This window comes from Oryctolagus cuniculus, chromosome 14, assembly GCF_051225735.1.
Source record: "Oryctolagus cuniculus isolate XC-2025 breed Fujian yellow rabbit chromosome 14, ASM5122573v1, whole genome shotgun sequence".
Classification (NCBI taxonomy): Eukaryota; Metazoa; Chordata; class Mammalia; order Lagomorpha; family Leporidae; genus Oryctolagus; species Oryctolagus cuniculus.
The window spans coordinates 1,286,265-1,356,851 of record NC_142880.1 but is presented as its reverse complement, the minus strand read 5'-3'; the positions used below and the strand labels follow the sequence as shown (position 1 = coordinate 1,356,851).

Sequence of the window (70,587 nt, the reverse complement as noted above, 5' to 3'; positions counted from 1 at the left end):
ACAGTGTGTCCAGCACAATGACCTCACTCCCACCCTGGCCACAGTGTGTCCAGCACAGCCGACCTCACTCCCACCCTGGCCACAGTGCGTCCAGCACCACTGACCTCACTCCCACCCTGGCCACAGTGCGTCCAGCACAGCTGACCTCACTCCCACCCTGGACACAGTGCGTCCAGCACAGCTGACCTCGCTCCCACCCTGCTCACAGTGCGTCCAGCACAGCTGACCTCGCTCCCACCCTGGCCACAGTGTGTCCCGCACAGCTGACCTCGCTCCCATCCTGGCCACAGTGTGTCCAGCACAGCTGACCTCACTCCCACCCTGGCCACAGTGTGTCCCACACAGCTGACCTCACTCCCACACTGGACACAGTGTGTCCCATACAGCTGACCTCGCTCCCATCCTGACCACAGAGCGTCCAGCACAGCTGACCTCACTCCCACCCTGGCCACAGTGCGTCCAGCACAGCTGACCTCACTCCCACACTGGCCACAGTGTGTCCCACACAGCCGACCTAACTCCCACCCTGCTCACAGTGCGTCCAGCACCACTGACCTCGCTCCCATCCTGGCCACAGTGTGTCCAGCACAGCTGACCTCACTCCCACCCTGGCCACAGTGTGTCCAGCACAGCCGACCTCGCTCCCACCCTGGCCACAGTGCGTCCTGCACAGCCGACCTCACTCCCACACTGGCCACAGTGTGTCCAGCACAGCCGAACTCACTCCCACCCTGGCCACAGTGTGTCCAGCACAGCCGACCTCGCTCCCACCCTGGCCACAGTGCGTCCTGCACAGCCGACCTCACTCCCACCCTGGACACAGTGCGTCCAGCACCACTGACCTCACTCACACCCTGGCCACAGTGTGTCCAGCACAGCCGACCTCGCTCCCACCCTGGCCACAGTGCGTCCAGCACAGCTGACCTCACTCCCACCCTGGACACAGTGTGTCCAGCACAGCTGACCTCACTCCCACCCTGGCCACAGTGTGTCCAGCACAGCTGACCTCACTCCCACCCCGGCCACAGTGCGTCCAGCACAGCTGACCTCACTCCCACCCTGGCCACAGTGCGTCCAGCACAGCTGACCTCACTCCCACCCTGGACACAGTGCGTCCAGCACAGCTGACCTCGCTCCCACCCTGGCCACAGTGTGTCCAGCACAGCCGACCTCACTCCCACCCTGCTCACCGTGCGTCCAGCACAGCTGACCTCACTCCCACCCTGGCCACAGTGTGTCCAGCACAGCTGACCTCGCTCCCACCCTGGCCACAGTGTGTCCAGCACAGCTGACCTCACTCCCACCCTGGCCACAGTGTGTCCCACACAGCTGACCTCACTCCCACCCTGGACACAGTGTGTCCCACACAGCTGACCTCGCTCCCATCCTGGCCACAGTGTATCCAGCACAATGACCTCACTCCCACCCTGGCCACAGTGCGTCCAGCACAGCTGACCTCACTCCCACCCTGGCCACAGTGCGTCTAGCACAGCTGACCTCACTCCCACCCTGGCCACAGTGTGTCCCACACAGCCGACCTAACTCCCACCCTACTCACAGTGCGTCCAGCACAGCCGACCTCACTCCCACCCTGGCCACAGTGTGTCCAGCACAGCTGACCTCCCATACAGCTGACCTCACTCCCACCCTGGCCACAGTGTGTCCCACACAACCGACCTCACTCCCATCATGCTCACAGTGCGTCCAGCACCGCTGACCTCGCTCCCACCCTGGCCACAAAGCGTCCAGCACAGCCGACCTCGCTCCCACCCTGGCCACAGTGTGTCCAGCACAGCCGACCTCACTCCCACCCTGGCCACAGTGTGTCCAGCACAGCTGACGTCACTCCCACCCTGGCCACAGTGCGTCCAGCACAGCTGACTTCGCTCCCACCCTGCCCACAGTGTGTCCAGCACAGCCGACCTCACTCCCACCCTGGCCACAGTGTGTCCAGCACAGCCGACCTCCCACACAGCTGACCTCGCTCCCACCCTGGCCACAGCGTGTCCAGCACAGCCGACCTCACTCCCACCCTGGCCACAGTGCGTCCTGCACAGCCAACCTCACTCCCACCCTGGCCACAGTGTGTCCAGCACAGCTGACCTCCCACACAGCTGACCTGACTCCCACCCTGGCCACAAAGCATCCTGCACAGCCGACCTCGCTCCCACCCTGGCCACAGTGCGTCCTGCACAGCCGACCTCACTCCCGCCCTGGCCACAGTGTGTCCCACACAGCTGACCTCACTCCCACCCTGGCCACAGTGTGTCCCACACAGCTGACCTCACTCCCACCCTGCCATAGTGTGTCCCACACAGCTGACCTCACTCCCACCCTGGACACAGTGCGTCCAACACCACTGACCTCACTCCCACCCTGGCCACAGTGTGTCCAGCACAGCTGACCTCGCTCCCACCCTGGCCACAGTGTGTCCCACACAGCTGACCTCACTCCCACCCTGGACACAGTGTGTCCCACACAGCTGACCTCGCTCCCATCATGGCCACAGTGTGTCCAGCACAATGACCTCACTCCCACCCTGGCCACAGTGTGTCCAGCACAGCCGACCTCACTCCCACCCTGGCCACAGTGCGTCCAGCACCACTGACCTCACTCCCACCCTGGCCACAGTGCGTCCAGCACAGCTGACCTCACTCCCACCCTGGACACAGTGCGTCCAGCACAGCTGACCTCGCTCCCACCCTGCTCACAGTGCGTCCAGCACAGCTGACCTCGCTCCCACCCTGGCCACAGTGTGTCCCGCACAGCTGACCTCGCTCCCATCCTGGCCACAGTGTGTCCAGCACAGCTGACCTCACTCCCACCCTGGCCACAGTGTGTCCCACACAGCTGACCTCACTCCCACACTGGACACAGTGTGTCCCATACAGCTGACCTCGCTCCCATCCTGACCACAGAGCGTCCAGCACAGCTGACCTCACTCCCACCCTGGCCACAGTGCGTCCAGCACAGCTGACCTCACTCCCACACTGGCCACAGTGTGTCCCACACAGCCGACCTAACTCCCACCCTGCTCACAGTGCGTCCAGCACCACTGACCTCGCTCCCATCCTGGCCACAGTGTGTCCAGCACAGCTGACCTCACTCCCACCCTGGCCACAGTGTGTCCAGCACAGCCGACCTCGCTCCCACCCTGGCCACAGTGCGTCCTGCACAGCCGACCTCACTCCCACACTGGCCACAGTGTGTCCAGCACAGCCGAACTCACTCCCACCCTGGCCACAGTGTGTCCAGCACAGCCGACCTCGCTCCCACCCTGGCCACAGTGCGTCCTGCACAGCCGACCTCACTCCCACCCTGGCCACAGTGTGTCCCACACAGCCGACCTCACTCCCACCCTGCTCACAGTGCGTCCAGCACCGATGACCTTGCTCCCACCCTGGCCATAGTGCGTCCAGCACAGCCGACCTCACTCCCACCCTGGCCACAGTGTGTCCAGCACAGCTGACCTCCCACACAGCGGACCTCACTCCCACCCTGGCCAAAAAGCGTCCAGCACAGCCGACCTCGCTCCCAACCTGGCCACTGAGTGTCCAGCACAGCCGACCTCACTCCCACCCTGGCCACAGTGCGTCCAGCACAGCTGACCTCACTCCCACCCTGGACACAGTGTGTCCAGCACAGCCGACCTCGCTCCCACCCAGGCCACAGTGTGTCCAGCACAGCCGACCTCACTCCCACCCTGGCCACAGTGCGTCCAGCACCACTGACCTCGCTCCCACCCTGGCCACAGTGTGTCCAGCACTGCCGACCTCGCTCCCACCCTGGCCACAGTGCGTCCAGCACAGCTGACCTCGCTCCCACCCTGCTCACAGTGCGTCCAGCACAGCTGACCTCACTCCCACCCTGGCCACAGTGTGTCCCGCACAGCTGACCTCGCTCCCATCCTGGCCACAGTGTGTCCAGCACAGCTGACCTCACTCCCACCCTGGCCACAGTGTGTCACACACAGCTGACCTCACTCCCACCCTGGACACAGTGAGTCCCACACAGCTGACCTCGCTCCCATCCTGGCCACAGTGTGTCGAGCACAATGACCTCACTCCCACCCTGGCCACAGTGGGTCCAGCACCACTGACCTCACTCTCACCCTGGCCACAAAGCGTCCAGCACAGCCGACCTCATTCCCACCCTGGCCACAGTGCGTCCAGCACCACTGACCTCACTCCCACCCTGGCCACAGTGTGTCCCACACAGCTGACCTCACTCCCACCCCGGCCACAGTGTGTCCAGCACAGCTGACCTCGCTCCCACCCTGGCCACAGTGTGTCCAGCACAGCTGAACTCACTCCCACCCTGACCACAGTGCGTCCAGCACAGCTGACCTCACTCCCACCCTGGCCACAGTGTGTCCCACACAGCCGACCTCACTCCCACCCTGCTCACTGTGCGTCCAGCACCGATGACCTTGCTCCCACCCTGGCCATAGTGCGTCCAGCACAGCCGACCTCACTCCCACCCTGGCCACAGTGTGTCCAGCACAGCCGACCTCACTCCCACCCTGGCCACAGTGCGTCCAGCACCACTGACCTCACTCCCACCCTGGCCACAGTGTGTCCCACACAGCTGACCTCACTCCCACCCCGGCCACAGTGTGTCCAGCACAGCTGACCTCGCTCCCACCCTGGCCACAGTGTGTCCAACACAGCTGAACTCACTCCCACCCTGACCACAGTGCGTCCAGCACAGCTGACCTCACTCCCACCCTGGCCACAGTGTGTCCCACACAGCCGACCTCACTCCCACCCTGCTCACAGTGCGTCCAGCACCGATGTCCTTGCTCCCACCCTGGCCATAGTGCGTCCAGCACAGCCGACCTCACTCCCACCCTGGCCACAGTGTGTCCAGCACAGCTGACCTCCCACACAGCGGACCTCGCTCCCACCCTGGCCACTGAGTGTCCAGCACAGCCGACCTCGCTCCCACCCTGGCCACTGAGTGTCCAGCACAGCCGACCTCACTCCCACCCTGGCCACAGTGTGTCCCACACAGCCGACATAATTCCCACCCCGGCCACAGTGTGTCCAGCACAGCTGACCTCGCTCCCACCCTGGCCACAGTGTGTCCAGCACAGCTGAACTCACTCCCACCCTGACCACAGTGCATCCAGCACAGCTGACCTCACTCCCACCCTGGCCACAGTGTGTCCCACACAGCCGACCTCACTCCCAACCTGCTCACAGTGCGTCCAGCACCGATGACCTTGCTCCCACCCTGGCCATAGTGCGTCCAGCACAGCCGACCTCACTCCCACCCTGGCCACAGTGCGTCCAGCACAGCCGACCTCACTCCCACCCTGGCCACAGTGTGTCCAGCACAGCTGACCTCCCACACAGCGGACCTCACTCCCACCCTGGCCACAAAGCGTCCGGCACAGCCGACCTCGCTCCCACCCTGGCCACTGAGTGTCCAGCACAGCCGACCTCACTCCCACCCTGGCCACAGTGCGTCCAGCTCCACTGACCTCACTCCCACCCTGGCCACAGTGCGTCCAGCTCCACTGACCTCACTCCCACCCTGGCCACAGTGTGTCCAGCACAGCCGACCTCGCTCCCACCCTGGCCACAGTGTGTCCAGCACAGCCGACCTCACTCCCACCCTGGCCACAGTGCGTCCAGCACCACTGACCTCACTCCCACCCTGGCCACAGTGTGTCCAGCACTGCCGACCTCGCTCCCACCCTGGCCACAGTGCGTCCAGCACAGCCGACCTCACTCCCACCCTGGCCACAGTGTGTCCAGCACAGCTGACCTCCCATACAGCTGACCTCACTCCCACCCTGGCCACAGTGTGTCCAGCACAGCCGACCTCACTCCTACCCTGGACACAGTGTGTCCCACACAGCCGACCTCACTCCCATCCTGCTCACAGTGCGTCCAGCACTGCCGACCTCGCTCCCACCCTGGCCACAGTGCGTCCAGCACAGCCGACCTCACTCCCACCCTGGCCACAGTGTGTCCAGCACAGCCGACCTCGCTCCCACCCTGGCCACAGTGTGTCCAGCACCACTGACCTCACTCCCACCCTGGCCACAGTGCGTCCAGCACAGCCGACCTCACTCCCACCCTGGCCACAGTGTGTCCAGCACTGCCGACCTCGCTCCCACCCTGGCCACAGTGCGTCCAGCACAGCCGACCTCACTCCCACCCTGGCCACAGTGTGTCCAGCACAGCTGACCTCCCATACAGCTGACCTCACTCCCACCCTGGCCACAGTGTGTCCAGCACAGCCGACCTCACTCCTACCCTGGACACAGTGTGTCCCACACAGCCGACCTCACTCCCATCCTGCTCACAGTGCGTCCAGCACTGCCGACCTCGCTCCCACCCTGGCCACAGTGCGTCCAGCACAGCCGACCTCACTCCCACCCTGGCCACAGTGTGTCCAGCACTGCCGACCTCGCTCCCACCCTGGCCACAGTGCGTCCAGCACAGCCGACCTCACTCCCACCCTGGCCACAGTGTGTCCAGCACAGCTGACCTCCCATACAGCTGACCTCACTCCCACCCTGGCCACAGTGTGTCCAGCACAGCCGACCTCACTCCTACCCTGGACACAGTGTGTCCCACACAGCCGACCTCACTCCCATCCTGCTCACAGTGCGTCCAGCACTGCCGACCTCGCTCCCACCCTGGCCACAGTGCGTCCAGCACAGCCGACCTCACTCCCACCCTGGCCACAGTGTGTCCAGCACTGCCGACCTCGCTCCCACCCTGGCCACAGTGCGTCCGGCACAGCCGACCTCACTCCCACCCTGGCCACAATGCGTCCACCACCACTGACCTCACTCCCACCCTGGCCACAGTGTGTCCCACACAGCTGACCTCACTCCCACCCCAGCCACAGTGTGTCCAGCACAGCCGACCTCACTCCCACCCTGTCCACAGTGCGTCCAGCACCGCTGACCTCACTCCCACCCTGGCCACAGTGTGTCCCACACAGCCGACATAACTCCCACCCCGGCCACAGTGTGTCCAGCACAGCTGACCTCGCTCCCACCCTGGCCACAGTGTGTCCAGCACAGCTGAACTCACTCCCACCCTGACCACAGTGCATCCAGCACAGCTGACCTCGCTCCCACCCTGGCCACAGTGTGTCCCACACAGCCGACCTCACTCCCAACCTGCTCACAGTGCGTCCAGCACCGATGACCTTGCTCCCACCCTGGCCATAGTGCGTCCAGCACAGCCGACCTCACTCCCACCCTGGCCACAGTGCGTCCAGCACAGCCGACCTCACTCCCACCCTGGCCACAGTGTGTCCAGCACAGCTGACCTCCCACACAGCGGACCTCACTCCCACCCTGGCCACAAAGCGTCCGGCACAGCCGACCTCGCTCCCACCCTGGCCACTGAGTGTCCAGCACAGCCGACCTCGCTCCCACCCTGGCCACTGAGTGTCCAGCACAGCCGACCTCACTCCCACCCTGGCCACAGTGCGTCCAGCTCCACTGACCTCACTCCCACCCTGGCCACAGTGTGTCCAGCACAGCCGACCTCGCTCCCATCCTGCTCACAGTGCGTCCAGCACTGCCGACCTCGCTCCCACCCTGGCCACAGTGCGTCCAGCACAGCCGACCTCACTCCCACCCTGGCCACAGTGTGTCCAGCACTGCCGACCTCGCTCCCACCCTGGCCACAGTGCGTCCAGCACAGCCGACCTCACTCCCACCCTGGCCACAGTGTGTCCAGCACAGCTGACCTCCCATACAGCTGACCTCACTCCCACCCTGGCCACAGTGTGTCCAGCACAGCCGACCTCACTCCTACCCTGGACACAGTGTGTCCCACACAGCCGACCTCACTCCCATCCTGCTCACAGTGCGTCCAGCACTGCCGACCTCGCTCCCACCCTGGCCACAGTGCGTCCAGCACAGCCGACCTCACTCCCACCCTGGCCACAGTGTGTCCAGCACTGCCGACCTCGCTCCCACCCTGGCCACAGTGCGTCCAGCACAGCCGACCTCACTCCCACCCTGGCCACAGTGTGTCCAGCACAGCTGACCTCCCATACAGCTGACCTCACTCCCACCCTGGCCACAGTGTGTCCAGCACAGCCGACCTCACTCCTACCCTGGACACAGTGTGTCCCACACAGCCGACCTCACTCCCATCCTGCTCACAGTGCGTCCAGCACTGCCGACCTCGCTCCCACCCTGGCCACAGTGCGTCCAGCACAGCCGACCTCACTCCCACCCTGGCCACAGTGTGTCCAGCACTGCCGACCTCGCTCCCACCCTGGCCACAGTGCGTCCGGCACAGCCGACCTCACTCCCACCCTGGCCACAATGCGTCCACCACCACTGACCTCACTCCCACCCTGGCCACAGTGTGTCCCACACAGCTGACCTCACTCCCACCCCAGCCACAGTGTGTCCAGCACAGCCGACCTCACTCCCACCCTGTCCACAGTGCGTCCAGCACCGCTGACCTCACTCCCACCCTGGCCACAGTGTGTCCCACACAGCCGACATAACTCCCACCCCGGCCACAGTGTGTCCAGCACAGCTGACCTCGCTCCCACCCTGGCCACAGTGTGTCCAGCACAGCTGAACTCACTCCCACCCTGACCACAGTGCATCCAGCACAGCTGACCTCGCTCCCACCCTGGCCACAGTGTGTCCCACACAGCCGACCTCACTCCCAACCTGCTCACAGTGCGTCCAGCACCGATGACCTTGCTCCCACCCTGGCCATAGTGCGTCCAGCACAGCCGACCTCACTCCCACCCTGGCCACAGTGCGTCCAGCACAGCCGACCTCACTCCCACCCTGGCCACAGTGTGTCCAGCACAGCTGACCTCCCACACAGCGGACCTCACTCCCACCCTGGCCACAAAGCGTCCGGCACAGCCGACCTCGCTCCCACCCTGGCCACTGAGTGTCCAGCACAGCCGACCTCACTCCTACCCTGGCCACAGTGCGTCCAGCTCCACTGACCTCACTCCCACCCTGGCCACAGTGCGTCCAGCTCCACTGACCTCACTCCCACCCTGGCCACAGTGTGTCCAGCACAGCCGACCTCGCTCCCACCCTGGCCACAGTGTGTCCAGCACAGCCGACCTCACTCCCACCCTGGCCACAGTGCGTCTAGCACCACTGACCTCACTCCCACCCTGGCCACAGTGTGTCCAGCACTGCCGACCTCGCTCCCACCCTGGCCACAGTGCGTCCAGCACAGCCGACCTCACTCCCACCCTGGCCACAGTGTGTCCAGCACAGCTGACCTCCCATACAGCTGACCTCACTCCCACCCTGGCCACAGTGTGTCCAGCACAGCCGACCTCACTCCTACCCTGGACACAGTGTGTCCCACACAGCCGACCTCACTCCCATCCTGCTCACAGTGCGTCCAGCACTGCCGACCTCGCTCCCACCCTGGCCACAGTGCGTCCAGCACAGCCGACCTCACTCCCACCCTGGCCACAGTGTGTCCAGCACAGCCGACCTCGCTCCCACCCTGGCCACAGTGTGTCCAGCACCACTGACCTCACTCCCACCCTGGCCACAGTGCGTCCAGCACAGCCGACCTCACTCCCACCCTGGCCACAGTGTGTCCAGCACTGCCGACCTCGCTCCCACCCTGGCCACAGTGCGTCCAGCACAGCCGACCTCACTCCCACCCTGGCCACAGTGTGTCCAGCACAGCTGACCTCCCATACAGCTGACCTCACTCCCACCCTGGCCACAGTGTGTCCAGCACAGCCGACCTCACTCCTACCCTGGACACAGTGTGTCCCACACAGCCGACCTCACTCCCATCCTGCTCACAGTGCGTCCAGCACTGCCGACCTCGCTCCCACCCTGGCCACAGTGCGTCCAGCACAGCCGACCTCACTCCCACCCTGGCCACAGTGTGTCCAGCACTGCCGACCTCGCTCCCACCCTGGCCACAGTGCGTCCAGCACAGCCGACCTCACTCCCACCCTGGACACAGTGTGTCCAGCACAGCTGACCTCCCATACAGCTGACCTCACTCCCACCCTGGCCACAGTGTGTCCAGCACAGCCGACCTCACTCCTACCCTGGACACAGTGTGTCCCACACAGCCGACCTCACTCCCATCCTGCTCACAGTGCGTCCAGCACTGCCGACCTCGCTCCCACCCTGGCCACAGTGCGTCCAGCACAGCCGACCTCACTCCCACCCTGGCCACAGTGTGTCCAGCACTGCCGACCTCGCTCCCACCCTGGCCACAGTGCGTCCGGCACAGCCGACCTCACTCCCACCCTGGCCACAATGCGTCCACCACCACTGACCTCACTCCCACCCTGGCCACAGTGTGTCCCACACAGCTGACCTCACTCCCACCCCGGCCACAGTGTGTCCAGCACAGCTGACCTCACTCCCACCCTGGCCACAGTGTGTCCAGCACAGCTGAACTCACTCCCACCCTGACCACAGTGCGTCCAGCACAGCTGACCTCACTCCCACCCTGGCCACAGTGTGTCCCACACAGCCGACCTCACTCCCACCCTGCTCACAGTGCGTCCAGCACCGATGACCTTGCTCCCACCCTGGCCATAGTGCGTCCAGCACAGCCGACCTCACTCCCACCCTGGCCACAGTGTGTCCAGCACAGCTGACCTCCCACACAGCGGACCTCACTCCCACCCTGGCCACAAAGCGTCCGGCACAGCCGACCTCGCTCCCACCCTGGCCACTGAGTGTCCAGCACAGCCGACCTCACTCCCACCCTGGCCACAGTGCGTCCAGCTCCACTGACCTCACTCCCACCCTGGCCACAGTGCGTCCAGCTCCACTGACCTCACTCCCACCCTGGCCACAGTGTGTCCAGCACAGCCGACCTCGCTCCCACCTTGGCCACAGTGTGTCCAGCACCACTGACCTCACTCCCACCCTGGCCACAGTGCGTCCAGCACCACTGACCTCACTCCCACCCTGGCCACAGTGTGTCCAGCACTGCCGACCTCGCTCCCACCCTGGCCACAGTGCGTCCAGCACAGCCGACCTCACTCCCACCCTGGCCACAGTGTGTCCAGCACAGCTGACCTCCCATACAGCTGACCTCACTCCCACCCTGGCCACAGTGTGTCCAGCACAGCCGACCTCACTCCTACCCTGGACACAGTGTGTCCCACACAGCCGACCTCACTCCCATCCTGCTCACAGTGCGTCCAGCACCGCTGACCTCGCTCCCACCCTGGCCACAAAGCGTCCAGCACAGCCGACCTCGCTCCCACCCTGGCCACAGTGTGTCCAGCACAGCCGACCTCACTCCCACCCTGGCCACAGTGTGTCCCACACAGCTGACCTCACTCCCACCCTGGCCACAAAGCGTCCAGCACAGCCGACCTCACTCCCACCCTGGCCACAGTGTGTCCCACACAGCCGACCTCACTCCCACCCTGCTCACAGTGCGTCCAGCACCACTGACCTCGCTCCCACCCTGGCCACAGTGTGTCCAGCACAGCCGACCTCGCTCCCACCCTGGCCACAGTGTGTCCCACACAGCTGACCTCACTCCCACCCTGGACACAGTGTGTCCGGCACAGCCGACCTCACTCCCACCCTGGCCACAGTGCGTCCTGCACGGCCGACCTCGCTCCACCCTGGCCACAGTGTGTCCCGCACAGCCAACCTCACTCCCACCCTGGCCACAGTGTGTCCCGCACAGCCGAGCTCGCTCCCACCCTGGCCACAGTGTGTCCCACACAGCCGACCTCGCTCCACCCTGGCCACAGTGCGTCCCACACCGCTGACCTCGCTCCGCCCTGCCCAGGGTCACCAGCCTGTGTTCCTACACAGACCTCGCCACCACGTCCCTGCGGATCTCCTACAGGCTGGCGGCTTGTGAGACGTGGAGAACGGGGCTCCCCTCTCCCCCAGGCCTGGATCCCTTCCCGCATTGTTCTGAAGCTGTCACAAGCGACTATCTGGACACTTCCACGCCTCACACCATCAGGGTGACTCCCACAAAACCAGCGCATTCTGGAGAGGATGCTGGGGCTGGAATCCTCCATCAGGGCTGCAGCAACGGAAAAGGTGCAGGAACCAGGGAAAGTGGCCCGAGGTTCCTCGAAACAACGAGAAGCGCATTATTTGGGGCGGTGTGTCGTGGCTGCTCCACTTCCCAGCCGGCTCCCTGCTAACGCGCCTGGGAAAGCAGTGGAAGGTGGCCCCGTGCTTGGGCCCCTGCATCCATGTGGGAGATGCGGACCATGCTCCGGGCTCTTGGCTTCTGCCTGCCCAGCAGGGGCCGGATAGGCTATTTGGGGAGTGAGCCAGCAAACAAACGGAAGCCCTTTGTGCCTCTCCCTCTCCCTCTGCAAATAATAAATAAATAAATAAATCTTAAAAACAAACAAGCCAAAATCATGATTATGTCCCAACAATCCCACAGGAACCGAGAGCAGAGACTGACAGGCAACTGCCCAGTGGGATGACAGCCCAGTGCCCATGGCGGCACAGGCAGAGTGCAGTCCACGTCAGTGCCACAACACTGACCAGCCAGTCACCAGACCCGGATGGTCCGTGGTAAGCGGGAGCATGTGACGGACTGAGGGGCGCCGTTGGGGGGGCGCAAGATGGGAGGGGCCCTGAAGGGACCCCGCAGGGAGCCTGGAGAGTCGGTGGGGGTGGGGACAGAGGGGAGTGGGCAGGGGAGGGCGCAGCAGGCACAAGGGCCAAGCAGAGACAGAGCCCAGGAGAGGCCAGGAGCGCTGGCCCGGCGTGCGGGGGTGACGGAGGGGCGGAGCGTCCCTGCCTGGGACAGCCTTGCAGGAGCTCGACACAGGCCATGGAGCCATTCTGCCCTCTTGCGCTGTCCAGGAGACAGGGGGCAGCACTGCCAGCTTTCTCAGGGGTCTGAGTATGGGAAGAGACAGAGGCCGCAGACCTGGGATGATCCCGAGTGTCCAGGCACCGACTCGGCTCAGCGTGGAGAGTCTGGGCTCAGGGCCCCTGGCTGCCTGACCCTGGCCTGTCCCTTCACTTGTTGAGGCAGTTTGTCCCTCTGTCTGCCGGGACGGCCATCACAGACGAGCTGTGAGCAGCAGGTGCGAACCCTGGTCCTACGTGTATGTTAGGAGGACGGCACTCCTTCTGGATGTGGCCACTCTTGTGTTAGAGTGGTTCCGGCCATCTCCGGGTCAGCAACATGAAATTAAACATTTTTAAAAGATTTATTTATTTACTATTTGAAAGGCAGAGCTAGAGATCTTCCACCTGCTGGTTCACTCCCCAAACGGCCACAATGGCCTGGGCTGATCGGAAGTCAGGAGCCAGGAGCTTCTTCTGCGTCTCCCACGTGGGTGCAGGGGCCCAAGGACTCGGGCCATCTTCCGCTGCTTCCCCAGGCCACAGCAGAGAGCTGGATCAGAAGTGGAGCAGCCGGGACTTGAACTGGCGCCCACACAGAATGCTGCGACTACAGGCTGGGGCTTTAACTCACTGTGCCACAGCGCTGCCCCCAAACATCTTTAAAAACACAAGGAGTTAGGATGGTGGTGTGGTTAGGATGGTGCCGCAGGTTAAGCCACGGCTTGCTGCACGGCATCCCACATCAGAAAGCTGGTTTGAGTCCTGGCCGCTGGGCTTCTAATCCAGCTCCCTGCTGAGCTGCCTCGGCACACAGCGCATGACCCACACGCGAGAGCCGGATGGAGTTCCTGGCTGCTGGCTCTGGCCTGGCCCAGCCTTGGCTGTTGTGGGCATTTGGGGAGTGAATCAGCGTGTGGAAGATCTCTCTGTCTCTTTCTTCCTCTTTGCCTTTCAAAGAAATGAAGAAGGAGAGGGAATGGAGGGGGAGGGGGAGAAGGAGAAGGAGGAAGAAGAGGAAGAGGAGGAAGAAGAAGAGGAGGAGGAGGAGGAAGAGGGGGAGGAGGAAGAGGAGGAGGAGGAAGAGGAGGGGGAGGGGAGGAGGGGAGGAGGGGGAGGAGGTGGAGGAGGGGGAGGAGGGGGAGGAGGGGGAGGAGGGGGAGGAGGTGGAGGAGGGAGAGGGGGAGGAGAAAGAGGGAGGGGGGAGGAGGAAGAGGAGGTGGAGGAGGGGGAGGAGGTGGAGGAGGGAGAGGGGGAGGAGGAAGAGGGAGGGGGGAGGAGGAAGAGGGGGAGGAGGAGGAGGGGGAGGAGGGGGAAGAAGGAGGAGGAGGAAGAGGGGGAAAAGGAGGGCGGGAGGAGGAGGGGAGGAGGAGGGGAAAAGGAGGGGGGAGGAGGAGGGGGAGGAGGAGGGGAGGAGGAGGAAGAGGGGGAAAAGGAGGGGGGAAGGAGGAGGGGAAGGAGGGAGGGGAGAGGAGGAGGGAGGAGGAGGAGGGGAGGAGGAGGAAGAGGGGGAAAAGGAGGGGGGAGGAGGAGGGGAAGGAGGAGGGGGAGGAGGAGGGAGAAGGAGGAGAGGGGGAGAAAAGGGGAAGAGGAGGAGGAGGGGGAGCTGGAGGGGGGAGGAGGAGGAGGAGGACGGGAGGGGGAGGGGAGGGGGAGGGGGGAGGAAGAAGGAAGCAGCAGCAGCAGCGTGGCACGTGGCACGTGGCAGTCCGAGCTCACACCGAGAAGGAACGGCCTCACACTCACTTCTGAGGCCGTGGCACCAGCAAGGCCGGATCTGGACAGGCAGACCCGGGGAGCACACATGGCCAACCAGGGTGTTGCTGGCTCAGCTTCCTGAGACCCAGGGTATGGAAACCGGGCTCTCCACCTGTCCAGGGAAGAGACAGACTTAAGAGAACTGCAGATTAGGCAAATGTCCCCGCAGAGGCTCGCCGATGGAGGGGCTGAGGAACCCAAGCAGACGAGCCCAGCGTGTCTTCTAATCTCAGGTTCTGGCCACAGAGCCAGCGTGCCTTCGGAGACTGGGCCGCGCCTCGGCCATCTTCCTGCAGTCGCAGGTGACGTTCACCGGCTGCTGTGGCCCGGCCAGAGGCGGTCTGCCAGGACTTTCTCAGACGCGTGGGGGAGGGACATGTGAACGCGCACTTCCAGCCAGGGTTGCGGACACGGACGGACGCCGGGGGCAAGCAGCTGCCCCAAGCGGCTCTCCGTCAGAGTGCCGTCTCCACAGCAGGTCCACACCCCGCCTCTGCGCCTCCCTCCAGCCTTCACGGGCTGGCACGGGGTCGGTTAGCAGCCAAGATTTTGCCAGTGTCAATGAGCGACTGCACTAATAAAAGTGGAGCAGGCGTTTCTTAACGTTTGCCAACTTCAACCGAGAGGGACGTCCCCTCCCTTAATCTGACAGCTGTCTCAGGGCTGGGGGGATCTGGGGGTGGTGGCAGGGAGGCCAAGAACCCTCGGGCTAAGCAGTCCTGGGGGACAGCAACCCTGGTCAACCAAGCAGCCCTGCTCTTCTCGGTTTGCATGCTGGGAATTCGCATGGCTTCTATTTGAACGGGTTTTGGCCACTGACAAGGGGGAAGTGGCTGCTGGTCTGTGTTTTGGGGACTTAGGAAGGGCGGGGTTCACTGGGCCTCTCGTTCTAGAGCCCAGGCAGTCCCAGAGCATGGCGCCAGCTCTGCTGAGCCCCAGAAAGGCCCCGTGCTCCGGTGTTTCCCGGCTGCAGGCCTCGCACAGGGCGGCTGTATGCAAAGAGTTCACCAGTCACCCAGGAATCCACCACGATCCGGACACCCTCAAGTGCTGTGCTGGGGACCACGGGATTTGGGGAGCACTCTCAGAGCATAGCTCTGGGGGTGGACACGTAGTCCTCACTATGGTTTTCTTGCAACTTCTTGCAAATAGTTTTTAAAAGCCTTTGAGGCGGCCAGCCCCGTGTGTACAGGGGTAAAGCTACCACCTGAAACACCAGCATCCTATCTGGGCGCCAGTTCCTGTCCCGGCTGCTCCACTTCCGATCCAGCTCCCTGCTGATGGCCTGGGAAAGCAGTGGGGAAGATGGCCCAAGTGCTTGGGCCCCTGCCACTGCTGCAGCCGCCCAGGGAGTGAACCATCAGAGGTAAGACCTCCCTCTCTGTCTCTCGCTTTTTCTGTAGCTCTGACTTTCAAATAAACACAGATTTTTTTAAAAGTCTTTGTGATCAATACCGTTATTATCCTGGTTTTGCCCCCGAGAACTGAGGCTTGGCGAGGATAAGCAGACGGCACAGCATCACCTCACCAGTGACACGGCACACCTGACTCCGCACAGTCGTCAGGAAAATCCCACCTCCTGTTACTCACAGAACGCTTTGCCTGGGGCGTGTCTGCGTCACGACAGAGAGAGGCCGGCGTACCAGTCTGCAAGTGTGAGTGTTTTCTTCCTGCCTGGTGTGAGACAGCAGATGTCAGATGAATAGTCACATAAAGATTTGATTCATTTACCAAGAAAAACCTCAGACCTGAGTCATGGCACAAAAGGCGTTTATTTTGTGCAATTCAGCCCTCTCTAATGGCAAAGAAATCAGCAACATATTTGCAGCACTCCAATTCCATTCTAAGTCGCTGACTCACCTCGTTTGCTAGGACAGACTTGTTAGACGCCTTCTCACTCCATTTAGTCTGTCATAGCGGCAGCTCACAGCTCCGGATCCACCACGTCCTTAAACCTGACCTCCACGCCCGTCAGATGCCAGAAGCAGTGAGCAGAGGCCTGGTGCTTTCCAGTGAGTAAGTTTATATGAAATATGTCAGTCATCTCTGCGGTTTCCCAGCTGCTCTGCATCGTTTTCCAAATGTTCTCAGTTACTTTCACTGTTGGTCACTGCTTCTACTTGGTTGAGGGTGGCATGGTTTTATAGGACTTCTGCTCAGGGGATATGATCAGCGTGAACTCTCCAGGCATCTGCTGTGGTGGGAGGAGGGGCCGAGCTCTGGCCTCAGCCAGGCACAGGAAGAGACCTCGAGATGTCCGTCCAGCCTGTGGCTGTGTGGTCCTCCTTTTGTCGCCTTAAGCTTTCTAGAGCAGGCATTCCTGTGACTGGGAGATATGGTGGCCAGCGTGGGTGAGGGCCTGCAAGTGGCCACTGTCAAACCAGCCACCTGCGAGCCCAGCAGCCGAGGTGAGAAGCACAGCTTGTAGAGCGAATGGGCGTTTAGTTCACACCTGTGAAATGGCACAGTGAGAGATGGACTTTCAAGGGCACAGAGGTCAGCGGGAAACTAGTGAGCCTTCTAGGGAACTTCCCTAACAAGTCTGCTTTCATTTTTTAGTATTGCTGTGACTGATTTAAACTTCATCAGCAGTTTATTGCAAGTCTGGGACGTGAAGGCACAAAGAGACGTCCCTAGACAATGAATTTAGGGGCTCGCCTTGTGGCATAGGATGTAGAACCATCACCTGCAATGCTGGCATCCCCATGGGTGCCAGGTCACGTCCCAGCTGCTCCACTTCCAATCCAGTTTCCTGCTAATGCACCTGGGGAAGCAGTGGAAGATGGCCAAGTGCTTTGGGCCCCTGCACTCACCTGGGAGACCCGGAAGAAGCTCCTGGTTCCTGGCTTCTGCGTGGCTTTGCCCTGTCTGTTGGAGCCTTCTGGGGAGTGAACCCAGAACGAGATGGAAGATCTCTGTCTTTGCCTCTCACTCTGCAAATCGTTCAGATATATAAATGAATCTTTTAAAAAATGAATTTGGGTTTCCTCGGAAGAAAGATGAAAACAGGGTATTTTCCAGAGCTAAGTCATCCCTTACCAACTTTGAATGAAATTTCCTAAATCCTCCCAATTAAGTATGGGTTCTTTTCAGGCAGAACTAACACCAATTCTTATAAACCATTCCAGACCATTTAAAGAGAAGGAATCCTTCCAAACTCATTCTCTGAGGCAAGCATTATCTTAACTGGAAAACCAGACAAGAATACAACACAACAACAAAAAGAGAACTACAGACCTATATCCCTGGTGTACACAGGTGCAAAATACTCGTAAAAATACCAGCCAATCAAATCCAACAACGCATCACAAAGATCATCCACTCTGATCCAGGGACATCTGTCCAGGAATCCAAGGATGGCTCAGCAAGTCAATAAACTTAATTCATCACCACCAGAACGGATACAGACACATTATCTCCTCAACAGATGCAGAGAACGCATGTGATAAAATCCAACATCCACTCATGAACACAATAAGCATAAAAGAAATAGACTTCAACATAATCAAGACCGTAAATGACAAACACACAGCCAGCGTGGTACTGAATGAGGAAAAGCTGGAACCAGACAAGGATGTCTACTCTTGCCACTCTTATTTGATACAGTACTGGAGGTTTCAGCCACAGAAATTAAGTGAGAGGAAAAATAAAAGCCTACAAAGAGAAAAGGGGAGGTCACACAATCCATCTCTGGACATGATTCTCTCCACAGCAAAGACCGGAGACTCCCAGACTATGAGAGCTGACAGACTCAGTAAAGCTGCAGGATCCCAAACCAACACTGGGAAGTCAACAGCGTTTCTACGCATGTATGACAAGCCTGCTGAGAAAGGAAGCAGCGAGAGGAATTCCACTCACAGCGCACCCAGGAACTATTCCTCGAAATGCATTTGACCAAAGCCGTGGAAGACATCTACAACAAGAACGTAAGAATACTAATGAGAGAGACTGCAGAAGAAAGACGAAAACAGGAAAATCCTCCGTGTTCATTTTTTTTTTTTTAAGACTTCACTTATTTACTTGAGAGAGTTACAGACAGAGAGGAGAGACAGAGAGAAAGGTCTTCCATCCACTGGTTCACTCCCAAAATGGCTACAACAAGTGGAGCTGGGTCAATCTGAAACCAGGTGCCAGGAGCTTCTTCAGAGTCTCCCACGCGGGTGCAGGGGCCCAAGCACTTGGGCCATCTCCTGCTGCTTTCCCAGGCCATAGCAGAGAGTGGGATCGGAAAAGGAGACGCTGGGACACTAACTGCACCCATACGGGATGCCAGCGCCATAGGCAGAGGTTTAGCCTACTACATCCCAGCTCTAGCCCCCTGGAAGATTTAATATTATTAAAATGTCCATACTACCCAAAGTGACTTACAGATTCTATACAATCCTCATCAAAGATCAATGACATTCTTCACAGAACAAGAAAAAAAATCCTAAAATTCACATATAAGCACACACATACAAAAAAACTAGCCAAAGCGATTTTGAGCTAAAAGAACTAAAGCTGGACATCATAATACATGATTTCAAGATGTCATTCAGACCTAATATAAATAAAACAGCATGGCACTGCCATAAATACAGACACCTCGACCAGTGGGACAGAAAAGAATCTTTTTTAATTTTTAAATTTGCTTTAAAATTACTTATTTATTTACTTGAAAGGCAGCTAGAGAAAGAGAGATCTTCCATTTGTTGGTTCAGTGCCCAAATGGCCTCAACAGCTAAGGCTGGGCCAGGCCAAACCAACAGCCAAACATGGGCCATCGTCTGCTGCTTTTCCCTGTAAACTGGCAGGGAGCTGGATTGGAAGTGAAGCAGCCCGGTCTCAAACCAGCGCCCACGTGGGATGCCACTGACGCAGGAGGCAGCTTAACCAGCCGCACCCCAACCCCAACCCCAGGAAACAATCTCTAGAAGTGGATCCACGTGTGGACAACCACCCGACTCTCAACAAAGACAGCTTACACTGGAGAACGGACCTGTGCTGGGCACTGGACCCTGCACCCAGTAGACTGACCTTCACCCCCACCCAATCAAGAGGGATCAAAGACCCTGACCCTCACCCCCACCCAATCAAGATGGATCAAAGACCCTGACCTTCACCCCCACCCAATCAAGATGGATCAAAGACCCTGACCTTCACCCCCACCCAATCAAGATGGATCAAAGACCCTGACCTTCACCCCCACCCAATCAAGATGGATCAAAGACCCTGACCTTCACCCCCACCCAATCAAGAGGGATCAAAGACCCTGACCTTCACCCCCACACCCAATCAAGAGGGATCTAAGACCCTGACCTTCACCCCCACCCAATCAAGAGGGATCAAAGACCCTGACCTTCACCCCAAACACCCAATCAAGAGGGATCCAAGACCCTGACCCTCACCCCCACTCAATCAAGATGGATCCAAGACCCTGACCCTCAGCCCCACCCAATCAAGAGGGATCAAAGACCCTGACCTTCACCCCAAACACCCAATCAAGAGGGATCCAAGACCCTGACCTTCACCCCCACCCAATCAAGATGGATCCAAGACCCTGACCCTCACCCCCACCCAATCAAGAGGGATCAAAGACCCTGACCCTCACCCCTCACCCAATCAAGAGGGATCAAAGACCCTGACCTTCACCCCCACCCAATCAAGAGGGATCAAAGACCCTGACCCTCACCCCCCACCCAATCAAGAGGGATCAAAGACCCTGACCTTCACCCCACCCAATCGAGAGGGATCAAAGACCGAAACATCACTCCCGAAACTACGACACCACTAGGAGAAAACGTAAGGGAAATACTTCCGGACCCTGACACACGCAATGATTTTTTATATGACTGCAGAAGCACAGGCAACAAAAGCGAAAGTTGACGAATGGGCTTGTGAAAGTCGACGAATGGCTTGTGTCAAAGTGCGGAGCTTCTGCACGGCAAAGGAGACGGCCAAGAAGGCGACGAGGAACCGTCGGAACAGAGGAATCAGCGGAAGCCGCTTACCTGGGTTAACATCCAGAATACACAAGAACTCAAGAAATTCAGCAACGGCAACAAAAGGTGACCCAAGCAATCTAGTTAGGAAACGAGACGGAAGGGCCAACAGAGACGTGACAGGTCGCCCGATATCATCAGCCTCGGGAAAGGCAAGTCAAACCAGCGCGACACTATCTCACCTGTCAGCGCAGTGTTACCAAGACGGAATCTGACAGATGTGGGCAGGGCATGCACAAACGGGAGCTTAACACACTGTTGGTGGGAATGCAGAGTAGCACAGCCTTGCGGAGAGAAGTATGGAGATCCTAAGCAAACTAACAGAGACCCAGCTATAACTCTGTGGGGGGAATCAACTCAGGACGAGGGGCCACTGCACTCCTGTGCTTACTGCAGCACGGCTAGCGACAGCGCAGTTATGGCATCAACCTGGGCGTGCACGGAGGTGTGCATGGGTTAAACAGGGACCTCCTGGGGCTGGTGTCCTGGCGCAGTAGGCAAAGCCGACCTGTGGCGACAGGGTCCTGCTCCCTGCTGAGGGCCTGAGTGCTTGGAACCCTGCCACCCAGGTGGGAGACCCGAATGAAGCTCCTGGCTCCTGGCTTCAGCCCGGCCCAGCCCTGGCTTTGTAGTTATTAGAGGAGTGAACCAGTGCATGGAAGATTGATCTCTCTCCCTGTCTGTCTGTCTCTCTCTCTCTCTCTCTCTCTCTCTCTCTCTCTCTCTCTCTGCCTTTTTCTGTATAACTCTTTCCAGTAAATAAATTTTTAAATGCCGTTCCAGAACAGCCGTAGGCAGGAAGGCAGGCCGGCTGCCAATTTCACATGGCCCCCTGTGGTGTACCAGGCACTGGACAAACAGCGCTAATTGAGGAGCGGGCAGGGAGGGGAGTCGGTTTGTACCCCAGGAGCTGCGGGGGAAGCAGGCACAGTGGAGTGGAGCCAGCGGGCGGGAAGTCCCGGGAGTTAACAGACAAGCACACCGCTGGGTCTGGAATCCAAAGCGAGGTAATGACCGTGGAGGGAGCCTGGCCCGTAGCGAACAGAGTCAGAATGAATCAGTGTCAGAGTCTCATCTGCTCTGGGCAGAGCCACACGTGGACACCAGCGGGGAAAAGCACCGTCAGGTTTTCACATTTTTCTCCCACGATTCCACTGGGGAACCAGAGGACCAGGATTCAAATCCAGGCTCTGGCTCTTTCTCGATGGATGACTCTGGAGGAGAGATGTGACTTCTCTAAGCCTCCATGTTCTCAGCTGTAAAATGGGACAGAAATGGAGGCTGAGTGTTATGGACCAGGTCTGCCTCCCAAAGCTGTTGGTAAAAGAACCAGACAGATACAGCCCAAGACGGCATTTTTTAAAAGCTTCAAGGTGGAACCAGATAATTATACAAATTTGGAAACACCCCACATGTCCACTGTGATAACTAAATAAAGTGTGGAGCAGCCGCAAAACCAGGGTGCTCTGAACTGTTGTCCAATACTGACCTAGAAAGAGCCCTGCGGGGCCAGTGCTGTGGTGTAGCTGGTAAAGCCGCTGCCTGCAGCGCCGACATCCCATATGGGCACTGGTTCTAGTCCCGGCTGCTCCACTTCAGATCCAGCTCTCTGCTGTGGCCTGGGAAGGCAGTAGAAGATGGTCCAAGTGCTTGGGCCCTGCACCCACATGGGAGACCCAGAAGAGGCTCCCTGCTCCTGGCTTCAGATTGGCGTAGCTCTGGCCGTAGTGGCCAACTGGGGAATGAACCAGCGGATGTAAGCGCTCTCTCTCTCTCTCTCTCTCTCTCTCTCTGCCTCTCCTTCTGTGTGTAATGGAAGGATGGAGGGAAGGATGGAGGGAAGGACGGGAGGACAGGAGGGAGGGAGGAAGAGAGAGAGAGAGAGACAAAGAGAGAAAGAGAAGAAAAGAGAAGAGAAGAGAAGAGAAGAGAAGAGAAGAGAAGAGAAGAGAAGAGAAGAGAAGAGAAGAGAAGAGAAGAGAAGAGAGAAGAGAAGAGCCCTGTGATGCATTATCGAAGGGCTATGGAGAAACACAAAACCCCACGGTGCGTGCTTGCCTGGCCTGAGACCATCTGCAGGGACACAGCAGGGGTGAGTGAGCGGTCAGCCCCGGTGGGGAAGGGATGGGGGAAGACTCTCCCGTGAATGCAGGGGCCTGAGTCAGTCAGGACTCCGTCATTAGAAGCTCGCTCTGCAGGTAAGGCATCACCTCCCACGCACAGAGCCAACAAGGCCGCCAGAAGCAGCACGAATGTGACGACAGGAAGAACAGGCAGGCGTCAGAGCAGCAAGGGAACGCACAGCCCTCAGAGCCCCGGCCACGCACCTGCTCCTGCCGTGCCCCGGAGCCCCAGCCTGGCTCCTCCTGCTCCAGCCCTCCGGGATGAGGCTGTGGGGGCAGTGGGGGGTGCAGGGCCACTCCTGAAGCCCCGCTCTGCAGAGGGCCCCTCGCCACAGGTGGCAGTAACACAGGGGTCCACCCAGGAAGCCGGGCTGCCGCGGGAAGTCGGGCCCACAGGTGGCAGGGGCGTCTGGTGACGCCGCTGTGCACACTCGTCCATGCACGGTGACCACACTGTCATGAATCTGTCACGTCTCTGGTCTGCCTCGCCTCGGACGTCACGACGTCTCCCTGCACATCCATCTCGAGCTTCCCTCAGCTGCAAATCTCCTCCAGCGAACTGACACAGCGACTGTATTATCAGAGATTGCTCCGGTGTCAGCAGAAACGGAGGTTTATCTTCTGATGCAAGAAATGAAGTGACAGCTCCATCAAACGGAACGTGCCGTGTGCCGGCTCTCAAGGACGCAGGGGCGGCAGGAGGAGGCGTTCACAGCAGCGTGCTGAGGGACACGCGGGGCGGTCTGATCTTCCATCTTCAAAGATTCTTTACACGGCTGTATTGCCAATATTAACGTGGGGGTTTTAGGGTACACGTTAATTAGCTACTCAAAACTAAACGCAGAGGGGCCGGCGCTGTGGTCAGCATCCCGTATGAGTGCCAGTTAGAGACCCAGCTGCTCCTCTTCTGGTCCAGCTCTCTGCTGTGGCCTGGGAAAGCAGTGGAAGATGCCCAAGTGCTTGGGCCCTGCACCCACGTGGGAGACCTGGAAGAAGCTCCTGGCTCCTGGCTCTGGATCAGCGTAGCTCTGGCTGTTGTGGCCAGTTGGGGAGTGAACCACTGGATGGAAGACCTCTCTCTCTCTCTCTCTCTTTCCCTCTCTCTCTGCCTATTCTCTCTCTGTGTAACTCCGACTTTCAAATAAATACATAAATCTTAAAAAAAAATAACCAAACGTAGAATACGAAAACTAAGGGGATGTGGCTTTAAAGGGACATGTTCTGTAACGTGTGACTGTAAGTGTTTCGCCTTGGATTCTGCAGCAGTGTGCACGTCACAGCACCCCAGCACTGAGTTCCACAGGGCGCCTCCATGGTGGGTAGTGAGCCAGCAGCCTAGAAACACCACACAGAGTCCAGCTTGGCATTAACTCACTGCCCGTCCTTCCACACCCTTCCATGCGTGGATTTAGTGAGAGCACCACGGTCACCTGGTTCCAAGTGGAGCCCACGCTCACTGCAGAGATAAACAAGATGCATGGGGGTCCTTCATGAAGTGTTAAGAAACACAAACCAGGGACGAAACCAGGGCCCGGCGAGGGCACCCGGGACCCTGGCCGCGCTAATGCAGCATCCCGCAGCGTCGGGCCGTGCTCAGCGGATCCTATCAGAACAGGGTTCTGGGTGGCACCGGGTGAGCCCACAGTCTACTGAACTCCCTGTCATTTTCAAAGCCAATCCCTCAGCTTGGGTTCCTGCCATGCCAAGACAGATAGGGCCGCTGCCTGTGAGACACTCACGCCTCTGAAGACGGTTCATCCCCTGCAGGTCTGTGTTTCTCAGGACTTGATGTGCACACGGATCTCCAAGAAATTGGATCTAAATGAGACTCCAAGCGTGGGACTCGGCCTGAGGGTCGGCTGGTCCGATTCTACCTGGAGGAGGTGATACCACCGTGCCAACCTGCCAAGCAACTTGCTGTCTCCACTAGAGGAAAACACTCAGCTTCTGAAAAAGAGCCCGTGAACACTGATAGTGCTTCTGGGAATCCTACGCCAGAGGGGGCAGAAGCAGCAGTGACCGCTCAGTGAGGACAAGGGGCTCTGAGAAACACACTGACATGTACAGCATGTGTGCACGTCAGCTCTGATGTATACAGCAGGGACTTAACCTGTGTGCACGTCAGCTCTAACATATACAGCAGGGACTTAACCTGTGTGCATGTCAGCTCTGATGTATACAGCAGGGACTTAACCTTGTGTGCATGTCAGCTCTGATGTATACAGCAGGCACTTAACCTGTGTGCACATCACCTCTGATGTATACAGCAGGGACTTAACCTGTGTGCACATCACCTCTGATGTATACAGCAGGGACTTAACCTGTGTGCACATCACCTCTGATGTATACAGCAGGGACTTAACCTGTGTGCACGTCAGCTCTAACGTATACAGCAGGGACTTAACCTGTGGCCACGTCAGCTCTAACATATACAGCAGGGACTTAACCTGTGTGCATGTCAGCTCTGATGTATACAGCAGGGGTTTAACCTTGTGTGCATGTCAGCTCTGATGTATACAGCAGGGGTTTAACCTTACTGTGTGAACTCCAGAACATATGCAAACACATGGAGACTGAACAACATGCTCCCAAATGAGCAGTGGGTCATGGGGGAAATCAAAACAGTTCTAGAACAAGTGAAGATGAAAATACAACAGATCAAAACTACGGGACACAGCAGAAGCAGTGTTAAGAGGGAGGAGTACAGCAACTGGTGCCTACATCAAGAAATGCATCAATGCATCTAAAGGACCTACAACAACAACAACAAAACAAACCTAAAATTAATAGGAGGAAAGAAATAAAATTAGAGAAGAAATAAACAAAATAGAAATAAAATATCAGTGTAATGAAGAGCTGGTTTTTTAAAACTAAACAAAATTGATATACCATTGGCCCAACTAGCCAAAAAAATAAAAGGCAGAAGACTTAAATTAATAAAATCAGAGATGAAAAAGGTAATGTAACAATAGATACCACGGAAATAAAAAGAATCATCAGGAATTACTGCAAACAGCCATTCGCCAACAAATAGGAAAATCCAGAAGAAATGGAAAGATTTCTGGACACATACAATCTACCAAAATTGAGTCATGGAGACAGAGACAACGAAAGCAGACCAATAATCAACACAGACACTGAATCAGTAATAAAGATCCTCCCAACAAGAAAAACCCAGGACCATGTGGCTTCGCTGCTGAATTCTACTAGATTTTTAAAGAACTAATTCTAATACTTCTCAAGATATTCAACACAATTCAAAGGGGGGGGGGGATCCTGTGGGGAGCAACTGAGACTAGACTGAGTTACTGGAATAAGACTTATTCTATGCATCTGCTCTCCCACAATATGGCGCTGGGGAGGAGTAAACTTCTACGCAGCTGTCTCTCGCCAATTTGACTGATGACCTGCAGGAGCTGATCCTGCTCCTGATTGGAGGAGAGCAGCGTACTCGGCGTGTGGGTAGCAGAGTTGGGATTGGTGGAGGAGGACTATAAAGGAGGAGAGAGACAACATGCACCAGGAACATCTGAGGGAACATCTGAAGGAACATCTGAGCAGCCCCCGAGAGAGCCGGCCAGCGGTGTGCCGCTCCCCCGCGGAAGCTGGGAAAGTGGCAGGGGGAGCCGCCCCTCCACAGAGGTGGAGGGGTCGGCAGCCAACCCGGGAAGGGCCGAGCAGACAAAAGAACAGCGCAGGGTCCAGTGTCGTTCCTCCGCGAATGGGGGAGCGACAGGATCCTCCCAAACTCCTTCTTTAAGGCCGAAGCTGCGGCTCACTAGGCTAATCCTCCGCCTGCGGCACCGGCACACCAGGTTCTAGTCCTGGTGGGGGCGCCGGATTCTGTCCCGGTTGCCCCTCTTCCAGGCCAGCTCTCTGCTGTGGCCCAGGAGTGCAGTGGAGGATGGCCCAAGTGCTTGGGCCCTGCACCCCATGTGAGGCCAGGGGAAGCACCTGGCTCCTGGCTTCGGATCAGCACAGTGCGCCGGCCGTAGTGTGGTGGCCACAGCAGCCACTGGGAGGTGAACCAACGGAAAGGGAAGACCTTTCTCTGTCTCTCTCTCTCACTGTCCACTCTGCCTGTCCAAAAAATAAAAAATAAATTAAAAAATTTAAAAACACCTTCTTTGAGGCCAGCATCACCTTAATTCCTAAACCAGAAAAAGATAAAATAAAGAAAACTATACACCAGTATCCTTGATGAACACAGATGCAAAAATCCTCAATAAAATACTAACTGATTGCATCCACCAACACATCAGAAACAGCATTCACCCTGACCAAGTGCGATTTATCCCTGGTATTCAGGGATGGTTCAACATTCTCAAATCAATCAATGATACATCACTAACAAACTGAAGAACAAAAACCGTAAGATTATCTCAATAGATGAAGAGAAACATTTGGTAAAACACAACACCCTTTCATGATGAAACCTTACACACACTGAGCGCAGCAGGAAAGTTCGTCAACATAAACAAGACAGTTTATGACAAACCCACAGCCAGCATCCTACTGAATGGGGAAAAGCTGGAAGCATTCCCACTGAGATCCAGAACCAGACAATGATGTCCACTTTCACCACTGCTATTCAATATTGTCCTGGAATTTTTAGCCAGAGCCATTAGGCAAGAAGAAGTCATCAAAGGGATTCAAATGGGAAAGGAAGAAGTCAAATTATCCCTATTTGCAGATGACAAAATTCTATATATAGGGGAACCAAAAAACTCCACGAAGAGACTACTGGAACTCATGCTAAAATTCATGTGGAAATACAAGAGACCCTGAATAGCTAAAGCAATCTTAGACAACAAAGCAAAACTGAAGACATCATAATACCAGATTCCAAGACATACTACAGGGCAGTTATAACCAAAACAGCCTGGTAACGACACAAAAATAGACATGTAGGCCAACAGAACAGAAATCAGTCCACACATCTACAACCATCTAATCTTTGACCTCTGAAAAGGAACTAAAATCAACCCCTATAGCAAGGACAGTCTCTTCAACAAATGGTGCTGAATGCAAAAGTATGAAACAAGACCCCTACCTTACATCTTATACAAAAATTAACTCAAAATGGATCATGTATCTAAATCTACAACTCAATACCATCACACTATAGAGGAGAACATTGAGGAAACTCTGCAAGACATTGGCATAGGCAAAGACTTCTCGGAAAATACCACAGAGGCACAGGAAATCAAAGGCAAAATTGACAATTGGGATTACAACAAGCAAAGGAAACACTCAGCCAAGCAAAGAGGCAATGAACAGAACGGAAGAAAATATTTGCAAACTATGAAACTAAGGGGCCGGCATCCCGTATGGACACCAGTTCTAGTCCTGGTTGCTCTTCTTCCAGTCCAGCTCTCTGCTATGGCATGGGAAAGCAGTGGAGAATGGCCCAAATGCTTGGGCCCCTGCACCCATGTGGGAGACCTGGAAGAAGCATCTGGCTCCTGGCTTTGGTTCGGCTCAGCTCTGGCTGTTGCAGCCATTTGGGGAGTGAACCAACAGAAGGAAGACTTTTCTGTCTCTTTGTCTGTCTGTAATTCTACCTGTCAAATAAGTAAATAAAATCTTTAAAAAAAAACTATGAAACTGATAAAGGATTCATATCCAGAATCTATAAAGAGCTCAGGAAACTCAACAACAAAACAAACAATCCAGTTAAGAAATGGGCACAGGACTTGAACAGGCATTTTTCAAAAGAGGAGTTCAAATGGCCAGCAGACACATGAAAAAAAAATGCTCAAGGTCACTAGCCATCAGGGAAATGCAAATCAAAACCACAGTGCGGTTTCACCTCACCCCAGTTAAATGGTTTTCATACAGAAATCAACAAACAACAAATGCTGGCGAGGGTGTGGGGGAAAAGGTACCCCAGTCCACTGTTGTGGGAATGTAGACTGGTACAGTCACTGAGGAAGGCAGTATGGAGAAACCTCAGAAAGCTGAATACAGACCTGCCACGTGACCCAGCCATCCCACTCCTGGGAATTTACTCAAGGGAAACCAAACGAGTATATGACAGAGTTCTCTGTACCCCCATGTTTATTGCAGCACAGTACACAGCAGCTAAGATATGGAGTCAACCCAGATGTCCATCAACTGATGACTAAAGAAATTACGGCATACATATAGTATAGGATAATACTGAACTATAAAAAAGAATTAAATCCTATCTTTTGCAACAAAAGGAATGCAACTGGAAACCATTACACTTAGTGAAACAGGCCAGTCCCCAAAAGACAGACATCATGTTTCCCCTGACCTGTGATAACCAACAGAGCACCAGAATGTACAGTGCCATTGACACTTTAGGCTTCCATGATGTTTACAGCCCTTGTCTCCGCTGTTTAGCATCAGCATTGTCGTCTTCTTCCTATTTGTAGAATCTACTCAGCCCGGGTTCGTCTTACGAGTGCAAAGTAAACTGAAAACTGACCACTATAAAAACTGAGAGGGACTAGGAGAGGAAGGGTGGGAGTGTGGGCCAGAGGGAGGGTGGGGTGGGAAGTGTCACTGTTCCTAAATCTGTTTATATGAAATACATCAGATTTGTATGCCTTAAATAAATGTTTTTAAAAAGAAAGCTACGACACAGAAACATGGCAAAAGTAGTGCAGGGGCAATTCAGCAGACAGACAAGAATCCCCACTTGAAGGTTTGACCTCATTAGTGGTGAAACAGATACAAAGTAAGATAGAGAGACCATAAATTAGAAAAAAACACACAACAGAGACAGAAAGAGAGAGACAGAGAGGGAGAGAGGGAAAAAGACACAAACTAAGGAAGGAGTGTGCTATTCACATCCTCAGGCGACCACCACGTCTCAGAATGCTCTGCCTCTGCCTCGGTCACTGGGATCCCCAGGCCACGACTCTGAGGTGACCGGGCTTCAGACGTGGAGACCGACGCCACAGCCGCCCGGCTCCGTCCCCTGCCACAGCCACAGCAGACACCCAGCAGCTCTACCTAAGGTCGTTCCCGACCTCTCACACAGGGACCCTGAGGAACACCGAGTGCCAATGCTGCTGCAGGCCCCAGCGGGGTGTGTGTGCTGTCACGCAGGCTGCGTGACCAGGTGCTGGCAAGCAGGTGGCAGAGGGGCCACGGCAGGGGCAAGCCCCAGCGGTGTCTGGTCCCATGCTCCCCTGCACCATCACTGCACAGCTCAGCCTCTTTCCGCATCCCTCCGTGACCGGCTGGAACCCTGGCACCCAGGGGAGGGGGTCGGGGGGACACAGCCCCAGCTAAGCGGATGCCAGTGCACCCCGGGTCAGCCAAATGCACGCACCTGAGGCAGGTGTGTCCACCTGAGACACTCACAGAACGCAGGCCGGGGAAAGCAGACCATTAAGCAGATATGTAGGATTTGCAAACGTAGGGAAGCCTGAACACTGGCAGCACCAGGAAACAACGTGGTGGTTCTTCCTGCACTGCCGCCGTAGACGTCTGCACTTCTGCGTGCCTTGTTGTGATCTGTTTCCAGTCGACCTGCACTGCTTACACCAACACGGCAAAGGCTTCCCAGTCACTGAAGAGCAGCACAGCAGCGGGACACAAACCAGGAACTTTCTCTGAGCTACTTCAGTCAACTGAAAACTCTGAAGCTCTATCTGAATGGATTCGGGGCCCAACGAACACAACACTGCCCTGTTCACCACACTGCAGAGGCAATCCACTGCAACGCCACGCCGGCCTTCCCCCACAAGCCCCTTCTGTCAGAAGCTGTCCGTTCCCTGAAGCCAGGAAGCCACGGGGAGGCGTCAGCCTTCCGCGAGCAGGGGCCGGCGCTGCCCCATTCCCATGAGATCACTGCCTCTCACACTGACGGCGCCTGTCCTCTCCTGCCTGCGAATTTGTTCCTTCTGTTCCCGTTCTTCTTTATTGCACGGCCCATTAAAATGGGTGAAAACCTTTTTTTCTTTTTGAGCCAGAAGCATTTTTTAAAATTAGTAGGATATGAAAAATAGGATTGTAGGAAACAGCATCTACGTCCACATGGGAGCTGTCAGGGACAGGCTGAGGTGAGCAAGCTTCATGTCTGCGTCTACACAGGAAGTCAGGCCCAGGCTCCAGGCGAGTACCGTGTCCACGTGCCCAGGGGAGCAGCCGTGTGCTGCCTGTATCAGAGTTCTGGTCACAGGCAGGCGCAGCTTTGCCCATCATGGGGCTGCTGTCAACGGTCTTTTCCTCCACTGACTTGTGTTTTATACGCGTGCATTTTGTGCTAGAGTGTTTCTGCATCTCTAAGTGGGAGAGCATGTTTGTGCATGTGTGTCCATATGTTGGTATGTGCATACTTCTATGTGCCTGTGGTACATGTATCCACATATGTCAGCATGCTTGGATGTACACGTGTCAGTTGTACATGTGTGTGCTTATGTGTGTTGCATGTTTGTGTGTATACATGCTCCATTCGTATACTGTGTGTGCATTCATATGGTATGTGGTTGGTGGGCAGGGTACATGTGGATGTATGTGTTTACGAGATGTGTGTGAAGGTGTGTGCATGTATATGGTGTCTGGTGTGTGTGTTGTGGCATGGTGGGTGTGCATACGCGTAATTGTGGCATGCAGTTTATGGTTTGCATGTGTGGTAGCTACATGGCTGCCATGGTGGGCACCGTGCGTGCTTGTGTGCTCATTCATACGTCTGAGGCCCCACAGTTACCCACTGGGCGCTCAGGTAGGAAGGGCCGAGCCTCAGGGTGTGCGGGGGCCTAGGGCAGACCTGTGGCACCAGTACCCACTCTGAACCCATGCTGGAGACCTGCCCCCGGGAGTGCAGGTCTGGGCTGGAGAACCCAGGATTTTTAGAGCAAACACTGCCACGGCAGCTCCTGGGCAAGGCAGGCCAGCTGCACCCCCACCCCCAGGCCCCTACCTTCTCCAGCATCTCCTCTGTCAGGGACTCCAGGCTCCCCCTCTCCCTGGACCTCCTCTTATTAACCCCAAATCTGCAAGGCTTGGCCTCCAGCAAGGTCACCTCCTGGGACTCTGCGCGGACACCATTCAAGCCCCGGTGGCCAGCAACGGCATTCCCAGTGCGGTGTGGTGGCCTCGGGGAAGCGAGGACAGAGGCAAAGCACACCACCCTCCCGGCCACGCCTCATCCACCCTCGCCCAAGGGCAGGGGCAGCAAGCCGAGGTCAGAAGCAGCCAGCACAGGTAGGTTGCTAGGAGGGAGGCTATGTGGTCAGAACCACTGAGGACAACCCCAGGAACTCCGTGCAGCAGCTGAGCCACCGCAGGCGGGCTAGACGCGGCGGCAGAGGCAGTGTGCCCCCTGCCCGGGGAAGTGACGTCATTCGGTAATGGCGTGCTGGCCCGGCTCCTGCTCTGCTGCCCACCTGCTTCACCGCCCCCCCGGTGGCTGCTAGCCCCTGCGGCTCACAAGTGACAGTGTGCGTCTCCCACAGTGCTGTACCCCCCCACACACACACAGGTGATGACAGGGGCGTGCTGGACACCGCAGCAGTGGCCCCCAGAGCTCGTCAGAAACACCTGGGGCTGGAGTCACCCCGGACTGGGGTCCCCCACAAGCCCCCAGCACAGACTCCGTGGTGGCAGCGCACAGTAGGGCCCTCTCTTTGGAAGCACGGCTTTCTGTCCTACTGTCCCCGGCATCGTGGCCTCCTCAGAGCACAGTGCAAGTAGCGACAGCTGATCCAGGAGGGGAGGCCTGGAGATGCACACCCCAGGGGTGCAGGCCACCACCGGGCCCCAGGCTGCGGTTCTACCAACGGCCGCCCGAGCACCAGGGCCAGCGGTGCTACTGTCCCTTCCTCCCCCACAGGCCGGCCCTGGACCCCTGACCCAGCACACCAAGCCTCAAGGAGCTCCTTTCACCCCTCCAGACGTGAGAAACCAAGCCCTGGCTGCACGGAATGAGACCGGCGTGGAAAAGGCAGCAACAGAGGCAAACCCTCTGAACTCTGGTTCCTGTCTCCCACTGCAGACATCTTTGTGGGCGAGGGAGGGGCATGGCTCAGAGGCAGGACAGTCAGGTAAGAGACATGTATGATTGGAAATGGGTGCATCACTCCTGCAGGAACTAAGCCGGACTCAGCGGGAGCTCGTCCTCACGGGCAGCAGCCCTGGGCGTGGGCCCAGCATCACTGACAGTCACTTCCTCCACCAGACCAGGAGAGCGGCAGCACCTCCGTGCTGGGCTGTTCTAAGATCAACGCGGGATCTCCACACCATTCTACAGAGCTGAGGTGATAAAGACCGAATAACAGCTGGATTTCATGTACAGAGACGCACACAGCTCTGGGACGGAAAGAATACACAGATGTAAAAACTGGAGTATCCAATTAAGGTTCACATATAACAAGTGAAATGAGAAATTGAGGTACTTTATGAAACTAGTTAGGAACTAAAAACTGGGGTAGACACTGTGGTGTGGCAGATTAAGCTACCATTTTCAGTGCTGGCATCCCATATGGGTGCCGGTTTGAGTCCCAGCTGCTCCACTTCCGATCCAGCTCTCTGCTGTGGCCTGGGAAAGCAGCAGAAGGTGGCCCAAGTCCTTGAGCCCCTGCACCCACATGGGAGACCCTGAAGAAGCTCCTGGTTTTGACAGGGCCCAGTCCTGGCCATTGGGGCCATCTGGGGAGTGAACCAGCAGATAGAAGATCTGTTTCTCCTCTCCCTGAAACATAAATATAAAACAGATTGGCATTGTGGCAGAGGGTTAAGCTAACACCTGCAATGGCGGCATCCCATATAAGCAGCAGGTCAAGTCCTGGCTGCCCCACTTCCAATCCAGCTCCCTGCTAACGCCCCCGGGAAGGTGGTGGAAGACGGCCCAGTGCTGGACCCCTGCACCCATGTGGGAGACCCAGAAGGAATTCCAGCCTCCTGGCTTTGGCCTGGCCCAGCCCTGACCATTGTGGCCATTTCGGGAGTGAACCAGCAGATGGAATATTTCTCTCCCCGCCTCACGTATTAAATGCATCTTTAAAAAATAAAAAACTGCAATACTGATCAGACATGGGAGGAGTTATCTCATTCAGTGAGTGAGTGAGACCAGTCTTTCACAGCATCTTCGTGGTCACTGCCTTTCTAGATGAGATGTTCGGAGAGCCATTCTACAGATCTGGAAACCATGCAAGAAAACTCACCTCTGGGGTGAGGACCGAAGAACTCCTGCCATCCAGACTGCTGTCCCACTGGACGCACGGCCACCTCCCAACATGCCTTGAGAACGGATGTTCTCCCTAGCAGTGTCCAATCTCCTGTTGACCCCACCGAGTTTTACAGTTTAATCTCTCTTCTTCATTTCTTAAGTTTTACTTTAATTTGAAAGGGAGAGAGAGAAAAAACAACAGAGACAAACAAAACTAGATCTCCCATCTGCAGGCTCACTCCCAAACAGCTGCATGACCTGGGGCTGGGATGGGCCAACCAGGAGCCAAAACTCACCCAGGTCTCCCGTGTGAATGGCAGGGGCACAAGTATTTGGGCCATTACTTTCTGGCTCCCAGGGTACACATTAGCAGAAAGCTGGAATCTGGAGCTGAGCCAGGACTTGAACCCGGGACATGCGTCCCAGGCAGCATCTTAACCGTGGTGCCAAACGCCTGCCCCTTCATTACACTTCTAGAAAACTGACCTGGATTTTTCCCATGGTGCTGAGGGACATTCCAGAAGTTTCTGTGGTCATGGGGCTTGACACTCATCCTCCGCCCGTCTTACCAGGGACCCGAGAGGCTGTTGCTGCCTCTGCTGAGGGACCTGCCAAAGACAAAGCTTTGAAAGAGACCCACAAATTGGTTTCACGTTCAAGAAATAAGGACGCTAAAACCTTTCCCGAGATCTGAGAAGAGCCAGGAAACCTTGACCAATCATGAACGCTGAGTGATGACACTTGGTTAGCATGCGTTATAAATAGAATACTGCGTGTCTACGGCCATACCACCCTGAACGCGCCCGATCTCGTCTGATCTTGGAAGCTAAGCAGGGTCGGGCCTGGTTAGTACTTGGATGGGAGAATACTGCGAAGGCATGTACTCGGAACGTATGGACGCACAATCTTAAGTTTCTGTGTAACTGCCGGCTGTTTTACGTCCCACTACAAATGGGACAACGACATCCGCAGGACCCCTTCTGGTGGGGGCTGGCTGACGGCTGCCTCCCCCGGGCCCCTGGCTGTGGGCGGTTAAGCAGCAGTTTTGCTCACAACTACAGCTACCTACAGAACAAAGTTCTGCAGACAGAAATCAACCTGGCACTGGGGTGCGTCTTAGGCCCACGCTTTCTCTACAACACCCAAGAGGAGCCACTTCGGAAGGAGAAAGGTTCATTCCGCTTACAGTTGGAGGTGTGCGGTCTGGGACCAGGCGTCCGCGTGGGTACAGGATCTGGCGAGGCTGGAAGATGGTCGAGGAGCGGTCTTGTGGGGAGCCAGGGAGCCAGGGGGCACACTGGGCCCGGCACCAGCTCTTCTGCAGGGTCCACCTTCCTGGGGCAGGGCCTGACTACATGGAGACCTCCCGCTGGACCCACCCACTCCAGACGCCCACTGTGATTGGATCAAGCCTCACCCTTAACCTGTCTGCCGTTGCCATCAATCACTAGCTGGTAACACCTGACTGCAGCTTAAAGTGCCCACACCTGTGTGAGCTAAGGAGCACCCCCCCCCCCATCCTCCTGGGCCCAGAGACTGTGAGCCTGGTTCCCTTTGCCTCGGAAGCCCAGCCCATGTGGCCGAGGTTACCTGCTTGCACTCAGAGTCTCCCGAATTAAGTGCTAACCCCATCCTGACCAGTATCAGACAACTACCCGGGCGCCTGGCCTGGCCACAGATGCTTGCATGAGCCGTGGCCTTGGCCTGCTCGCCCTGTCCTCAGAGTGGTCTCACTCTCACGGAGGAGTGGAATGGCAATGCTTCTGATGCCACTGCCAGCCGGTGCTTCAGCAGGCACAGCCTCGCACAGGCAGCACCAGGGGAGGCGGCAAGCGCTGGGGTCACCGCCAGCAGCCAAAGCCTGGCTCCACCGCGTTCCAGGGTGATTGGTGCTCTGGCCTCGGTTTCCCCACCAGCAAAGTGGAGTCAGGTGTGAACATTTTAACTCATGGCAAGGCTGCAGAGCAGTGCACGGAGCACACCAGGTATTGAGTCAACACCAGCTTCCATTACGGTCTGGATTCAGGACAAGGCCAGACGCCGTCTTCCTGTTTGTCTGCCTGAGATGCAGGCGCTGTGTTCTGTTTTGTTTCCGAGCCTGCAGCCTTACACAGAGTTACGCCAGCCTCACTCCTTCCTGCCTTCCCCCTGGAGCCGTATTTCCCGGTCCCCAAGGGGCTCTCACTGTGTGGCCCAGGTTGTTTTGCACCGAAGGGGGTGGGGGTGGGAGCGGGCACAGAGCAGAGGTGCCTGCTGGCCACCCTGACATGACGTGGCAGGGACGGGCTTTCTCCGAGCCGGTGCTAGGATGAGCCGCTGTTTCATGGACCCTGCAAACAGACCACCCTATTCAATTCCCTGATGAGGAAACACTGTAGAGGTAAGCCTATTTCAGAACAAAAATGAGGAGCCAATTGATGATACAAAAACCCAAGCTATTTTCTTTTTACCAAATAAATGTGCATCACTTAAAGGAGCCACCTCTGCTTCCTTCAATAGCAAACTTCCTTACAGCATTGGAGACAGTTATGTGCAGCAGACACACCGACACACCTGGCGTCCAGACAGGTGCTGGGCCCTTCACTAAGCAATGCATGGACAGGCAGGTGCGCCTGCCCCCAGGCTGGGAGCAGGCTGATGTCCCGGGAGCCCAACGACTCACGCAAGAACATGCAGCTGCCTAGTGCCTGGGAGGTCTCTGTGGTGAAGCCTGGACCCAGGTCTATTCCCTGCTTCAGACCTGGAGCTGGCCCTGTCCGTCTCATGCAGTGGGACTGCAGCCTGAGCTGGCCCTGTCTCACACAGTGGGACTGCAGCCCGAGCTGGCCCTGTCCATCTCACGCAGTGGGACTGCAGCCCGAGCTGGCCCTGTCTGTCTCACACAGTGGGACTGCAGCCCGAGCTGGCCCTGTCTGTCTCACACAGTGGGACTGCAGCCCGAGCTGGCCCTGTCCATCCCATACAGTGGGACTGCAGCCCAAGCTGGCCCTGTCCGTCTCATACAGTGGGACTGCAGCCCAAGCTGGCCCTGCCTCACACAGTGGGACTGCAGCCTGAGCTGGCCCTGTCCATCTCACACAGTGGGACTGCAGCCTGAGCTGGCCCCAGGCAAAGCCAAGGAGAAACAAAGATCTGTCTGACTGGCTCAGCCCCACAGGCAGCTGCCTCTGCTTCTCTACAAACTCCAGCCAGCTGCTGGCACTGGCAACAACGTGCTGGCCCTTGCTCTCCTCTGGGCCTCTTTCTCCTTCACCAGATTAATTTAACTTAGCTGACAGAGAAAGACACAAAGATCTTCCACCCACTGGTTCACTCCCCAAATATCTGCAACAGCCAGATCTGAGCCAGGTTGAAAAACGGAACTCCATCCGGGTCTCTCTGTGGTGCAGGAGCCCAAGCACTTGTGTCATCATCTACTGCATTCCCAGGCACATTAGCAGAGAACTGGATCAGAGGTGGATGAGCCGGGACTCAAACAGGCGCTCTGATATGGGATTCCTGAGTAACCAGCAGCAGCTTAGCCACCTGATGCGCAACGCCAGTCCCACCATCTCATACTCTTCACTCCACTCACACGCTCACCTTTATCCAAAACTTGCCTGTCAGTTCCATGTATGTCATACTGGTTGGCAATAAGTTTTTATAAAGATTTTATTGGCGGGGGGGGGGGGGGCTGCACTGTGGCATAGCAGGTAAAGCTGCCACCTACAGTGCCACATCCCATATGGGCACTGATTTGAGTCCCGGTTGCTCCACTTCTGATCCAGCTCTCTGCCTTGGCCTGGGAAAGCAGAAGATGGCCCAAGTCCTTGGGCCCCTGCACCCATGTTGGGGACCTGGAAGAAGCTCCTGGCTCCTGGTTTCGGATCGGTACAGCTCCTGCCGCTGCGGTCATCTGGGGAGTGAACCAGCGGATGGAAGACCTCTCTCTCTCTGTGCCTCTCTGTAACTCTGCCTTTCAAATAAGTAAATATATCTTTGAAAAGAAAAAAAATTTCATTTTATTTGAAAACAGTGACAAAGGTAGAGAAAGTCACAGAGAAACAAAGAGATATTCGATCCACTAGTTCACTCCCCAGATGGCCACAGGCCTAAGCCAGGAGCCATGACCTTCAACAGGGTCTCCCATATGGTACAGGGGCCCAAGCACTTGGGCCATCTGCTGCTGCCTTCCCTGGCACATTAGCAGGAAGCTGGACTGGAATTGGAGCAGGTTGGCCGGCGCCCCGGCTCACTAGGCTAATCCTCTGCCTTGCGGCGCCGGCACTCCGGGTTCTAGTCCCGGTTGCCCCACTTCCAGGCCAGCTCTCTGCTGTGGCCAGGGAGTGCAGTGGAGGATGGCCCAAGTGCTTGGGCCCTGCACCCCATGGGAGACCAGGAGAAGCACCTGGCTCCTGCCTTCGGATCAGCGCGGTGCGCCGGCTGCAGCGGCCATTGGAGGGTGAACCAACGGCAAAGGAAGACCTTTTTCTGTCTCTCTCTCTGTCCACTCTGCCTGTCAAAAAAAAAAAAAAAGGAATTGGAGCAGGCCATGAACTGACGCTCTAATAGGGGATGCTGGTGTTGCAGGTGGTGGCTTAACCCATTGCGTCACATGCCAGTCCCAAGTGGACAACATCTTCTGCAGCCAACGTACTGATTTGCCCGTTGTGTCATCAACTAATTATCTCTGTGTCTTCAAAACAACAGGGAAAGGAGTGACTTGCTTCTGTAAACTATGTCTTAAAGAACAAGAGGCAGAGGGCTGCGAGCGGGAATTTCAGTGGAGGGTGGTGTGTTCAGTTGGGTGGGCCTCTGGCTGCCCCTCGCACCACACCACACAGGTGCCCCTCTGCTCTGCCTGTGCCTGGTGGGCTGTCAACCACTCAGGACGTGTCCTCTGATGGGGGACGTGGAGTCAGTGGGAGAAGGGGTCCATCTTCTCACAGGAGTCCCCAAAGCCCGATGACCCTTGCAGTCAGTCACAAAGGTCACGGCGCTGCTCAGCCTCCCAGCTTCCTGTCTTGGAGCTGGCGTTGGGTCTCAGCCCTGTAGTACAAACACCTCTCACTCCGAGCCCTGGCTGCAGAGGGCCTGAGGGCACGGCTGTTCCCACTCCCAGGAGCCAAGCCCAGAGGCCATTTTAGAGCCCATGATTTTCATGATGTTCTCGAACCCTCTCATCAAGCTTCCTCTCCCCTGCATCTCCTCCCCCACATGGTTCTTTGTGTAGGGAAAAAAACGCTTTCAAATGTGAAGAGAAAAATGGTGGTAATCATGACAGAGGACCCATTAGAAGAGAGGCCCTTCAGCCTGCTTATCCGGACATCCAAAGGCACACTGCCTGTGAGGATGAGTGCGCGCGCAGGTGTAATTCCACATGATTGCCCCATAATAGGCCCTCCTCTCCGCCACTCCATGGTGCCTTTGAGCTCAGAAGCAAAACAGCCTACAAGAGAGCCCTGTCCAGCAAAGCATTACTCTCTGAGAACACTCTGGCAAGGCTGCTTCCAGGGAAGGAAAGCCTGAGGCTGGACAAAGTCTCATCACTGAACTCTGTCCTGAGCCAAAGTCTCCCTCAAGAGGGCAGCTGCAGAGCAGGTGGAGACAACCCATTAGCAGAAGGCCAAGAGCTGCCCTGGTCACCTCAATAGTTCAGGAAGACCAAGGGGCAGGAGCAAGGGCAAGACCAGGCCCAGGCAAGAGTAAGAGTCAAATGCCCAAGATCTAGGAAGACCACAGACACTGGAATGGGGTGCGGGGGGAGGAAGCCGAGACGCACTCTGTGGGTCAACTACTCATGACCAGCACGTCCCACCAAGTCCTGCCTGCACTCAGGATCGGTCCTGGAGCAAGGCAGAGCCCACAGACGAGTCTGCTGTGCTGAGGCAGGCGTGGCCCAGAGAGAGGTGACCCATCCTCCAGGGCGATGGTCACGGTCAGCCTGCTTTTTGGCCCCAGGTCACAGTCCTGAGCAGCCCCGGCAGGCACCTGTGTCCCGGGATCACGGCACCCTTCAGAGCGTAAGGCATGGGGAGGGCCCGGGCACAGACAACCAAGCAGCAAGCAACACCTGCCAGGCAGTGAGCCCTCACTCCCACTCCTGCAGACGGCCTGAGCCAGACACAGTGTGAGCTCTCCCTCACTCCTGCACACCGCCTGAGCCACACACAGTGTGAGCCCTCACTCCCTCACTCCTGCACACCGCCTGAGCCACACACAGTGTGAGCCCTCACTCCCTCACTCCTGCACACCGCCTGAGCCACACACAGTGTGAGCCCTCACTCCCTCACTCCTGCACACCGCCTGAGCCACAGTGTGAGCCCTCACTCCCTCACTCCTGCACACCGCCTGAGCCAGACAGTGTGAGCCCTCACTCCCTCACTCCTGCAGACGGCCTGAGCCACAGTGTGAGCCCTCACTCCCTCACTCCTACACACTGCCTGAGCCAGACACAGTGTGAGCCCTCACTCCCTCACTCCTGCAGACGGCCTGAGCCAAAGCCTCTGTGGAATCCTCGAGGTCTGCGGCACTTTGGCCTGGTGATTTCCTCCCGTCTGGGCTTCAGGTAGCGGGTGCGATTCAGCCCATTCGGTGAACTTTATACTAAGCCTGTCTCGGAACTCAGAATCGGGCCGGCGCTCGGGTGCAGTCTGAAGTGACCACCCACTGGCCCCAGAGAAGCTTCACGCGGGAGCATCTCCCTTGCTGCTCAGGCCCTGTTCTGCTTACACTGCCTGCTTCACCTCCAGCCAGTGTCACACCAAGGTCAACAGCACGTACTGTGTCTGGGGCAGTGCTGAGGTCCCGCCCTGAGCCCTGGCATTGCCCAGAGGAGGGTAGAATCCGCATCTCTGTGCCAGCTCCCTGCCAGGACCCACAGCCCCACTGCTGTGCGAGCCGCGCGTGTGCCTCTGCCCCAAACAGTTCCACTCCAGAGCTGCCGTCCTCTGCGGCTCTGGGAAGCACAAGGCCACTCAGCCGTGCACCAAATGAGACGCTGGTTTCTGACGGCAGCGAGAGAGCAAACAGCGCGACGCCAGGCGCCACCTCTGAGCGTGATTTATTCACCTCCGTGCGTAGCTTTTCCCATGCTACAGAGTTGAGGAAAACAAGAGGTTACAAGTCACACACGGCTACAACTACAACCTACGTAAATACTCGACAGGGGCAACTCCTGGGGGATCCGCGGCCTCGGGGCTTCCTGTGGAAACGGAGTCCAACGCCACGCGCTCCGCTTCCTCCTCTGCCGCACCCCCCTGGAGATCCGGTTTTCTCCTGCAGGCTGCCTTGCGCTGCCGTGCCAGCTCCGCTTTTCGGCACGCCAAGAACTGCAAAGCTCCCCACTGAACGCTGCTCCCATCAAAAGGGGCTTCCCTGCTGACCATGGTCATTTACAGATTACAGAGAAGGGAAGTCCACAAGGAGGTGTGCTCAGGGCTGGGGTTCTGACCGACACGAGGACCGCGGGCGGGTCACCACGGTCCACGCGCTTGGTCGTGGCACGGGGACTCAGGGGCCGGACACACAGGGCTGCCCCAGGCTGTTCCCACTCGGGGCTTCCACTTCCTGCGGCTCCAGCTGGCGGTACTCAACGGTCACGCGGTTGACGTGTTTCCCGCTGGAGACCATGCGCACCACGGCGCTGTCACAGCCGATTTTCATCTGTGCTGTAACGGGCAGGAAAGAAGGAAAGTTTTCCAGCAGGCGGGCGGGCGGGCAGAGGTCCTGCTCTGGCTCTGCCCCCGCTGTCTCATTGCACGACAACGGGCTCAGGCCCACAAGGCCACCCCGCCCCCGCCCCCAGTGCCCAGCTCTGGCTGCCCGTCTCTGGGCAGAGGGTGAACACTTGGCACTTAGGCACAGACTGGGGCACCGGTGTGTAGCACTTTCAGGAGCCAGGCCGGAGCCCAGGTTACCAGGGGCAAGAAGTCGCCAGCACGGTGCAGACACGCGGAGCACGTGGTGGGTGTCACATCCACCCGCACCCTCTCCTGGGGACGGCTCCGACGGCTGGTGCCTCTCACACCCAGGCTCACTCCCCACTTGTGTGGGTGGTCCTGCTCTCACCACCGAGCCTGTCAAGGCTCCCTGGCTCATGTCCCCACAGCGGTGCCTCTGCCACTTCCCACCCACTCTGTCCCCACAGGACGCTGCCAAATTCTGAGTGCCAGCCCCTCCCGTGGGACAGTGGAGGTGAGTCCAACGGAAAGCCAGCGAAGGGCACAGGGAGGAGGCGCCCTGGAGCTAGGGCAGTGTGAGGCCAGGGGTCCTGAATGAGGGATCCACCAGGGCCCCCGTGCACGTCGGCCCTTTCCTGATCTTAGTGCGACACTTCCCTAAGACAACCCAATTCCTTTAGATATGTGCATATTACTATTTTGGGAAAATCCTGAATACAGTTCATGTTAAACGTTCAGAGTCCTGGGGTCCTGCACTGTAGCTCAGTGGGGTAAACCTCCGCCTGTGGTGCTGGCTGTGGTGCCGGCTACGGTCCTGGCCGCTCCACTTCCCATCCAGCTCTCTGCTGTGGCCTGGGAAAGCAGTGGAAGATGGCCCAAGTCCTTGGGCCCCTGCACCTGCGTGGGAGACTGGGAAGAAGCTCTTGCCTCTGATCAGCCCAGCTCTGGCTGTTGGGGCCACTTGGAAAGTGAACCAGCAAATGGAAGGCCTCTCTGTAACCTCTCTCTGTCTATAACTCTGCCTCTCAAATAAATCTTTAAAAAAAAAAAAAGTTCAGAGTCCTGACTACTTCTCTGTATATTTTTTTAACAACTTAGGAGGTGCTCATAAGATATGGTAAATGAATGAAAAACTGAGGTTTAAAATGAACCAAGGAGTGCGATAACCCAAGCCTTCACATTGTCTTAAAACTGGTTTCAATTATCTAAGCAATGCAGGCCAAAGTGCTTTTTGGCCTTCATGTCATTTTTTTGCCTAATGCAAACCAAACCAAACCCCTCCAGCAGAAGAGCACCTCCTGCCTCAGTTACCTAAGTTCTAAGGCATGAGTGTCCTTCGGTCGCAATTTCGTCTTCTGCCCCAGTGGCTTCGCAAAGACACCGTCCATAACTGGCATGGGAGGGTCTGGAGACCGCACACACGTGGCCGAGCAGGCTGCACAGTGCCCAGGGCACCAGGGCTCACTGTGGCTGGCCTCACGTGGCCGAGCAGGCTGCACAGTGCCCGGGACACCAGGGCTCACTGTGGCTGGCCTCACAGAAACCTCTGGTTTCCAGGAAACTGGTTTCTAGAAACCATTTGCCCTCTCCTTGTCTAGACAGCCTTGAGCCCTAGCCCACCTGAAATGCCACTGGAACCCTTTTTGACCAGGTGTGTCCACAGAGGGCACAGATATCCCGGGCCTTAGGCTTAGCTGTGGATATGAATTCTGTTTCAGAGCCAGTGTGTTTGTTAAGGTCTCAGCATCTGCTCAGAGAAAGCTCTGGTGGCTGACCTGGTCTGCCTCTGGCAGTAACAGCTGGCGGGTCGGACGGCCCCTCTGCAGCCTCGTTCCCCGGTAGGTCGGTGGTCTGCACTGACGAAGGAATTCACCACACAACTAGGGACTGGTTACCTTGCTTTACCTGGGAGTCAGTCCAGGGAACCTGAACCAGCTCTGGGAGTGACCTCCAGAGAAAGGTCAGACTGCCTGGTCTGGTTTGGTACCAAGCTGGTAATCCTCACCAAGCCTCGGCCACCTCAGTGTGAGCGAATGGGAACTCCTGGCTGTGCCAGCATGCCGTGCACTGAGCCAGCCCGTGTGGCAGGAGACACGGGGAGGTTTTGGACTTTAGCTCTGTGTCACGGGCCCTGCAGGGGGTCCTGGCTGCTGGAAGTCAGCCCACTCGGCAGTTCTGAGAATTTCTAATGCAGCTCCTCACTGTGTTGTTCACCTACTGAGTCTCCTGCTCACGTCCCATATGTGTGGGAAGCTTCATTACCACGTCATCATTACACCAGGACTGATCAGTGATCCACCTACTGTCTGATCTACGTTGTTCAGTTACCAGACAAACCTATCAGCCTCTGGGGGAGGGAGGCAGGGACCCCAGGGAAACAGAACCTGAAAGCTCTGACACTGTGCACAGGCTGCAGTGTAAAATCTGTGCGCTGGTCCCACGTGCAGAGTGTTCCGTGTACTGGAGGCTGCAGGTGTTCTGCTTCAGGCGCGTAAGCAAGGGTCCCAAGTCTCTCACCAGGGCCACGGAAGGGGTAGCAGAGATCGGCCAGAGGCGTCATCTTGGAAGGGTCCAATCCGGTCCCGCCCAGCAGCTCCACGAAGTCTCCTGTTCCCCCACAACCTGCCGAGGGCAGCTAGGAGAACAAGCGGCAGAGAAAGACGCTGAGACCCCCAAGGACGTCCAGCCAGCCCACCAAGGACAGGGCAGAGAGCTGACGCAGCCAGCCTCCCCGCGGGCGGCACCATTCAGTGGCGCTCCCGGGACCCCGGAAATCAGAGGCTTTAAAGGGAAAGATCACGAGGGCTGCTTTTCCAAGTCGGCTGAGCAATCATTTTTTTGAATGTGTGTGAGTCATTTTCAGCTCAAGCATCTGAACGACAAACAGTGAATCTGTGAGATAGAAGCTGTGTGGAGCGGGGCTGCAACGCCTGCCCTTCACGTCCTGATGAGTCACCCGCACTCCTCCTGCACATGGCCTGAGCGCCGCAGAGTCCAGCACCTGCATTTACAAACGGGGCCTCTACCTCGTTTCTCCCCTCAGCTCACCCCTTCCCCTCTCCTTCTTGAAGGCAAGTGCCCGCTGTTGGAATACTTCATGTCCACCTTATGGGCTTAGACAGCCGTGAGCACAGAGGAGAGACTAAGCTCTGACTGGGGCCACGTAAGCCAGGAGCTACCTACATCCTTCTCCTTTCAACAAAAGCATGTTTCCAAACTGATCAAGAGAGGGGTGGAGTCTGAGACAGAGTCCCCTCTGTTTCCCGCCACCCCTAGCACCCCACCCAGCAGGGCAGCCACTCCTACCTGCCCTGGAGAGACCCCTGTCGCCTGTGACCGGGCTCCCTCGTGGGCCTGGCACCAGCAGCCCAGGGCCATGCTCACAGGGTCTCCGTGCTTCGTCTGAGCTGGGTCGCAATCTCGAGCTGCTCATTTTTAACAAGGCCCCCACATTTTCGTCTTGTGTTGCCCCCTGCCATTTGTGTAGTTGCTTTTGCCTGCGCCCCTCTTCCTTAAAGAGAGCTGGTGGGGTGAACCAGATGGGCCCAACAGAGAACTTCAGACACACACACAAGCCCACACAGCCACACACTCAGAAGGACACAGAAACACAAACAGAACTAAACAGCATGTTAGAAAACAACAGGACAGTGGCTGGGCTGAGGCAAGCAGGCAGGCGGGACGTGTGGAAGGCCGGCTGGGGCTGGGGCTGGGGCTGGGGCTGGGGCTGGGGCTGGGGCTGGGGCTGGGGCTGGGGCTGGGGCTGGGGCTGGGGCTGGGGCTGGGGCTGGGGCTGGGGCTGGGGCTCGGCTCAGAGCTCCGCACGCCGCTGCACCCACAGGTGAGGGCGGCTTCATGAGCCGCACGTGTCCCCCGCTTTGTGTTCTGGCACAGGGAGCTGACCAAGCTGCTTAGAGCAGGAGGGGAGAACGTGACCGCTCTGCCCGGGAGCTTCACTGCGGCTGAACTCGGTTCTGCGGCCACCGTGTCTCAGCAGGCAGCGTCAGAGTAGGAAAGGAAGACACTAGGAAGACATGCGGACACGAGGCCGCTGCTCTGCCCGTCCAGGTGTCCTGGGACTTTGCTTTGGTTACGGACAGGGGCAGCCCCTGGGAGACCCCCCTGGGGCTCCCTCTACCGCAGGATCCCCTTGACTTTTCCTGCGGTTCCCAGCCACAGCTCTCTCTAGCCTGGGCTGCGCCAGTACACTCAGGGGACCCCTGCACCCACTGTGAGACAACCACACTGCTCAGTGTGCAAAACCTAAGTTTTCCTTGGTGGAGCTCATCGTCCAGCTTACAAAGATCTGGGCTGTCCTGTTGCAGGAAATAACCCCGAGAGGCACATCAATAACAATCAAATAGCACCCCACCGTGACCACCAAAGTCCAGCCCACTCCCCACGTGGGGGCCACATCGCCTTCAAATCGGCTCACGTCCCTGTCTTGCCTGAACCCGTCCGTGGCTGCCCACCACACTTACCCTCGAGCTCCTCACCACCAGGGGCCTTCAAAATGGGAACGAAGGAACGAGTTTATTTTGGTGCAAAAACACTTTTCTTCATGATACGTGAAAAACGCAGATACGATAAAGCTATGCACAATTTACTCTTTCTACACCAAAAGAAACCCACACTTCCCACTGTTCTCCCGCAAGCCCGCTGCAGTGCTACTGGACGCCCTCGGGCTCAGCACGCTCTGGCCCTGCCGCCTGGCCACCAGCAGGCCTGTGCCTGCCTCCGAGCCCGGTCCTGCTGACCCGCCTGAGCCCACCTCCGAGCCCCGGTCCTGCTGACCCGCCTGAGCCCGCCTCCGAGCCCCGGTCCTGCTGACCCGCCTGAGCCCACCTCCGAGCCCCTGCCTGCTGATCTGCCTGAGCCTGCCTCCGAGCCCCTGCCTGCTGATCTGCCTGAGCCTACCTCCGATCCCCGGTCCTGCTGACCCGCCTGAGCCCGCCTCCGAGCCCCGGTCCTGCTGACCCGCCTGAGCCCGCCTCCGAGCCCCGGTCCTGCTGACCCGCCTGAGCCTGCCTCCGAGCCCCGGTCCTGCTGACCCACCTGAGCCCGCCTCCGAGCCCCTGCCTGCTGACCCCTCTGCACCCTGCTCCCAGCTGCTGACTGCTGCTCTAAGCTCACTCTCAGGGCTGCTGCTCGGACGCTTCCGTACCCCCCGCAGCTCCCGCCCTCTCTGCCCACCTTGTCCACACTGTGCACCGCCCAGCTCTGAGGCAGCGTCCTGCAGCTCTGACCACTCTGTGAAACAGGGGACCTGGGAGCCCATTTCTAGCATCCAGAACAGCGTCAGGCAAACAGCAAGGATTCAGGAAACAGCACATAGGCAAAAGGTGCCTAGGACGCCATGGGCTCCAGATTGTTGAGAAGAGACACCACGATCGCTCCTGAGAGCCTCGACAGAACCAGCGTTTACGGCCGGAGTGACACACAGATGGCACCAGGCCATCAGGGCTGCCCTCAGGCGTTCCCCTCTTCCACTAAGCTGCAGCCAAAAAAGATACTACAGGCACCGGCGGTGAGCTCAGGGCTTGGAGGAAGACGGACGCACTCACTAGCTTTCACTGAACTCTGGGCATAAAGACTGCCTCTGACAGACGCCAGCGCGTGAGTTATCTTGACAGGGCACGGCGGATGACGGCGACCCAGGAGGGCAGCTCCGGGCAGGTCAACCAAGCTCAGCCTGGGTGTGGAGGCCCATGCAGAGGCTCACTTGAAAACAAGCTGATAATGGTTCTCAGTGGGTGTTTTTTTTGAAAGTGAAATGTATTGGACTAAATTTAATGCAAATTACTCTTTGAAACTTTTGCTGTATTTTGCAATATAAAAACCCATTCTCGTGTTTGTTGCTATAGTTGGCATCCCTTGTGGCAGCTTTGTCAATGAGCTGCTTCCTGGGTGTGGAAGGAAGATCGGAAGCAGCAGGGAAGCAGCTGTGTGCATGAGTCACCCCGGCATCGGCACGGCGATCTCAGAGGCGGGCACAAGGGAGCTCAACTGTAATTACAGAGTGCAGCTCACCGCGTCCCCAGAAACGCAGCCACGGCGTCAGAACTGGCACCTGAGCACGCCCGCCCGCCCGCCCGCCGCCAGGCCAGCGCGCACCGCTGACACCCGCAGCCAGCCAGAGAATGGCTCACCTGCACATGCAGACCTCCGACACGGCCCAGGGCGAGGTCAGAGATTCTGATCACCACCGGGTAGACGACGGAGAAGCTGCAGTTGCGGCGCTGGCGCGGCACCACCAGTGTGAACCTTCCGCTCGGAGTCGGAGAAACCACGTTGCAGGCTTTGTGGGGAAAACACGTTTGCGTTGGCTGGCGTGCCGGGTTTTACAGAAACACTGCCACTTTACTCTAAGCACCTTTGCACGCGGTGGGACCGGTGTACCCAGAAGAGAGCACACAGTGCAAGGGCCATTGGAGACTCGGGGCTGGGGATAAAAACGGTCAGGGACAGGCAGACATGGCCTGGAGGCCGGCAGCAAGGGGGCCTCCGATGCTGCCATCTGTAACCATTACAATCAACCCAACAATACAGAAAGGAGTGGCTCCAGCGACACTTCAGCCCACAGGGCCCAAGGGCAAGCCAGGAATCTGGAAGAATTAGGGCTTAGGGGTGAGGCCAGGCACCAGCTATGGTCAGTGGGTTAAGCTGCTGCCTACAATGCAGGCACCCAATGTGAGGGCCAGTCCAGCTCTCTGCTCATGAACCCAGGAAGGCAGTAGATGATAACCTAAGTGCTTGGGCCCCTGCACCTACATGGGAGGCCCAGATGAAGTTCCAGGGTCCTGGCCTGTCCCTGGTCCAGCTGTGACATTTGAAGCCATCTTGGGAGTGAAATAGCAGATGGAAGATCTTTCCCTCTCTCTCTCCCCCTCCATAACTCTGCCTTTCAAATAAAATTTTTTTTAAAAAAAAAAAAAGCAAGTCCAGAAGTCAACCCCTGCCTGTCTATAGCAATATCGTTATTTTTAAATGATAAATGTTTGAGCAGTTTATAATACTGACAAAATAGGCTGAAAAAAATAGACAGCAGGCTTAGGCCATAAATATTTGCTGGGTGGGGTGGTAAGCTGACAAAAAGGTAATCTCTCAACGTTTAATTTACAGAAATTCCTGAAACTTTTTTCATCACAATGTATTTACTCTTCTAGAGGTGATGGTGAGACCAGAAGCATTAGATTTTGCACCTTTTTTTTTTTTTTTTTTTTGGTCAGTTTTGGGATAAAAGTTTCTGGTGAACCAGAACAGGTCAGAGCCACCTGTGGCCGCCTCCTGCTGTTTTAGTTTAAAAGTCAAAGTCCCTGACAATTCTAGAAGGTTCCTGAATGATTCTAGAAGATTCTAGTCCCTAACCAGACAAAACAGTAGAAACATCTGGTTTTTTTCCCTCCAGATTTATCCTGCACCCACCCCTGGAAACAGCCTTTTAGGGGTGGTGGCGTCTTCCAAAATACTGTTATTTAATAGAAATCCGACCACAGCATGTTACTGTCGAGCAGATGAGGACAAGGTGTTTATTAATACCACTGTGGGCAGCCTGAAGTAATGAAGTCCATGTTTCTGATTTCTCTCTCTGGGGAAAAAGCAGCAAGCAGGGAGTGAACTCACTGCTTCAGGCTCAGGCTGCCACGTCTCACAGCGCCGTCTCCGAGTGCCCAGCAGACAGGAACTAAGCAGAAGGCGCCTGCAGGTGCTCGGGACAAGCCCTGTGCCCCCACCTCCCTGCCCTGCAGCCTTCCACCTGCCTAGGAGTGACCAGGACCCAACTCTCGCCTGCTCCCTCAGCTTAGCCTAGATGTGGGCAACGACACAGGATGCGAAAGTGCTGCCAGACTCACCAGGTGGCTGAGGGGGTCAGGGCAAGACTTTGGAGAAGAAAGAAAAATTCGATTTTCATAATGACAAACGGAAAATATCACTGAGGTCACTTCTAATTACAAAAGAACCTCCATTCAAATCAGCCCTCAGGTAGCAACGCCCCACCTCCGCCCCCAAGGCCTACTTACGGAAGAGGTTGGGATCTGTCCTCACGGTCACTGTGAACCCATTTCCTGGTTCGTGGACCCGGAAGAGGATCATGGCCACGTTCTGGGAGGATGTGACGCTCTGTCCGCTGAGGGCCCCTGTGCAGAAATCCAAGTAGCGCGCAGGTGTGGGCAGGGGGTGGTCCTGAGAACTGGGGAACTTCTCCCCCTTGAGAATCCAGCCATCAAAGACCTTTGGATAAATAAGAGTGTCATTGTTAAATCAACAACGGCAGTCACTGTGCACCTGTAGGACCTCTGCCCTTAATGTGATGTACTATGCGAATTAATGGTAAAACTGCTACTCAAACAGTTAAAAAAAAAAAAAACACCTTAGGGAGGGCACAGACCTGGTGACCCCGTCAGTCCTGAAACCCCGGGGGTGCTGAGAGGGCGGGGGGGGGGGGAGAGCCAGGCAGAGGCAGCTCACACTCCCACCTGCTCACTGCGACTGTCAGGGCCGGGGCAGTAATTTTACCCATTCATTTGCTCGCCTATGCCTTGTTTACCACCTCCACCACTGTGGCTCTGATCCTGGTCCTGCTTCCCGCAGCACTGCAGGAGAATCCTGCGGAATCGGGGCTCACTCGGCTCCTGCCCTTGCTCTGGTCACGGACACGCAGGGGGAGAAAAGCTGGGGCAACCATTCGCCCGCCAGCGGCTCTAAGGGCGCACTTCAACACGGAGTGGAGAGCAGCTTATTTTTGGTGCAGAAACTTCTGAGCACACATTTTGTGGGAACTTTTGAAGACCACAGCCCTCAGCAACACCCACACGCCCCCTCCCATTCATTCTCGTTCTCTCTCGCTCGCTCCCTCCACAAAAAGGTTTGGCTGCAGCCCCGCCAGCGACTGCTCCCAAGACGCCCAGCGCAGTCTGCACCCGGGGAAGCCTCCAGCACCCAGGACCTCACCGGGTGCGCCCCAGGCACCTGTCCTGCAGGGAGCCCGGCTGGATGCGGGTGTGGGGCGATGTGGGTAGGAGCCACTGCCTTCCTGTGGCCTGCGGGCCCCCCCCCCCACAGAGCCCCAGGGCACGCATGGCTGCATCTGGCGCAAGCAAGCCACAGCCTCAGGCGCGGGGCAGCTCTGCAGCTTGGAGCCTGGCAGACCCCAGGGCGCTCAAGTCTCTACAAGTTCCTGGTGTGGAGCACACGGAGAGGAACTGGGGCGCCCCAGGCGGCCCCGGGCGGTGTCCTCACCTTCAGTAAGTCCCCGCCGGGGCAGTCCAGGGAGGCGCGGTCGACGCGCACGGTGAGCAGCTCCCCGGGCTCCGCGATGAGGAAGACGGCGCAGTGCAGCTGGGGCCGGTCCGCGGTGAAGGTGAACTGGCCCTGGAGGCTCAGCGCGTCCACGCAGCCTGGGGAGGCGCCTGTGACCCGCGGTGCTCTCCCCGCCGCTTCCCAGGCTCACACCCTTCCCTGGAGCGCCCTCCCCGCACCGCTTCCCGCAAACCCTCCTGGCGCCGCTTCCCCGCCAGCCTCCTACGGCCAGTTCTCTGCTGGGGACCGCACCCTGGGCAGTCCTGCCACCTCCAGTGACGGAGCCCCGGACTCTGAGCCCCGCGCAAACCCGACCTTTCGCCCCCAAGCACCCAGCACTGAGACCCGCAGCCCGACTCACGCAGCGTGCGGCGGTACAGCTCCTCCCCGTCGGCATCCCGTTTCGGGCTGGCGCCGAAGAGCAGGAAGGGGTCGTAGTCCTCCGCTTCCCGCAGCTGGCAAGGAGAACGGGATCCGTCCAGCCACGTCCCAGGGATGGGGAGGCGGGGGCCGGGAACGCGGCGTCCCCTCGTGGCTCAGCAGAGCGACCAGAGCCGGTCAGTGTCCCGCAGGGCCAGGGAGGACCCCGAGACCTCAGACCCTTTCCATCAAACCAGGACGCCCCCGGAGGCCGCAGGGAGGGAGGGGCTGCTCGGGCGGAGGGCATGGCGACCCCAGCAGGGGCAGGAAGGCGCGCGGCCAGGACGCACCTCCAGCTCCTGGCTGCGCCCTCGTAGCGCGCACAGGCAGAGCAGGAGGAGGTGGCAGCCGAGTCTGCAGGCGGGCGACATGCTGGCCGGCGCTGCACACCGCACCTTCGCCCGGACCCAGGGCAGATGCTGCTGGGGTCCCCTCGCTGGGGCTCTTATAGAGCAGTGGGAGGGCAGCTCAGCACCCGCCAGCTACCCCGTGTCGGTGACAAAGTGCGTGGTGATGACGAGGGTCCAGCTGTCAGCCACAGGTTGTCAGCACACGGCTCTGCTCTCCAAGTCATTTCAGCTCCCGCAGCTTGAGGGAGTGGAGGCGTGGGGAGAAGGGCGCAGGGGACAGCAGCAGGGAGGGCACACCCTCAGCCTGCTGCCACTACCCTGTGACATGCAAGGGACAGGTGACTGACAGTCGCACACGGCCTTATCACACAGGCTTGTCACGTTGCCCCGGGGGGACTGGCAGAGTGGCGCCGTCTGGTTTCACAGAACACGCCAGTGATGCAACGGCCGGCTTTCTTCCCACCCCTCATCCTTCATCCTGACCCGGCTGTTTGTGGCATTTCCTTAACGGAGCGCTAACTCTGCGTGTCTGGATGATGAGCCTTAGCTGAACCTGACGGCTCCCCCTGGACGTGTACACAGCACACACTCGGCGCAGGGGACCGCAGCTACAGCTCCCGCGCACCTGCCGCTGGGAGAGCCTGCCCTTCTGCCGCCAGCCCCACACACCCGGTTACGGAAGCCTCCAGAAGCTGGATTCCATTGCTCATGACCTGGGGGGCCTGAACTGCGCAGCAGTGAGCCTATCTTCACTGCTGCGGCAGAGGCCAGGGCTCCCGCTGGCCTGCCAGACACAGAGCTTCAACGGCAGGAAAGTTCAAAATACGCACAATTAAGCAGTGATCCTCCAGTGGCGTCAGACTTTATGTTTTCAGTTAAGAGAGAGCTGAGTGCTGGAGGGGCCTCTTATTTAATCGGGAGCCCCAGCCCCACCCCAACTGCACCCACCTGTGTCAACACAGTGCCCTGCAGGAGAGCACCCAAGGACACAGATCCGACCACCACGGCCTTCTCCCGACTCCAGGGACAACGTGGAAGTCTGGCCTGTCGAGAGAGGACAGCGAGCTGAGAGGACCCGGACACCAGGGCGTCTTCAGGTGTCTCCCACCCTGTCTGCGCCCAGCAGGAACTCTGGGCAATCAGCAGGCATGCACAGTCCCCTCACCCTCTCCCCACCAACCCCGCCGGCGTGGCCTCTCCCTGGACTCCAGGCCAGCACTCACCTGCAGACCCCAGTCTCTCTAGTTTGGGAATCCGGCACCTGGTGCCCCTGCAGCTCTGTACTGCTTGTTAGCATCACAAAGGAGACAGCCCTTCACCCCCACACACACACACGCTTGCACAATTCACATGCTCACATTCACACAGAACACTGGTTTTCACTCATTTATACACACACTCACATACACTCACACTGTCCTACACATTCATAAACATTCACAACTCTATTACGAAGTCATGGATCGTCACTCTTAACTTGTGCATTCCTACATCCGTGTCACATGCTCAGACACTGTCACACACGTGTATGCTCTTCACACATTCACACTCTTACACACACTAACACAGTGATACATTCATGTTCACGTGCACTCACATTCACACATACACTTACATGTGCAGAGTTGCACATACATGCACTCATACACTGGTACACATACTCTTGCACACATTCACACTCACATTCTCACACACACACAAAGCACATGGATGACTAATGCTCGCTCCTCAGGAGCCACAAGGAGCTGGGAGAACGCGGCCAGCACTGGCAGGTGGGCAGCATCTGGCCCCACACATCCATCCACACATTACACTACAAGGTGGACCCACTCCTGCCACATCTGATGTGGGGAAGCTGAAATGCAGTGAATTTCTACCACATCCGTAGGAACTGACTGCTGCTAAACTGGCACTTGGGCCATCTTCGCCTGCCTTCCCAGGCACATTAGCAGGAAGCTGGATCAGAAGCAGGGCAACAAGACTGGAATCAGCACTCGAATATGGGACACCACCATCACAGTGCTGGCGTAACCCACTACACCACAACACGGGCCCTGCCCTAGCCTTTGGACAACAGCCATCCAAGCAGGTGTAAGGTGACATCTCATTGTGGTTTTGATTTCTTTGATGATTAGCAATGTTGGGCATCTCTTCACGTACCCTTTGGCCATCTGTATATCTCCTTCACAGAAATATCTGAATTTTTTTAAGATTAACATACTTTATCTGACAGGCAGAGTTGCATATAGAGGTAGAGGCAAAGACAGAAAGAAAGATCTTTCATCTGCTGGTTTACTTCCCAAATAGCCACAACAGCTGGAGCTGGGCTGATGTGAAGCCAGGAGCTACAAGCTTCTTCCAGGTCTCCCATGTGGGTCCAGAGGTCCAGGGACGTGGGCCATCTTCCACTGCTTTCCCAGGCCCATTAACAGGGAGCTAGACTGGAAATGGAGCAGCCGGAACACAAACCAGTGTCCATATGGGATACCAGCATTGTGGGCACTGGCTTTACCCACTGTGCCACAATGCTGGCCCCAGTAAGATATGTGGAAATCAAGAAATCTGATGTCATGGCTGGCACTGTGGCATGGTGGGTGGGGCCGCTGCCTGCAGTGCAGGCATCCCATACAGGCACAGGTTCAAATCCTGATTGCTCCACTTCTGATCCAGCTCTCTGCTATGGCCTGGGAGGCCAGTGGAGGATGGCCAAAGTCCTTGGGATGCCGCTCCCATGTGGGAGACCTGGAGAGGGCTTTTGGCTTCAGGTCGGTGCAGCTCCGGCCATTGTGGCTGTCTGGGGAGTGAACCAGTGGGTGGAGGACCTCTCTCTCTGCTTCTGCTTCTCTATAACTCTTTCAAATAAATAAATAAATAAAATCTCTTTTAAAAGTACATGGAAAGTTACATTCTAAAAAAAGAAAGAACTCTGATGCCTCCTCTGCTGTTTGAAGACTCTTCTGGCTATCTGGAGCCTTTTCCAGTTTCCATGACTTTTTGAGTGGTTTTTCTCTTTCTGCAAAAGATGGACTTAGCTATTTCTTTTCTTAAAGATTTATTTATTTATTTCAAAGACAGAGTCGTGGCTGGGCGGGGGGGTGGGGGGGACTGGTGGAAGGGGCAGAGAGATCTTCCATCTACTGGTTCACTCCCCAAATGGCTGCAATAGCTGGGGCTGGTCAGGCCAAAGCCAGATCCAGGAGCTTCTTCCAGGTCTCCCATGCAGGTACAGGGGCCCAAGCACTTGAGCCATCTTCCACTGCTTTCACAGGCACATTAGCAGGGAGCAGATCAGAAGCAGAGCAGCAGGACTCAAACTGGTGCCCATACGGGATGACAGTGTCATAGGCAGTAGTGTAACTAGCTACGCCATAACACCAGCCCCTTGGCTACTTCTTAATGCAACTATTTTTAATAGATAAGATGTACTTGAGATCAGGAAAAAAGAAACTTAAGCAGACACCCACTGGAAGTGAGCAGAAATCAGCCTTTGAATGAAAGCCTCGTGTGCTATCTATCTTCATCTTAACTGATGAGCCAGTCAGGAGCTGCTGGCCTCACGTGCTTTCTAAGTGACTCACATAAAAGTGGAGCTTACACCAAAGGGGCGTTTGTAGTCAGGCACAGGGTGGGAACCTGACGGCAAGGCTGTCCCCCAAGCCACTCCATCTTCAGGCACCACCCGCACATCTGCAGTCCCTGTGGGGGCAGATGTGTCCCCAGCAACTCGTATGTGTCACTTGTCAATATACAAAAATACTCTGAACGATGTTCTCGTAACCCCAGTCCACAGAAATGTGGAAGACGGCTCAGAGGCCGGGGGTAGGACCCTGCCACCACATGTCGATCCCATGTCAGCCATATGGCTCTCCAAAAAATTTCCAGAAGCAAGGATGCTGGGTTTGAAAGTGACAAACATTTACAAGAGATTAAAGAAAAAGCCATGCCTGGGTTCAGTGACATCTGTGATCCTAAGTTTCCTTCCCTGTGGGTGGTGACAATGACTGGGGTCACAGGGATTAAACATCAAGGTATGTAACACATAACACGCAGAGGGCAGACTCAGATGGAGTTGTGATTAAATTACACTGATCAGGGGCCAGCGTGGTGGCACACTAGGTTAATCCTCTGCCTGAGGCGCCGGCATCCCATATGGGAGCCAGGTTCTAGTCCCGGTTGCTCCTCTTCCAGTCCAGCTCTCTGCTGTGGCCCGGGAGGGCAGTGGAGGATGGCCCAAGTGCTTGGGTGCCTGCACCCATATGGGAGACCGGGAGGAGGCACCTGGCTCCTGGCTTTGGATTGGCGCAGTGCCGGCCGTGGCGGCCATTTGCGGAGTGAATTAATGGAAGGAAGACCTTTCTCTCTGTCTGTAACTCTACCTGTCAAATAAAAAATAAATAAATAAATGCATCAATCAATACATTTGAAAAAAAATAAATTACACTGATCAGACTGCAATGGTAACAGTGTTATAAGAATACATATGCTTCTTCTATTATTATTTTTCATTAGAGGGAATGACCTCTTATTACAACATTAGCAGACTTCAAATCTACAGTCAGAGAAGTGGGCACTAGGCAGAAATGTCACCGGAGTGACACCTGCACAGATTAGGCTGGGAGCAGGTCAACAGCAGTGATGGCTCAGCTGCCCACAGAGGAAAGCACAGGGCAGAGGAATGACTGAGACAGAGGGAAGAGGACTCTAGATTTATGAGGCCTAAATGGACGGTGAGGGGCCAGCATTGTGTCACAGTGGGTAAAACTGCCACCTGCAATGCTGGCATCCCATATGGGTGTTAGAGTCCCAGGGGCTCCACGTCCAACCCGGCTCCCCGTTATAGCACCTGGGAAAGCAGTGGAGGATGACCCAAATGCTTGGGCCTTTGCACCCATGAGGGAGATCCAGAAGAAGCTCCTGTCTCCTGGTTTTGGCCTGGCACAGCCCCCGTTTTTGTGGTCATTTGGGGAGTGAACCAGTAGATGGCAGACCTCTTACTCACTTGCTAGCTAACTCTGCCTTTCAAATAAATAAAATAAATCTTAAAAAAAAAGAAAAGAAAAGAAAAGAAAAGAAACTGACAGTGATCAGGAACTGCCCACAGGGAGGAACTGACCCCACATCTGTCCAGGTCTGCAAAAACTGGGAATAAGAGAACACCACTGTCCTTCAAATCCGCGGGGATGGCTCCCACAGACACCAAATCATGGGTGCTCAAGTCGCTTGCAGAAAGTGGCATCGTGTTTGCTTCTGGTAAAGCTGCACACAACTAACCCTCTGTTGAGTCATCTCTAGCAGACTTACAGGACCTCAGAGAATGTGAGTGGGCGCCGGCGCCGTGGCTCACTTGGTTAATCCTCTGCCTGCGGTGCTGGCATCCCATATGGGCACCGGGTTCTAGTCCCGGTTGCTCCTCTTCCAGCCCAGCTCTCTGCTGTGGCCCGGGAGGGCAGTGGAGGATGGCCCAAGTGCTTGGGCCCTGCACCCGCATGGGAGACCAGGAAGAAGCACCTGGCTCCTGGCTTCAGATTGGCGCAGCGCCGGCCGTGGCAGCCATCTGGGGAGTGAACCAATGGAAGGAAGACCTTTCTCTCTCTCTCTCTGTCTATATTTCTACTTGTCAAATACTTGTCAAATAAAAAAAAAAATGTTTAAAAAAAAAGAGAGAATGTGAGTGAAGAGTCGGTGCCCAGTGCTGTCAGGGGATAAAGACAAGAACACAATGCATACATGTGCAGACTAAAGTTTTCCCCAGTATTTTCCCTCCGGGGTTGGCTGTGGATACATGCAGCTGCCGTGGTGAATGGGTGAGGAGGTTCCAAAGAGAAGGATGGGAACAAAGGAAAGCATTAACTATCTGCCCAGCTTGTCACAACACAGCAGAAGCGAAGTCCACTACACGGAGCTCTCCCTATCCAGCCAGGCACCATGCCTTCTTCTAAGACCAGAACCTGGAAATTAACCAAAACAAGCAGGTTTTGAAGATGAGCAGCCCTGGGAAACGAAACGGCGCAGCCGGAAACAAGACACCTGCAGCTCGATCGCAGAGGGAGGTGGGCTGCTCACTTCTGCAGCAGCTTCCTTGGCTGCGGCGCGATGTTATCTGCACTCCCTGCGCTGGCTGACTTGGAAATGTGCTGTGACTAAGGCCCCTTCAGATCCCGCCGCCAGCATCACAGGAAGGCACGGCCCAGAGCCGCCAGCCTGTGTGTCATCCAGGCGGTGACGCTCGCTCAGCGGAGAGGTGGGCGGGAGCAGTCGGATTCCCCGGTGCCTCAGACGGGACCCGAGGACAGAGCCCGCCAGCTCCCCTGCTCCGGACAAGGACAGCAGCAGGGAAGACCACAGGTGGGAAGGGCAGGCCCACCGCGGCCCCTCCCCACCTCAGTTCTGGGACCCCCGCCCGCGGCCAGCCTGCCCTCCCTGCAAACCCCAGCTCCTTTGTCTCACAGCGTTTCACATTCAGCTTCAATAGCCTCTACTGTGCTTGATTCTGACTTTACAAATAATTTTTAATACATCTTTTTTCATTTGGCAGGCAGACTTAGAGACAGACAGACAGACAGACCTCACATTCCAGCCCAGGAGCTGGAACTCAGTAAGGTCCCCCAGGATCGTGGCAGGGATCCAACTACTTGGGCCACCACCTGCTAACACCCAGAGTGTGCATTAGCAAGAAGCTAGAGTCAGATGGAGAAACAGGACTCGAACCCAGGTACTATGATATGGGGTGCAGACATCCTACGCAGAATTTCAACTGCTGTGGCAAACGTCTGTTCCTAAATTCATCTTTTAATTCCATTTCCCCACAAACTCCTTGAAGTCACCTTGTACACAACAGAATACTATTCAGCCTAGTGATGTGCAAGTCATTGTATGAAATGCAGTAAGCGGGCATGGAAGGACAGGTCCCGTGTGACCTCCCTCACAAGTGGGGTCTGAAAGAGTCACTCTCATACAAGCTCAGAGAGGAGCGGTGGTCACCAGGAGCTGGGAGGGTAGGAGGAGGGGACAGAATCAGAGCAAGTCCTGGTGTCCTGCATGGCACGGCACTGCACCTAACAACACTGTGATGAATGCTTCCAAAAGGCTAGAGAGGATTTTGAACGCTCTTAGCACAAAGAAACCATAAATGTTGAGGTGATGAACCGGCTCATTTCCCCGATTTCATCATTGTACAATGTGCACAGTCTCACTGTACACTGTATCACATATGTGCACATGCAACTACACGTACCACAGGGTCATGCTCTACATGTGTGTCATGCATGTGCACATGCATGCATGTGGATCATGGCATCACACTGGACACACTGTACTGCACTGCATGTGTGTGCATATGTACACATATTGCAGGGTCACAGTGTGTGCACCACATATGTGCACATTCATGTATAGCACCATGGCATCAAACTGTACATGTGTGTGCATCAGTACAGGTAGCACAGGGTCACATTATGCACAATGTGTGTGCATCACATATGTGTACATGCATGTATACACATCACAGGGGCCTGGTGCATGAGTACATCACATGTGTGCATATACAAGTACATGTGTCACACTGGGCACAATGTATACACATACCACAGTGTCACACTGCACCCCATAAGTATGCACAATGATTGTATCACTTAAAAAATTTACAAATCTGAGATGTGTCATACACACAGACATGAAAACTAACAATTATAAAACATACAAAAAATACAGGAAAATGTCTGTAATCCTGGGAAAAGATTTCTTAAGTTATATAAAGTACTAACCATAAAAAACAGCAATTCAAACTTCATTAAAATTAAACACTTCTGTTCATCAAGACATTACTAAAACATGAAAAAACAAGCAGTAGAAAGAAAGGAAATACAGGTTCATGTGCCTGACAAATCAATAATGCGGAGACAGCACTTCTGTTTTTACAGTGGGCACACGGGAGATCAGAGGTTGTACACAGCAGATTAAGCCCCCACTCAGGACACCCGCATTCCACATCAGAGTGCCTGCGGCCAAGTGCCACCTCTGCTTCTGAAAACAGCTTCCTGCGAATGCCTACCCTAGGAGGTAGCAACTGATGGCCCAAATGCTTGAGTCCCTGCTACCCATAATATTCGAGACCTGGACAGAGTCCTGGCTTTAGCCTGGCCCAACCCTGGCTGTTGTGGGCATTCGGGGAGTGAACCAGATGATGAGAATGCTTGCTTGCTTTCACTCTTGCTCTCTCTCCCTTTCTGATATTCTGCTTTTCAAATAATGCATAACTTTAAAATCATCTTTTAAATGGCAAATGCGGAACAGGCAATTCATGTAGCAGTAAAACGCCCAAGTCCACATCCCAGGACCTTGGTTTGCTGAGTCCAGCTTCCTGTCATGCAGAACCTGGGAGGCAGCAGTGCTAACTCAGGTAGCTGGGTTCCTGCTACCACATAGGAGACCTGGATGGAGTTCCTGGCTCCTGGCTTCATTTAGCGGTGAAGTAATGGATGGGAGTACCCTCTCTGGGTTTCTGCCCCTTGAGTAAGTCAATGGGGAGCAGGCGTCTACCCTGGCGGTGAAGACATCCTCGGCCCACAGCGAAGTGCCTGGGTTCAGTTCCTGACTCTGCCTTCAGCTGCCTGCTAATGCAAACTCTGGGAAGCACTGGTGATGGCTCCAGGAACTGGATCTCCAAACACACCTTATGGGAGACCAACACGTTCTCGGCCCTGGTTTTGGCCTGGCCCAGGCCTGGTTGTTGCAGGCATCCGGGGTGATAACTGTCTCTTTCTCTCTCTCCCTCTCAAATACATTTTTTAAACGGGCAGGTGAGTTAAATGTGCACTTCTCAGGAGAGAAATAAATTGCCCATGAGTGTTTGGAAAGGTATCGCATGATTAGTCACCAGGAAATGCAAATGAAAACCACCAAGAGATATTCCACATCCACGGGAGGCCTAAAATTAAAACAGTGACAACAACATTAAGAAAAAGGTGACGGGAAACAGATGGCAGGGTATTCATATAATGGAAAACCACTCAGAAGTAAAAGAAAAAAATAGGATGATTCTCTAAAAAAAAAGTTGTGTTCAGGAAAAGGAAAGAAACAGACACGAACGGAGTGACTGCTGTGTAGCTCACTGGTGCCAGGCTTTCTTCTAGACCAGAGAAGGGCAGGTTGTGACGGCAGACGTAGTCTCTGGGGTGCCAGGCTGACCGGGGTAGGGGAGGTTCTACATCCTGTCTGTGAGTCTGTCCTAGTCACAGCGTGTCACACTGGTGGGCTAAGCGCTGTGTCTGACCACATGTAAATCCCGGGGATCAAGTCACGGGTAAAAATCCCTCAAGACACAGCTCAGGGCCGGCGCCGCGGCTCAACAGGCTAATCCTCCGCCTTGCGGCGCCGGCACACCGGGTTCTAGTCCCGGTCGGGGCACCGGATTCTGTCCCGGTTGCCCCTCTTCCAGGCCAGCTCTCTGCTATGGCCCGGGAGTGCAGTGGAGGATGGCCCAAGTGCTTGGGCCCTGCACCCGCATGGGAGACCAGGAAAAGCACCTGGCTCCTGGCTTTGGATCAGCACGATGTGCTGGCCGCAGCGTGCCGGCTGCGGCGGCCATTGGAGGGTGAACCAACGGCAAAAGGAAGACCTTTCTCTCTGTCTCTCTCTCTCTCTCTCTCACTGTCCACTCTGCCTGTCAAAAATAAAAATAAAAAAAAAATAAATAAAAAAAAATATAATACTGGTCTAAGAAATTCTTTAAAAAAAAAAAAAAAAAAAAAAAGACACAGCTCAACAAACCCCAGCCCTGAGGACCCTCCAGAGTGTGACCAAGAATAAAAGGCCAGAGGAATGATGGGACGGGAAGACAAGACAAGCAGAATCAGTGAGGGAGAGGGGAAGCACAGAGGGAGGCGGCTCCGGTGCCCATCCCCCGTCTTCATCCTGAGCCATCTTCCTGGGATGGCACCGCCCCCGTTCTGAGCTGTAAGCAGGATACAGAGGGAGAAGACAGAAAACATATCTAGCTTACAACGGAAAAATCAGGTGCAGCGCCACCCACAGTCCTGTCTCCAGGCTTAAGAACCACAATGTTCCAGCGCTGCATGCATGTGTGTCTATGTATGTGCAGTTGTGCTGCATGGGCTGTGTGCTTGTGTGTGAGTGAATGTGATTATGTCGTGAGATTGTGTATGAGTGCAATTTGTTGTGTATTTGTGTATGCCGTTGTGTTTTGTGTGCGACTCTTTGTATGTGATTGTTGTGTGAGTGTGCCTATGCGGCTGTGTGTGAAGCTGAATACATGGCTGTGTTGTGTGAGAGAGAATCCATTTATAGCACCTTTCTTCGACTTTTGGGAGACAGTAAGATTGGATACTGAGTTCAAATGCCATCCTTACTTTACAATTACAAAAAAAAAGTTTTTTCCTCTATTATATGAAAAATAAATGTTAATAGCTAATGAAACAACTTGTGAACTACAGATGGACAAAGGGAAAACCCCAAGCCACCCGTAATCCCAGGATGCAGAAGCAAGCCTGGTGACTGTGTCAGCATGGGTCCCTTCAGAGCACCACGTGCACGATTTTCCTGACAGATTACAGCACCTACTTGGCAACAGGATTTCTTCAAGTCACACAACACACACATTTTGATGTTATATCTTCCTCCCCACAGCACTGAACGTCACGTGGCATTTTGTTGACTAGTGATGCTCAACCAGCCAATCCCCAGCCTGTGCCCGTTTCTGGTCATTTGCTACTGCTGTCAGACTGACCTGTAGTTTGAAAACTGCTCCTTTGATTCTCTGCCTGAAATTGCTGGATGTCCAACGGCAAAGTCAGCGTGAGTCTGGGGCCCTGGTAAACGCACAGGTCGGGGTGGAGGTGGGAACAGAGATGCATGGGAAGCACAGAGAGGCTCACACTGCTTAGGAGAATAGGAGAGGGTGGAAGGGAGGCGAGGGGCAGAACTGGACGGAGGGGTCGCTCTGCGAGGTCGGCAGAGACCCCCGTGTCAGAGGCTAAGAAAGATCAAGTTAGTATCATGCCAGCTCTGTACTGTCGGCTGCTCTCTGGCAGGCTCAATAGGCCTTGCACTAAGTTGACTACGCCAATCGCTGTGGGTGAATGTGAACCTCTGTTCTCCACACGCCAGGATCTCAGGGAGGAGGCCTACAGCAGGATGCTGCTCCCCGTCCCTCTCCCTTAGGCCACACACTCCGATGCTACCTGTTGGCAGCACAGGACACTAAGCTGGTTTGTTTTCCACCCATAATGCACAGCGACATGGCCATGAAACTGGAAGTGAAAAATATGGCCTAACACAAAAGGCTCCTCTCTGTGTGTCCCAGAAACCCACCTTGTGAGGCCCCAAAGGACACCCAAAGTGGACACTTCGAGTTGCTCCAGGACAGCACAACCAAGCACAGGACTCAAAAGCTCTAGGAAAATGCAGCTTACAGAAAAACTAGCCATGGGTTTCAAAAATGCTTTGCCCCAAAATAAGCTTACCTTCCAATCATGTTCCCAGGGAGCTTTCGGAGTGCCCCGTGCCAGGCCTCGGCGGCTCATGCTGTCTTAGTCCTTTGTGCAGCTGCTGTAACCCAGACCCGGCCGGGTCACTGGTAAACAAGGACTCACCTGCCGGGCTCCAGGCTCTGGAAGTCGGGCAGCAGATCCCGGCTGGCGATGGCTGCTCCCTGTTCCCTGCTCCTGAGCTGGCTCCCGACGGCTGTCCCCTCTGCAGGGGACGAAAACTGTGTCCTCACAGGGAGGACAAGCGCAGCCCCAGGGTGCCCACTGCGGCCTCCTGGGGGCGGAGTCTTTGGGGCCTGATCCCCACCACCACCATCACTCAAACCTACCTCAGATCTGAGTGCACTCACTCCCACTGGAGTTTTGGTTTTCTCCGTCACCATCTTTTCCAAGTTGCGTGCTTAGCAGGACAGAAGGAAGTAGTTCTCAAGCTTTAGTCTTACCTAAGAATCACCTGGGAACTTGTTACAGGTACTAAGGTTGTCCCTGAATGGGGCGGCACTAGGGTTCACGAATCTACATTAAACTGATTCTGACCTGGTGGCCTGGGACCGCACTGGGAGACACAGCTGGTCAACAGCGACTGAAAGCAGCGCCTCGGAGTGTGGTCTCCTGGATCTGAAGTCTTCCCCTGCCCTCATTATCTCTGCAGCCCTAGGAAAGTTATTTAATGTAAGCCTCAGTTTCCTAGTCTGTGAAATGGGAATACTACAGATCACAGGAGCCTTGAAGATGCTACACTCAGTGAAATGAGCCAGATTTAGGAGCAAACATTGTGTCACTCCACATGGACTAGGTCCCTAGCATAGGCCAGCTGATAGCAACGGAATGCGAGCCTGTGGCTCCTGGGGGTTGAGAGAGGAGGACAAGGGGGTGTGTGTTTTTGGTATGATACTAAGCTGGGAGACAGGGTGAGGCGGGATCTATGTACTACACCACACTATGGATGTGCTAAAGCTTCTGAACTGTACACTCACAAATGGTAAGTTTTGTAATGGATTTTTAACCACAATAAGAAGAAAGGTACAGTCATATAGGAATGGGAATAAATTTCCAAGCAGTCTTGTTTAACACGGAGATGGTTTCTGCTCTGTGCACACTTGGTTGAGAGAAGGTAGGAAAAGGGTGCAGCCAGGTGGATTCGTGTGCCTTTCACTCGGGGGGTTTCCCGCTCTCAACAGGCGCAGTGGGGAGGGGGCATCTGGACTCCTGGAAGAGGCTGCCTTGCCCATGGCATTCTCCCTGGCCCACTGCTCCTGACAGAGGAGATGGCGCGCTGGGACCACACACCTGTCTCATGCTGTCCACAGGAGGAGTGGGCCGGGGAAGGCATCCCCTGCAGACCCAGCTGAGGCCAGGGTCCTGCCTGCTTCTGGGAGCTCTGGACCACCCACGACCTGACACCCCCAACCCAGTCTACACAACACTTAGCACATCACCAAGTCTCTGAAAACCTACCCTGGGGAACAGTCTTCAAAAAAACTCCCCCACAGTTACAAAGACAGAGAACTCAGATTATTCCACTAAATTAAATCCAATCACGAAGCAACCTTCGCTTTCCTCTGTATTTATTTAGCGTTGATAAAGCAAATGTAATTCTGATTTCTAATTAGTTTTCACTCCCACTGGTGCCCAGCTGCTTTGTTTAGGTTTTAAATGTTAGAGTCATTAAAGGCTTTTCTTTTCCTAGCTCTTTTGAAATCTTTCTTCTCAAATCCCTTGACAAAAAGTCCAGCTCCACGTAGTTTTTATCTCTGAAACGCTGATGAGTAAGTAAATGACTTTTCTCTGAGAAGGGCAGTGATGAGGTCACTTATGGGGGGAGAGCGGGGGGGGGGGGGGCTTGTGTTCCCTGCTGGAGTTTCAGGAACGGCCTTTACCGCAGTCACCCCGAGACGTCATAAGGCTTAGGGTCCTGGCAGCTTACGGGAAGGCAGAGACACGGATTCTCCGGTGCCCAGCAATCCTGCATGTGCCCTGGGGCTGCCCAGCCACCAAGTGAACAGGACAAGGGAGACAGGCGGGCACTAACGCCAGTATTTTGTACGATCCTATGACGACGCAGCCAAGGAACTGCTGACAATTGACATACGGAAGAGACTCCGGGAGCCATGTGGTACAAACGATGCACCTGCACAGCAAACTGCGTCTCTGAGAGCCAAGCGCTGCAGACGGGTGAACAAAGACAGTCTGATCCAGTCGTTCCCTCTGTGTCTCTTCGTCCACATGTGCGTGGACACTGGCACCAAACTTACACTTACATGCGCCATTAAAAAAAAGACCCAAACCTTTCTTCCCGCACACCATCTGCTCACTCCTCATCTTTTCCCAGATGTCAGGTTGCCACTCAGGGGCCCCGGCGCAGCCCTGGTGGCCCCACTTCCCTGCCCCCTTCTCAGTTCCTCCCACAGCACTGCTCATCTCCTCACAGCCAGCCACACCAGAGGCATGGGAGTGGGGATGGCCCCTGCTACCAGCTGCCTGTGCTTCCAAATCCCTCTGGGGAAGCCCTAACCGCCAACGTGACAGCACCTGGAGGCAGGGCCTGGAGAAGGTGAGTGGGGTTACACCGGGACTCATTTCGGCATTTACTGTCCTAACAAGACCAAGAGAGGCCAGAGCTTGCTTCTGTCCACTAAGGGAACACAGGGACAAGGCAGCTGCCACATGTCCAGAGGAGCAAGGCAGCAGGGAGCAGACACCTGGTCTTAGACCCCAGCCTCCAGCCCGCGAGAAATGGACATCTGCTGCCTGAGCTTCATGCTCAGTGGTGCTTTGCTCCGGGGTCCAGTGACTGACAGCTCGCTTTTCTCGCGTGTGAACTAAGGGACTCTGCTCCCCTGCCGTGTCTGGGGTGATCTGTGAACTGTGGAGAATCGTATACCCACCTTCCTGAGCTGTCGAGGCGGTTAACTGACATCATGGGCCACAGGGTGGCTTCCACCGGACACAAAACAGGATTCGACAGATGCTAGTTCCTGCCGCTACCTGTCTGCTGGAGGAGCAGGCCCAGGGGGAACTGTCAGGGCGGGTGCTCTGTCGCGCACTGAGCTGCCCAGCATGGGCTTGGCGTTTCTCCAGAGGGCACAACCCCTTGTCCGGGGTTAAGGCGCCAGCATCACCCACATGAGTGCCACTGTCCCCGCCAGCAGCAGCCGCCCTGTAAACTGGCATCGGGGCTGTCCTCACCTTCTCTCTCCACGGCAGGGGCACCTGTGAACCGGCAGTGGGGCAGTCCACTGGCCTGGGGAGTACAGCCTCCCAAAACCACAAAAGCAGAGACAGGTTTACAGCAGCTGAGTTCCGCAAGTGTGGGGACTCGTGACTCTGCTTGGGATAACTGCAGAAGCCGCAGGTTTACCAAGAAGGAAGAAATGAATGCTCTGCCTTGAACTGGCACCGTGGGCAGCACCCACAGGGCAGGGCAGCCTGTGCCCCTCCCTCACGGCTCGGACCGCTCACCTCGGTCCGCAGTGCCCTAAGCAGCCCGCGCTCTCTCCTCCCGGTTTCTGGGGGTCTGCAGCCTGCTGCAACTCCCCACCTCCACCCCAGGGGCGGGAAGCTCTGAAGTGCACAGGCCCCACCCAAGCGCTCCAGGCAGCCCCCGCGCTGATGTAGGCGTCCATTTCCGGAAAAGCCTCAGGGCACTACACTGTCTCCCCATCAGATTCCCGCAGCATGTCCCGGATGGGTGGCATTCCTGGAACCGAGGACTGGACGCCCCTCTTCCTGCCCTTAGCCCCGCGCTCTGGATGCCACGATCCACGGCTCACCAACACGGGGCTCAGTCAGAACCAGCGCGCCGGCCCCGGCAGTGAGGACGCCCCGCGAGGCACAAGCAGCGGACCGGACTGAGCCGGGTCCCTTCCGGCGCCGCGCTCCTGTGCCTCCTGCCCTGAGCGCGCAGACCGTGGACGCCTGCCGCCCCTCCACGGAAGTCAGCGGAGATGGTGTCCGTGAGCCGCGCGCGGGCCCCTGTGACACCGAGGGCCGTCCCAGAGCCACGGCTGCCGGCCCAGACAGCGGGGTCCGTGGGCCGCCGTCACCGGGAGGCGGGCGTTCCTGACCCCTGACCCACGGCGGTCTTGCTGGGGGCGGCCAGGCGGCACGAGGGCCCGTGGGCGACGAGGGAGGGCACCAGGTGACACGGACGGGGTCCGCTAGGCCGACTCATCAGGCCTCCTGCAAGATCCGGCTCCCGAGCGGGAAGGGCCGAGAGAGCCGCCCGGAGCGGAGTGCAGGCCTGGCGCTGCCGCGCGTTCCCTCGCCCGTGATTCGGCCCCGCGGGGCCCTGCCGGCGACCTGCCCAGCCCACCACGCAGGCCCCGCTCCTGGGAAGCAGCCGGAGCCGAGGCCTGGGCCGGGCAAGGTCGGGGCTGGCGGGGTCATCTCCCGCGCTCCGGCATCTGTGAAGGAAACGACGACTCCGGGCGCGGGCGAAGAGACCAGCTCCGCCGCGCGTCGCAGGTTAGACCCCAGGACGGCCGCCCCAACAACGCGGGGCGCCTCAGTGCGCACGCGCGCCTCACCACGCGGGGCGCCTCACACGCCGGGGCACCTCACCACGCGGGCACACCTCAACACGCAGGCATGCCTCACTGCGCACGCGCACCCACCAGGAGGGCACGCCCCACCACGCCGGGGCGCCTCACCGTGCAGGCACGCCTCACCACGCGGCACGCCTCACCACGCGGCACGCCTCACCACGCGGCACGCCCCACCACGCGGGCACATCTCACCACGCGGCACGCCCCACCACGCGGGCACATCTCACCACGCGGGCACGCCTCACCACGCGGGCACACCCCACCACGCGGGCACACCCCACCACGCGGGCACGCCTCACTAGGATGGCCTCCCCACGACTCGGGGGCGCCTCAGGACACTGCTCTCCTCACCGCGCCCGCGAGCCGCACCCGAACACGCGCCTCACCACGCGGGCACGCCGCACCACGCCAGGACGCCCCACCACGGGGGCACGCCGCCCCGCGCATGCGCGCCTCACTAGGACGGCCGTCCCCTCGATGCCGGCGCCTCACCACGCGGGCACACCTCACAGCGCGCTTGCTCACCTCAGGACGCGGCCCACGGGCATCTTTACAGAGCGCCCCTCACACGCACGCCTCACCGCGCGGGCACGCCGCACCGCGCACGCATGTCTCACTAGGACGGCCGTCCACACGATGCCGGCGCCTCACCACGCGGGCACACCTCACTGCGCACGTGCGCCTCATCACGCGGGCACGCCTCTCCACGCCGGGCGCCTCGCTGCGCATGCGCACCTCACCACGCGGGCACGCCTCTCAACGCCGGGGCGTCCCACCGCGCGGGCACATCTCACCACGCCGGGCCGCCTCTCACCTCGCGGGCACGCCCCACCACGCGGCACGCCCCACCACGCGGGCGCGCCTCACCGCGCACGCGCGCCTCACTAGGATGGCTTCCCCACAACGCGGGGGCGCCTCAGGACACTGCTCTCCTCACCGCGCCCGCGAGCCGCACCCGAACACGCGCCTCACCACGCGGGCACGCCGCACCACGCCAGGACGCCCCACCACGGGACACGCCGCCCCGCGCATGCGCGCCTCACTAGGACGGCCGTCCCCTCGATGCCGGCGCCTCACCACGCGGGCACACCTCACAGCGCGCTTGCTCACCTCAGGACGCGGCCCACGGGCTTCGTTACAGAGCGCCCCTCACACGCACGCCTCACCACGGGGCACGCCACACCGCGCACGCGCGCCTCACTAGGATGGCCGTCCACACGATGCCGGCGCCTCACCACGCGGGCACACCTCACTGCGCACGCGCGCCTCACCACGCGGGCACGCCTCTCCACGCCGGGGCGCCCCACCACGCGGGCACATCTCACCACGCTGGGCCGCCTCTCACGACGCGGGCACACCTCACCACGCGGCACGCCTCACCACGCGGGCACATCTCACCACGCGGGCACACCCCACCACGCGGCATGCCTCACCACGCGGGCACGCCGCACCGCGCTTGCTCACCTCACGACACCGGCGCACCTCAGGACGCGGCCCACACAGCGCCCCTCACACGCAGGCCTCAGCACACGGGCACACCACACTGCGCACACGCACCTCACCACGCGGGCATGCCGCACTGCGCACGCACTCCTCACCACGCACACGCGCCTCAGTGCGCACCCCAGGACGCGGCCCACGGGCGTCTTTACAGAGCGCCCTCCCACGCAGGCCTGCACGGCAGTCGGGCACCTGCGGCGTCCCTTCACCTCCTGCCGGCCCAGTGGCATCGCTGTCCCTGCATCCGTAGCCGGACTCCCACGTGGAGTTCCCCCGAGTGTGCGTGTGTGCACGGACACGCACACGCAGTCGGCGTCTCCTGCGGACAGGCGCAGTGGTAATGCGCGGTGCTGCCATCACGTGGGAGCCCAGGTTCCCGGCCGGCCGTTTGGTGGCTCCAGCTCCCTGCTAACCGCCTGGAAAGGCAGCCGATGAGCAGGTGGGCCCGTGCCACGCTCGCGGGAGACCGGCATGGAGTGCCTGGCTTCCGGCTTCGGCCTGGCCCAGCCCAGGTTGTTCAGCCATCTGGGGTGAATCAGCGATGGGAGCTCCCGCTCTCTCTGGTTCTCCTTCGCTCCGGCATCTGCCTTTCAAGCAGATACATTAACGACAACAAAAACCGGGAACTCTTCAGCACACACTCCAGGCGCCACATGCGTCTGTCTGCCCGCACCAGGGTGACCCTGGAACTCAAGAGACTGAATGAACTTCCTGTGCTTGCGGGTTGGAAGCATCGCCCGACAGGAGCTGCCATGCGGCGCTCGAGGCCCTGCGTGTGCCATCCATCCATGGGGGATGGCCGGTCCCCTGCGGCAGCTCCAGTTGGCAGAGCAGGCCCTGGGGAAGCTGCCAGGCAGGCGGCTTCCCACACAGGAAGTAACGCCGGGCCTCCTGGGTGCCGCGCGCTCCTGCTCTGTGCTGAGCCCAGGCTGCGGCTGCCTCCCCTACTCTGGTCCTGGGGACAGCGAGCTGGATGGGTGTGGCCTTCACGGTCCACTGCTCCAGCTCTGGCAATGAGCGGCTGCCCCTCCGGGCTCTGCCCTCCCCACCGAGCTGCTTGCGTTGTCCCGTAGAAGGAGTCAGGAGGGCGAGGGTCTTCCTCCCACCCTGAAGGGGCAGCAGCATTCAGAGTGGGCCCTGCGCCAACGCTCATCCTGCAAGCCAGGACCTGCGGTGCGGTCCACACTTCATGCTCCTTCCAGCCCCTAGCAAAGGCAGAAGTCGGTGCCGGGACACATGAAATCGACACGCACCTCACGGGCAAAAGGGAACGTCCTCTTCCAGGAAAGAACTCTTGGGACAGCGTGTAATCCCTACCCACATGGCACTTTCAGACATCAGTGTCTTTTCCCCACTTTCGGTCGATTTTTTAAAATGTCACGAAACATTGTTGTTCCATCCATTTCTCTTCCTTGAAAACGTTCTTAAAATATGAAGAAAATGTTGGATTCGGTTTCATTTTAGAAAATGGAAACTTGGGAGCAAATCAAAAAGAAAA

At 57.0% G+C, this 70,587-nt stretch overlaps 1 protein-coding gene and 2 long non-coding RNA genes across 5 annotated transcripts; all 3 read right to left on the bottom strand.

The window, feature by feature from the left end:
* Window positions 1-29,268: 29,268 nt before the first annotated feature.
* LOC138845224 (uncharacterized) lies at window positions 29,269-35,249 on the bottom strand. Of its 3 annotated transcripts, none has more exons than XR_016220319.1 (3): window positions 34,994-35,249; window positions 34,294-34,415; window positions 29,269-32,948 (listed from the first exon to the last, which is right to left on the bottom strand). It is a non-coding gene; the product is annotated as an uncharacterized LOC138845224 (long non-coding RNA). The 3 variants fall into 3 exon arrangements; XR_016220318.1 differs by lacking the exon at window positions 29,269-32,948 and adding an exon at window positions 32,977-33,330 and having other exon boundaries at window positions 34,294-34,430; XR_016220317.1 differs by lacking the exon at window positions 29,269-32,948 and adding an exon at window positions 32,979-33,330 and having other exon boundaries at window positions 34,994-35,242.
* A 5,582-nt stretch (window positions 35,250-40,831) lies between these two features.
* Window positions 40,832-52,072, bottom strand: CRHBP (corticotropin releasing hormone binding protein). The gene is made up of 7 exons (XM_002723021.6): window positions 51,479-52,072; window positions 51,130-51,223; window positions 50,709-50,866; window positions 49,490-49,700; window positions 47,618-47,766; window positions 43,986-44,103; window positions 40,832-41,456 (listed from the first exon to the last, which is right to left on the bottom strand). The coding sequence occupies exons 1-7, from the start codon at window positions 51,557-51,559 to the stop codon at window positions 41,299-41,301; spliced, it is 969 nt and encodes a 322-aa protein (XP_002723067.4). The 5' UTR covers window positions 51,560-52,072; the 3' UTR covers window positions 40,832-41,298.
* Window positions 52,073-52,496: 424 nt separating this feature from the next.
* LOC138845223 (uncharacterized) lies at window positions 52,497-69,306 on the bottom strand. Its single transcript, XR_016220316.1, has 5 exons — window positions 68,115-69,306; window positions 63,580-63,696; window positions 63,372-63,442; window positions 62,283-63,247; window positions 52,497-52,582 (listed from the first exon to the last, which is right to left on the bottom strand). It is a non-coding gene; the product is annotated as an uncharacterized LOC138845223 (long non-coding RNA).
* Between the last annotated feature and the right edge of the window lie 1,281 nt (window positions 69,307-70,587).

Excerpts from the sequence above, each read along its gene's own strand:
- CRHBP (XM_002723021.6), bottom strand. The coding sequence starts at position 51,559 with ATGTCGCCCGCCTGCAGACTCGGCTGCCACCTCCTCCTGCTCTGCCTG. Across the intron at positions 51,224-51,478 it reads GGCGCAGCCAGGAGCTGGAG|CTGCGGGAAGCGGAGGACTA; the intron begins GTGCGTCCTGGC and ends TCTCCTTGCCAG. Across the intron at positions 50,867-51,129 it reads GCTGTACCGCCGCACGCTGC|GCTGCGTGGACGCGCTGAGC; the intron begins GTGAGTCGGGCT and ends GCGCCTCCCCAG.